We start from the raw sequence: 72,089 nt of genomic DNA, 5'->3' as shown, positions 1-72,089 counted from the left end.
AGTCTGAAGCAGTCTCTTAAAAAAAAAGTGGGGGGGAAGGAGAAATGCCACTTATGGGTGTCTGCATTGGTGGCTAATATCAATGGCACATCATTCTTTTAGTTATGTGCAGGGCCATGCGGATGTACAAATGTCTTAATCCCAGCACTACTGGCAGTTGCAGCATGATACGTTTCTCTATTGCTGACAGAAAGCTGGTAATCCTAGGAGATGTACATAGATGTACATAGTCCAGAAAATCTGGAAGGCAGCATGTTGAAGAAAATTTTCCTGTATAATGGCAAAACCTGGGTTGCTGGTTGGCACTGTAACCATATAAAGTAGTGAGCACTACCATATGAGCAATTGCTATGTGTTTGCTGTTTGTAATGTTTATGCATGTTGCTGTAAAAAAATATGGCCTCTGATCCACCACATTTAGTCTTATTTTATTTCAACCCTGAGCTATAAATATTCTCCTTTATCAATAGTCTTATCCTATCTATTACAATGAAAGAATACAGAATAATAAAGATGGAAGGGGCCTTGGAGGTCTTCTAGTCCACCCTTCCTGCTCACCTCCACCTGCCTTGGTGGAGCAGTGGGCTAATGCCTCCTTAAGTAACAGCAGCTGCCTGCAATTAGTGCAGGTTCGAGTCCCACCAGGCTCAAGGTTGACTCAGCCTTCCATCCTTCTGAGGTAGGTAAAATGAGGACCCAGATTGTTGGGGGCAATAAGCTGACTTTGTAAAAATGCCGCTTGGGGCCCCCTGAAAGCCCTAATAAGCAGGCATATACATAGAATGAAGGCTATTGCTAAGCACATTGATTTGTGCTTTAGATTGTAAGCCGCCCTGACTCTTTGGAGAAGGGTGGGATATAAATGGGATTAAAAAAAAAGACCTTATACCATTTCAGACAAGTGGCTGTCCAGTCTCTTCTTAAAAGCTTCCAGTGATGAAGCACCCACAACCTCTGAAGGCAAGCCGTTCCACTGGTTAATTGTTCTCACTGTTAGGAAGTTTTTGCTTAGTTTTAGGTTGCTTCTTTCCTTGATCAGTTTCCATTCATTGTTTCTTGTTGGCAGGAATTGTTTGTCCATTGGCCCCTCAAATGTTGTAGAATCATTCTTTCTTTTTTCTTCACAGTCTCCACGTAGGCTAGTGCTGTGTAGTTCCTACCCTTTGCCATACGGAGCGATTGTTGTAATACTAATTCAGGTGCTCTAAGGTATGGATTGGCTTTGCATTCATGGATTGTTTCCCTTTCTCTTCCCCCCTTCAAATAAGTTTGATTATAGGGAGTTGCAATGGATTAAGACAAGTTTCCTATGACAAGACCTAAAAAAAGACATAAGTTTCTATGAATAGTGAGACTTCTCTGCCTTGCCCTTCACTTTTTGCCTCTCAAAATTCCTTTCTACAATGGCAGAGAAACATTGCCCCATTTGCTGTTTTCATTGCAATTTCTGTCACATGCAAGTGAGGCAGCTGAAAGTTAATGCCTCATATCATCTTTGAAAGACAGTTGCGTTCTCTATTATGGTGACCTTTTCAGTGTTCTGTATTTCCATTGCATGAGGAAGTTGATGATTAATGATAATTACAATAATTACAAGGAAAGGCTTGAAATATAAATTCTCATATATTCAAAAGTAGCAGCAGAAAACACTTTTTTTTTAAAGAGTGAGAGAAAACTGATTTTTTTAATGGTTGCATTCTTTCCTTCACACCGATTAATTAATTTGGGTTGCTCCAGGGATGTGGAAGATAGTTCAGCTCCTTGCTGAGCCACAAGGAAGACACTGTTTTAAACTCTGGATGATGTTGTTTGCACCAAGCTATATGAACTATACAGTTTGCGCCAAGCTTTAACAAAAGCATAGATGAGGTTTTGGTACAAGTGCCAGAACAGTGATTTGTGAACCGTGTTTTAGTTATTAAAAAAAATCAATTTTAAAATCAATAGTATGCATTTATGCCCAAACGGCTTTGCTTAACAATGAGTGAGCATTCCATAAAACAAGGTTTGGGTTTGGATTCAGATCATTAACTATGATTCCCATTATGCCGTATGTGCCACAGGGAAAGGATATTTACTTGTCTGTTCTAGTTTTGGCTTACTGCCTTGCATTTTTGGAAATGGAAACATGCTGAAAATTAGCTTCCAAGTTGGTTGACTGGTTAACAGGTGTGTGCTCACTGATCTGAAATATCAGATGAAAGGGAAAAAAGTGTTTACAGTATTGTATTGATGAGAAGTCACTGCATAATTGGCAGAAAAGAGAATTGTTTATGCCAATCAAAGAAAGTATGTATTGGTTGCAACACTGTATAATTTTAAACATTGCATTTTGTTGTTTGTTGCTAAAGGGCCTTGTATTAAAGCCATAATTCTTTAATTCATATTAATACTTACTAAGAATTCTATCACAATAAATCCTTAGAATCCAAAGATCCTAATAGGAACAATATAGTGAAATTATATTTCTCTCTCTCTTGGCATTTAGTACAAAACTTCAGTAACCAGAGTTAAAGGCTATTCAACAATTCCAAACACCAAAAATTTCTTCATAGATTCAAAATGGAATATGCATTCCCTATAACATAGATGAAAGGATATTCATTTTGGATATTTTTGTCTATCTTAACAACATATTTAATGAAAACTAGCTACAGCATATCATATACATTTAATCTGACACCCAAGCAACTTTGGACTTCTCCATATCCACTGAGAAAATTCATATAAAATGACAGAAGTATAGAAAAGTAATGTATTTTAAAGCAATACTTTTATTAGTCAGTTTCTTTAAGGAGTTGCCAAGATGTACCTCCTTCCCACCTTCAAATCAGATTGCTGCATAGAGCTACCAGGCATATCCCTGAAGGACCCAGTGCAATGCAGTGATTCAAATCTTTGCTCAGTCATTGAGCTGAGATAGTACTGCTTCAGGCAAGACTCCCTTACGTGGCACTGGGCAACTTATCTCACACAATTATTGTGAAAATAAATTGGCCCCAGTGTTCACGTGCCTGTCTATGTGTGATAGAGGAATACTAGGAAGAGATGATACATTTTCCTGCAACATTTATAGCAATTTATAATCCCTTTTCCTTCTCTCTTATATTCAGTGTTGTTCCAGCTTTCTTTCTTAATGAAAAATGTATGTCTTTTAATCATTGGAAAAGATGCTACAGACTCTGGATGTTTTTGGGGGGTTGAGGGGGGGGACAGGAATATGTTCCATGATAAAATAATCCAAACCATTCCTGTTGGCATTGCCTGTTGGCATTTCAAGTATTTTCTCTTTTCCTGAGTCAATTCTTTCAAAGGGAAGCAATAAATAAAATGCCACCTGGGTGTCCATTGCCTTTATTTTCCTGTCCAGCAGTTCATGGACCCTTGCAGTATCTTCAAGGCCTAGCTTGGCTGTGTTATTTTTTTTCCCCATATGGATCAACAGAATGTAGAATATTTCTCATTAGGCTTAAAGAATCCATCACTCTCTGAATGAGTGCCCTACAAAGGCAGCAACTTCTCTTGAGAGAGTGAGTGCCTGATCAATAGACTTGTGTTTCAGTCCATCTCAGTAGGGAACCTACAAGCACCACATGTTTCTTCCTTGTCTAGGTAAAGGCAGGAACCTTTATGTTTTCAAAGCCTGAAGACTTCGCTTCCTTAATCCCTGAGATTTGTAGCAGCTCTTTTCACCCAGGGATCCCAAAACATCATCACTAAGGAGACCCTAGAACCAGTGGTGGGATTCAGCCAGTTCACACCACTTCGGCAGAACCGGTAGCTAATTTTTTGTTGCTCAGGCCCAGAATGGACTTCCACAGAAGCGGCATCCACACAGAGAACCGGTTGTTCACATATTTGAATCCCACCACTGCCTAGAACCTATTCTGAAGCTTCAACCTGAAAGAATTCTTTTGGACAGGGTTGGGCCTTTCTATTATATTTTCCCATTGGCCTTTCTTGTCCAAGTGGATTTCTTCTATCTTCCTGGAGGTTTCTTGGTCCTGTTATCCTTCTGCATGTGCTTATTGTGTCCAATTCAGGAAATCACCATTATCCTTGAAAAGCTGGAAGCTGGACAGTTTTTCCCTTTAGCCCCTCATCTCTTCCAAGAGGGCAATAAAATACACTAACACTAAGTTTAGAACTTCTCATATTAATGAGGAAAATAAGCATTTGTTTATTTATTAAATCTACAAGGCTGCCATCTTCACTGCATGGCACATTCCTTGCAAGTCATAAGTACAGTTTCCGCCATCTCTATATTGCTTTGAGGAATAAACAAATGAACAAATGCCTACCCCATGGACAAGGTACAATTTACAGACCATTTCATACAAAACTCCAGTTTGCTTTCTCTTTTTCAGTCAACCTCTGTTTGTTTGCACAGGTATTTCCTCATTATATAAGATGAAGAATATTTGTTTTTTTTTCCAAAATTTGTTGATAATAAAATGTTGGCTATGTTGGCATGGACATGAAGTAGGCAGTAGCCATTACCCATGTTCTGCATTGGCATGGATTGGATGAGGTTTTGCAGAGCTATAGCAATTTAAAACTTGCTGGCACTAATCATGGTTGGCAGTATTTTGTAGACATAGGAAGCATACTTTCATTTCATCCTAGACAGCCATAAGCTTGGGCAAATATGAAAAAAGTCTCTGATTAATTTTCAGTTGATAAGAGCAGAAAAGCTTATTTAACTAAGTATGAAGGATGGTAAAACAGCAGTGGAAGAGTCAAGAAGGACCACTTTTAAAATCAAGAGAAATGATGACCTCTGAAACTTTTGGAGATCTAATTCTCCAAAAGGAAATTTAATAATACTATATGTTCCAATTTTTTTGTGGATTCACTATTTAAAGCATGGTATATATTCAGGGAGAGAGGGAAGAAGGAAGTAAGAAGGTAGGGAGGGAGGGAGGGAGGAAAATAAGATTTAGGATTTTTGCATCACGGCACAACAATTAGGATATGCAGATGAATATGAGTGAGAAAAGAAAAAAAAGTTTTTTCTGAGCTGGTTCTAATTAAATGACAAACCATGGAGGCATAGTGGTTAGAATGTAGTATTGCAGCCTGACTCTGCCCACTGCCAGGAGTTTGATCCTGACTGGCTCAAGGTTGGCTCAGCCTTCCATAGATCCTCTACATAATCTCAATTTGATGATGGCCTCAGTACATGATTGCTGTCATCTTCCTAAATAATAAATATGATGACTGTGCAATTCTTTGGCTTCAATTCTTGAAAGATACTTTGGAGTGTGCAATCCCTGAAAAAGATGCTTTGAAGATTAGTAAACACGTGCTACATTTTCACTCTTGTGTGCCCCAAGGCATTTTTAGAGATTAGATCAAAAGCATTGCACAACCTTGTGAAACAACACAACTATCCATATGAGCTATAGTATAACATGAAAATGTTTATGCTATTAAAGTTGACTCCTCCATCTTCTGTTTCCACCCTGTAATGATTTCTGATCCTAGGTTACTAACCTTGGCCATTATGCCTGGATTTTTATTCATATGAGAGGAATTGTTAACCAATAGATAACTGCTCTGATGGATTGGGGTTCAGTTTATTTTAAGAAGAGTTCATTACTAATGAATAGACCTCAATGTTGTAATGTCCTTGGTTCTGGATCTTCCAATGTCAGTGTTGGCAAATATATTTGCATGCTGTATCAAACATGATAGTGCGGTGACTCACACTAGTCTTGTCAGCTGGAAAACCAGCAATCCAGGTTTGGGACCAAAGCACCACATGACGGGGTGATCTAACATCCTCGCCCCAGCTCCTGCCAACCTAGCAGTTCAAAAGCATACAAATGAGAGTAGATAAATAGGTACCACTTTGGTGGGAAGTATGACATCATGCTGATCACGACTCAAGGCTTAATGGCCTTGAAACGGAGATTAGCACCACCTCCTATAGTTTAGCAACAACTAGCGGAGTAAATCTGCAGGGATTCCTTTTTTAAAAAAAAAAATCTAACATGCCAGGATAAATTATTTTGATCTGGGCACGTTATTTTTAAATTGGTTATAATATCTATGAGTTGCTTACAGCATTATTTTCATATTCTTTTGTATTTCTGAAGAACAAATGGACATTTTAATTTGTAGAAAATACAGCAATAGTGAAGGAACTCATTGCCAATTATTTTCTAGACTCAATTTAAGGCATAGGTCTCAATCTGAAATAATTTAGGCTAATTATCTGACTTTATATGAATCTGCCTATTTATTAAAATCTGATGAGGAGCTTTTTTTTAAAAAAAACAACAACCACCAGAATACAAGATTCAGAATACAAGATTCAGCAGCAACTCTGCTGTCAGTGTCTTACATGTGTCAACATAGAAAGGGGTAGGATCCAGCACGAGAAATCAGGAAGTAGGGTTGCTCAAATGTGTACAAGTTTAATCCATACAAGACTCTGAACTACTAATACTTAAGGCAAATTGTTGGTAAATAAGAGTCAACAAGATTCAAGGAGGGCTGACTTAGAGCTCTTGTGGGCATGAAGGAACTCCAAACTTACGATTTACTTGATCTCTCTCTTTGGCTCAGCCTGGTCATCTCCTATTGTCAGGACTTCATTAATGTGGTTGTAACTGACTTTTTCACCACTGCCATCACCGCCACCACTGCCACCACCACCACCACCATATATCCCGGCCACAGAGTCCTCTTCAGCGATTGTATCTAAGATGGCATAAACCAGGTATTCTACTACTGACTTGACCCTTTCCAGTGTCTACTTCAGTTGCAGATTCTAAAGTCTGGTTTTGAAATGGGTTTTTGGGGTTGAAGTTGGTTTCATCTGTTCTTTAGAGGTGTTAGCTTTGGATATCAGCTCCAAGTCATTAATTCCAATAAACAGCTCTTGCAGGTTCTGATTAGTGTTAAGAAGGTGAAAGTAACAACATAAGCATTTCAGGCAATATTTTACTTTCAGATGAAATACTATATACTGTATAGATAAAGAGGGCAAAGGTTATGGTTCTTTTTCTTGCTCTCTTTCTATGTAAAGGAGAAGAAGCTTGTCTATTTTTTGAAAGACAGGTACATCTCACCTGTTGATTATTTTGGAAATGGCTACTGGACTGCTTATCAACCTGAGAACCACCTCTCACCACAGGCTATTCTTATCTACAGGATTCAGGTCTGATTATTATTATTTTTTTGTAGAAAAGCTGTCATAATCCTGCATTGCCATTTTTAAAGCCCCTGAGTTTAAGTTTCCATTTTATATCAGAGCTGAAGGTGAATTCACTTGCTTTGAACTGAGGTCTGTATGTCCCCATGTTTTGTTTATCCTTCCTATTTAAATTCTAGAGTGGTTTGAAATAACTGCTGTTACTTTGACCTACAATGACATTTCAAAAGCTGAACAATAATTAGTGAAATAAAAGCCTCATAATTACTTTCCAACACCCACCCACACAAATTCTTTTTCGTGGTCAGGCGGAACACTTCATGGTTTTTAATGACTGAGCACTAAAATAAAAAAGCACCTGACAGACATTTCTTAACTACCTAACCTGATCAGAATGTTAGCAGACCAAAGTGGCACCTGACTGGAAGAATGATTATTAATATATTCAATAAAGGCTGAAAAGTGATAAGCAAGATTCTTAAAACAAAAAAGGCATTTTGGTATGAAATAGCCTCTTAATGGGGTTTTACATTGTTCCCTTGTAATGCATATACATAATATTTTCCTCCACTTGAATAAATCTATATAGTAGCATATGCATTAGGCCTGCGTGAATTAGCTTTGATTCAATTTCACTTGGAAATTCAGGATCTGCAGAAAACATGATTCAATTCAAGTTTGTGACCTGAGATTAGGTGGTTACTTGATTCAGTTTTAATTGCTTTGAGATTTAATATTCTATTAAATAAATCAAAAAGAGCTCTCATTTGCCTAATGGGGAAACTTGAGAACACCCAAAGCTGTATCACTTTTTGCAATATGGAACAAAAATAGTGGGGATACTAGACTCTTTAGAGACATTTAACTTTGCCAAGATTCAATTAGATACCATCAGGTATTTTACTATTGCATGCTTTTAAAATACTCTTTCTTGTATCCCTTTTTGAGCAAATATAGAAGAGATGATGAAAGAACAGCAGAAGTGTTCCCAGAATTGTCCAGCAAACAGACCACAGAGAAATTGGCTGAATCAGTGTTAGAAAGTGTCCTGCTTCAGTATAAAAATATAAATTTTTAAATGTTTTATTTTAAAAAAGAAAACAACAACAACAAGCAGCTCTTACCTGTCCATTTTCTGAGATGCTGTAGATTTGTATTTGCTGATTTTGATCATTGGGTTTTCCAGGATGTCAGAATATCTGGCACAGCTGATAGGAAAGTCAGTTGCCAGGCTGGGTGGAGCACATTGCTAAAAATACTGGCCTGTTCTGGGCAAAACATGGGGCGGGGGAGACCACTAATTTGCTTTTTGGATTCTGCATCTTTGTTAGCTCTGATTACTGGATTGCCTGGAGGGTCAGAAAAGCTGCCTAACTATTAACAAATTTGGAAAAAGACATTCTCATTACAGATGGAATGATTTCTGTCAGGATAGCATGCTCAGTTAAGTAGGAGAGGTAGTAAAATCAGGATGGCCCAATGAAGTACAGTGCCATTTGAGACAGAAAAGAGATTGACGCAAAGAAATTGTCATTTGTAGGCTTACAACCATAGCCCTATTTTTTGTACAATTAGTTTGGCAAGCACATATAAACATTAGCCTTGCCTTGCCTTCCTATACCAAATATTCAGGTTTAAAAAGTAAGCTCTGTTTCCCACCTATTTAGAATGCAGTACACATTAAGCGCAAAATGCTTGAGAGTTACCCAGTTTTAATTGCTGCTATAAAATAGGTTCCTATTTCATTTTGTGAATTGGCTTGAATGGGTTGACTCAGCTGAAACTTCATCAAACTGAATCAGCCACTCAAAGCTTTTCATAGCCCTAATATGCATATAACCTATACACTCGATCAAGTGGATGACTGGCATGAGCACTTTATGGGTACTTGTCCAAATACACATCCAGTAAGCACAGCCCATCATTGTACTTTGACCTGCATCTGTAAGATATTACTGAAAATTGCTCTCATACTTTCACTATGTAGAAAATGAATGTTTCCCATCTGCATCAGTGGACATGTCTATGGCCATGGGACCATTGTCCCAGTAGCTTGCTGCCAGAAAACCCAGTGCCCCCTTCAACAAGATCCAGTCCTGCAGATATAGCCAAGGGCAGATTTTGGTACTCTAATATACAAGTCACCTCAAAAGGAGTTGCATTTCACATCATTTCAACTGTACAGAATATGCCTGAATGAAAATCTTGTTTATGTATTCAGTGAAGCAAAAAAAACACATACAGATGTAGAAATAAGCTTCAGCGTACACCCTGTTTTTAGATCACGTCTTAATTCTCTGTTTAGATCAAGTATTCTACCCTCCTTTGCTGTTGGTTTTATTTTTTTCTGATCTTCTTGTACTACAATCAGAATCACTCCAGTGCTGAACTATGAATTGGCTCCTGGTTCATTTATAAATCCAAGTCAAAGCTCTAAATGATTTGGGATCAAAAAAGCTGTCTTGTTTTACACGATCGTAGTTACTCAACTGTGTCTGTTGGAGAGAAAGATGAAACAGTTAAATGGCTCTGACAAATAAAATATTCCAAGCAACATAAGCAAATAAATAATCCATCAACCCTAAAACATTGATCTTGTAGGGAGAACTGCTGAAAAATTATTATACACTTTATATTGTGATTCAATATGTAATTGCATATTTTTCAGTGGCCCAAATATAAACTTTCAATAAGATATGGTTCACAAAAAGAGAGAGGTAATAAAATAGGGATAAGTAACATATCAGTGAGGTCTATAAGGAAGCAGATGTATTTCTCATCTTCAAAAAAAGAAAAAAAAATGGATCCAGAAAACTACAGACCTATCAGCCTGACCTCAATATCTGTGAAGATTCTGGAAAAGATAATCAAGCAATGAATCAGCGAACACCTAGAAACAAACAAAGTCATTACCAAAAGCCAACATGGTTTTCTCAAAAACAGATCATGCCAGAGAAATCTTATTGCATTCTTTGACCAGGTGACAAAATTAGTGCACCAGAGGAATGCTGTGGATATAATTTACTTGGACTACAGTAAGGTATTTGATAAAGTAGACCACAACCTACTACTTGATAAGATAGAAAAATGTGGATTAGACAGCATCACCACCAGATGGATTTGTAGCTGGCTGGCGGACTATACTCAGCCTATGGTCCTCAAATGGAATTGCATCTATATGGAGGGAAGTGTGTAGTGGGGTGCCCCAGGGCTCTGTTCTGGGCCCAGTGCTCTTCAACATCTTCATCAATGATTTAGATGAGGGGATAGATGGGAAACTCATCAAATTTGCAGATGATACCAAGCTGGCAGGAATAACCAACACTCCAGAAGATAGGCTTAAGATACAGAAGGATCTTGACAGACTTGAACATTGGGCACTATGTAAGAAAATGAAATTCAATGGGGAAAAAAGTAAGGTTCTACATTTAGACAAGAAAAACCAAATGCACAGGTACAGTATAGGTGGTAGCTTGCCCAATAGTAGTAACTTTGAGAAGGATCTTGGAGTCCTAGTGACAATCACTTAAATATGAGCCAGTAGTGTGTTGCAGCTGCTCAAAAAGCCAACACAGTGCTAGGCTGCATTAACAGAAGGATAAAATCAAGATCACGTGAAGCGTTAATACCACTTTATAACACTTTGGTAAGTTTTGGTCACCACGATGTAAAAAAGTTGTTGAGACTCTAGAAAGAGTACAGAGAAAAGCAACAAAGATGATTAGGGGACTGGACGCTAAAACATATAAAGAACGGTTGCTGGAATTGGGTATATTTAGTTTAATGAAGAGAAGGACTAGGGGTGACATGATAGCAGTGTTCCAATATCTCAGGGGTTGCCACAAAGAAGAGGGAGTCAAGCTATTCTCCAAAGCACCTGAAGGCAGGACAAGAAGCAATGGATGGAAACTAATCAAAGAGAGAAGCAACCTAGAACTAAGGAGAAATTTCCTGACATTAGAACTGCCTCCAGAAGTTGTGAATGCTCCAACACTAAAAGTTTTTAAGAAGAGACTAGACGACCATTTGTCTGAAATGATATAGGGTTTCCTGCCTGAGCAGGGGGTTGGACTAGAAGACCTCCAAGATCCCTTCCAACTCTGTTATTATTATTGTTACTATTGAATCAAGACATAGTTGTGACTAGATGGATCAGCTACTGTAGTTAAGAGAATTAACGTTAACTCTTAGACTGGATTAGAGAAGGCTGCATGTACAGTATACAGAAGATTGAAAAACTTAAATTGTAAAAATATTATATTTTAATATGGAAACTTTCCCTCAGGGTGTCACCAAAGAGTAAGTTTTGTCTGTTATTTAAGTGCATGCTTGGAAGGGAAGAAAAGAATCGGTATTAGCAAAAGAACAATGAACAAAGTGTTTATCAGTTTTCGCTTCTTTACTATGGATAAAAGAGAATTAGGAAATAATATTTTGGGAAGTATTTTTTGAACAATAGAATTTTGGATACATATTTCTTATCTTACAACATGCCAACATTCAATATGACAAAATTCTGAAGCATGTACTTAAGAAAGACTTTTCTTTTTTTAGCATTCATCTTTTCAGCATATCTGAATTGAAGTTATCTCTGAAATGGTACAGTTCCCTAACCATTTAAAAAGGTACTGGTGCTAACAGGAGAGTCACTCTCCCTTAAAGCTCACAACATGCTTATATGCTTTTTAATACTGCTGTCCTTGAACTTACATGGGGCATATCACTTTTGAGTGCTACTCTCACACAGAATATTCCAAAGCCTATGAGATAAATCATACAATTCATTTCCTTAACAAAAATGAAGAAACTGTTCACTTAATTTTAGGCCACATGCATTAAATCATATATCCATACAGTGAAAGGAAGCATATCACAAAACTGCTCTCTGTGCAATGAACTCTTTTACAAGAAACAAAATCAACTGAACTCTCCATTAAGAGCTTTTTTTTTTAGTATGGTCATATATTGTTGATGTTTCCACCCTCAAAGTGGAGACCAGAAATCTCACCTTTATATTTTATGGCCAGTGATAATCATGAATACTATTCTGCATTCCAAGTATTATGTATGCATAAACTTGCTCTTTCTCCTTAGTATTTCATTTTTGGCTTACTAAAATAAAGGTAAAGGTAAAGGTTCCCCCGCACATGTGTGCTAGTTGTTTCCGACTCTAGGGACCGGTGCTCATCTCCGTTTCAAAGCCAAAGAGCCAGCATTTGTCCGAGGATGTCTCCGTGGTCATGTGGCCGGCATGACTAGATGCCAAAGGTGCACGGAACGCTGTTACCTTCCCACCATAGTGGTCCCTATTTTTCTACTTGCATTTTTACGTGCTTTCGAACTGCTAGGTTGGCAGAAGCTGGGACGAGTAACAGGCGCTCACTCTGCTACGCGGCACTCGGGATTTGACCCGCCAAACTGCCAACGTTCTGATCGACAAGTTCAGCGTCCTAACCCACTGAGCCACTACGTCCCTCTTACTAAAATAACTATCACTTAATTAAAGTAAAATACAATGTGTGGCACCTTAATCTTTTCTTTTTAAATGCTCCAATGTCATTGTTACTTAGAATTTTGTGAGAATGGATCTTCTTTGCTGGTAACATATCACCCATTTTGTCATTTTAAACAATATTGTGAAATTTCTAAAAAAATCCATAAACCACTCTATCCTCTCTGTCTTACTTGCTTCTTGAATCACACTCATTTCTGCTTGAAAAATAACCCTAGAAAGGTATTGGTGAAAATGAACTCCTAGAAGCAAATAACTCATCTAACACTGATATTTTGTACAAGATAAGGAGGTAGCAGCATATTTGGAACACTTTTTCTATGCTTGAGAATTGATATTAATCTGTTGCAAAAAGGAAAAAAGAACACAGCCCATAATTTACCCACCATTCATAAGAGAAGCCAAAGAAACATAAAGGTATGAATATGGAATGATTATATTCATGGAAAAACAACCTATGGAATGTAACCCTGGGGAATTTGGTATATTCTTATCTATCATGTTATGCAGATGTGAATATATGTTAGAGCTGTTTAATGAATGTTCCTTATGTATATTACATATCTTTTTGTAATACCTTTTTGCCCTTGGGAGTTTGGGATGGGAGCAAATCTTGATGTCTTATAGGCTGTTACTTGCACTTTAGTTCCACAAAAGTAAAAGAATTGAATTAAGCCTAGGCTTTTGTTCTTCTAACATAGTTCCAGCAGAAGATAGTTCTAGTTAAAATTGATTCACATATAATTTTCTCAGATGGGAATACTTATTACTAGATCTCACTTCTTGTAATGAATCAAAGAACCAATAGCAGACACATAGTATAGCAGATATTTAACCTGAGTGTAATGTTAACAAATCTTTACTTCAGGGAGGGAGAGAGAGAGACAGGCTATTTTCTTTCCTGATGAATCAAAGAATCTTATGTTTTGTAGTGTAGCTTAATTTAGAAAATGATGCGATTGATCATACCCTTTGTGATCAGACACTGAAATATGGAGCAAATGTAGTGTATTTTGTACAATATAGGGTAAGTTTGGAAAGGCTTGTTAGTTAATTTCTGCAGCTCATGAATAGTTTTTTCACTATGAGGTCACTGATAAAGGCTATTAAGTCATTTGTTTGTGAAATAGCTCTCTAAAATAATCCCCATTGGTTTAAACATGAACGTTCCTTTTGAAGTAAGCTCTCAAATTCCAGAGATGATGAGTAACTGAGTTTACAAAACTCACATTTCTTATATTGTTTGCAAATACAAAATCCCCCATATTTGTAACAACAGTATATTGACCTTGCAAAGCCTGGACCATTGTAGCATATTAATCATATTGGTTGGCATCCAGATAGCAAATCTCTGAGTCTCAGTTGTATTAAATGTTGTCATTTACCCCATTGCCAGGCTAAGAAGTCATCCACAGGACAGTGGAAAAAATAGAATAATCATAGATTTCACACTCTAATTCAGCTAATCTGATGTCTGACCTTTAGAGAAAGCAGAGAAACAAGCACAGAGCTGTTACTCTTTTGACTACACACTGAACAAATGCTCCACGTACCTTAGGAGCATAAAAGAAAGGTGTAGGGGATATTGAACGTACAAGTTCAATTAAACTCAAATATCAACATTAAAATGTCTATGATTTAACAATTGAAAGAGAAATATTAATTTTTTAAAAATGACTTTTTAGTCTACTCAGTCGTGTACCACACACAAGCATATATCCCAAATAATTAATCAGCATCTCCTATGACCTTTGTCATGAATTTGGAAGTTTATGGACCTATTATTTTTAAAATATGCTGTTTTGTTTATTTCCTAATAGGCTACATAATTTGTTTATCTGTTACATCTCTTACTCAGGCCAATTGCTTCTTTTAAATCCATGTGAGGCCAACTTTGTCTCAGCCATCAGTTGTCACTTTACGCCATGAATAGTTTACAGTCTACCTTTTTGAATGAAGGAAGAATGATGTGCCATGCTGAGACAAAGAGACAGTGTGATTTGTTTTGGATTTCTGCCTGGTTATAATTTCTATGTACACCTATAGTATATGTTTCTGAGCTTCAAAGATGAGTCTATCTTTAATATGACTTAGTAATGTTAGTCTGGCTAAAGCCCTAATGTAGTTCTGGAATTACTTCTTCAATGGCACTAGTATGTATGCATATATGTGTATATTTATATCTTATTTTTCCTCTAGAAGTTCAAGGCCACATTCATACCACTGCTTTTTAATTTTTCTTTCTTAACAAAACAATGCTCTAATAAATGTTCATCTGAAAGAATGGCTGTCCCAAAATCATTTGGTAAGCTTTTGTGGCTACAATGAAGTAAATCCTAGATCTTTCTAGTCCTACTTCCATATCTTAACAACCATCACCTTGATGTGGTGCTCTCCAGATACCAGAACAGTTACTAAAATCTGCAGAGCAACTTCATAAAGTATTTGGGATGAATCCAGTTTAGAATTTTCTAGAAAATCAGTTTTTGTTGGAAAAGGAACCAATGCATTTAATGACTTACTAAAGAGAGATTCAACCAAAAAGTAAGAAGAAATTTCCAGAAAGTGAGAACAATTAATCAATAGAATAGTTTGTCTCCTGGAGACAAGCTTTTCCAAAATTATCTGGACAACCATTTAACTGTGATGGTATAAAGCTTGGACTAGAAGACCTTCCTTTTAGCCCTATAATTTATTTTTCTACCCCAAAGAAAGGCGGGGGGAGAATGACAAAGCAACAAGCTAAAGGATATTATGAAATGAAATGTATACATTCAAAAGAGATTGAAATTTGGAAGTCTGAATGATAATATGAGAAAGAGAGAGTTGCTTCCTTATGGACTGTCTTTAGAAAACTAAAAGAAAGGGATATGAAGACTTTTAGCATCAGGGGAAAATGATGTCACAGCAAAGCATTACTGGGCAAGGACCATTAGATGAGGGCAGTATGCAGAAATGGAACATAAGCCTTGCACAGTGTCTGCAAGTAGAGCTAATCTTGAAAAAAATATTTTGTTCAAGGCTCTGAAATAGTTATAATTATAGAGAGAGCAAGCAAAAAAGCTACGCTGATTCTGGAAAAAAATCCAGGCCAGTCAAAGGCAATTGTGTTTCCCAAGATTCTGCCGGATTCTGTCTCAGTATTTCATTCAAAGTTACTTGATGACCCAGGACATTGCAAGGCCATTCATTAAACATACAATACCAGAAATGAACAAATGAATGAATCCATGAACAACAATAACAACAACAACAAAGCACCAAAAAAAATCAGCAGGGGAGCAGTTAAATTATTGGATGACAAAAGAGTTAAAAGACCTATAAGAGACAATAAAGAAATTGCAGAGGGTTGGAATTAATTCATTGCTTCTGTCTTTTAGTGCAAAAAGTGTGGTCTGCCTACTGGCATATAATCACATTTTCAGGAAGAGAATCTAAGGAAATGTTATGAAATTCTTGAACTTATTGACAGGTTGATGTCACACAAATCACTGAATCCACATAGCATGCATCTAGGGGTTTCTAATATGAAATTGTTGATCTTCCAACAAAAATATGTAACTGTTTAGCTTTTCTACTGGTGGACTGGATATTGGCCAATGTAGATGACAATTTTTAAAAGGGGATGCAGGCTAGTTAGTTCTAACATCTCTTCAATGTAAATTGGTGGAAAACATGATTAAATTTATAAGTGTTTTTGGTGGGCAGCCAGATCTTACATTAGAACAAAGCATATGCCTGTGCTGTGAGAATATGTCATGCCAGGTAGGACAGTATCACCTTTGGGACTAATTTGACTTCAAAGCAACTTGCCAGAAAGGCCATTAGCACTATTTATTATCCTGATTGAAAGAAGGGAGGGGAAAAAATTCCCATAATACTATGCATACATTTTCTAATTCTATTTCTTTCAGAGTCATTTGTGTACCCTTCTGATCTTCACTAGATCCGTAAAAACATCCTCAAAATTCATTGTTTTCATGCATTCCTTTTGCATTGTTATTGCATGTAGTCCAATTTTCTCCATTTTTCCAGAGAGTGAAAAAGAATATTTTTGACCTGGCAAACCTATCTCCTTTAATCTATTTTGTTGTTGTTGCTGTTGTTTTATGCTACATGGCTTCATAGTGGATTGCAATCCTGGAAATGTTCTTCTTTCATAATTTTCTTTCTGTTCAGTGTCTACCTTCTTAATTAGATTTGATCTTGAAAATCCCAATATCTTTGTTTTGCTTTTGAAAAAGTGCATTGTATTGTATTGTAAATTGTTTTCATTTTTTTAAAAATAAATAAATTTTAAACTAATCAAAGAAGAAGGGGAGTTGGGTTGAAAACCACATTTTTATTTAATAAATTGTATTAACAATTTAGAATATTTGAATTGACTTGTTTTAAATTGTAATACTTCCTTTCTACTCAATTATTTCTTGTCTTTTTTACAAAAGCAGTTTTGAATAGAGTTATTATTATATTTCTGCTATGACTACTGCTACCTAATATGTGCAATGCCTTCTCTTTTTTATTTTAGAAAAATACCTTTTTTTTTAAAAAAATCTACCTGATAGATTAAATTTAAGGCAATCATTAGTTTACTAATAAATAACAATTGTCAGAATCCATTTATATCATATTCATAAATGGAATGTTTCAAACATATCCTATGGATTCTGCCATCTCCCGAAGAGAAGAGGATAGATGTGTATTGAACCGGCAATAGGCATTTCAAAGGAAAGGAGAAGCCTTTTGAACTGGGGAAACAAAAGGGGGGGCTAGCATCTGGCTTTTGTCACGGAAGACAGCAATAAACAAAAGGGTCCTAACTTCCTCTTTCCCACGAGATGGATGATACGAGAGGAAGGATGGGGGGGACTGACCAAATGGGGATTAAGGGGGGTTAAACCGGGAACTCTTTATAAGGATTTACATCGTGGAACCATTAAGCCCTGTCTCATTTCCTACAACCGAGCATGTCATAGTAAAGATTTCTTTTGGACTAAAAACCTGACTCCAAGAGTTTTTGTCTTCCTAAGACGTGGTTTGGGGTGGGTCCTGACATTAGACAGGGCTTGCAACGAAAGTCAACCCGGGAAGAAGAACCTTACCGGGGGACTTTGCAAATAATTATGATGTCTGACGATGAAGCAAGAAGGGAAGAAAGCCCCACGGAGAAGGAGCCTTCCCCCCAGCCGAACTCCCAGAAACATTGGGAAGCTGAGGCATCATATTCCTCCTGGGAGGAAACAGCGGAGCAGCACGAACAAAAACCCTGGTGGTCGATGGGCGTTGGAAGGAAAAGTCAGTGGGAAAAGGCTTCGAGAGAAGTGACCCTGAGACGGAGCGACCACCAACCGGAATGGAAACAAGAGAGGGAGAACTCCCTGCACGCCAGTGAGGAAGAGCGGATTCTGGAAAAAGCTATTGACTTGATGAAAACAACCCTGAGCTCACTAAGGGAGGAGAGAGCTGGAAACCACAACACCTGGGGTCGCAACTGGAGGGGTAACGGAAGGAATCCAACACCTGAAACCCCAGGGCTGTCCAATGGAACAGGAGCCGCTGACTCAGCGATACCCACCCCCCCAGACCCACAGATGGGGATCGAGATGAGGAGCGATACACTCTGCGGTGCAGACAACGATCCAGCCAAAGATTCCCACCCATGGAAGCAAAATTCAAGGGGGAGCCATCACGACTGGGATTTTTCCTAACCCAAGTCCTCAGCTACATGGAAGAGTACGGACGGGACATCCCCAGTGACAAAACACGCATCCGAATTGTGCAATCTGCCCTGGACGGGACGGCCGCAGACTGGGTGGTGAACCTGCATGACTCCAACGCCCCAGAACTCAACGACTTCAACCGATTCATGTCATCCTTGAGGCGACGATTTGAGGACCCTTTGGCTGACCGGAAGGCCCGGGAGAGAATCAAGACGGTGAGGCAGGGCAGGAGAACAGTGGCCGAATATACCCAAGAATTCCGAGCCATCGCCAGCAAGCTGAACTGGCCAGAAGACATCCTCCTCAGCCATTTCAAAGACGGTCTAAACTACGACCTGTATGACGCTTGCCTGCCTCGGGGAGACCCCTACCATCTCGATGACTGGTATGTCCTGGCAGAGGAAGTGGAAATAGACCTATTGAAAAGACAACGCAGAGGAAAACCATGGGGCCGCCTGCCACTCGAGCAAACACGTGAGGGGGAAAACCCACCGGCCACGGCTAAAAAATCAAAGGGATGTTTCAATTGCGGGAGAGAGGGCCACCGTGCTGCAGAATGTCGTTCGAAAGCCCCTCCACGCAAAACAGAGGCACCATCTTCCAAAAAGCTGGGGAAGTCTCAAGGCAACCCAAAAGAATCTTCCATGAAGGGGACAGAGGCTGTAGAGTCCACAATTTCTGCCAAAACCTGGGATTGGACTCCGGCCTACACTGCAGGGGCGGTGGACACCTCAGAAGACAGCTCAGAGGGAGAACCTTTGGTAAGTGGACCTCTTCCACCCATACTTAAGGCAGTAACTATATTAGCTTCCTCTGCACCAAAAGCCAATGAAATAAAAGCTTTGATAGACTCTGGCTGCATCCGCTGCCTCATCAGCCCAACGCTGGTGGAGGAACTGAGCATCCCAGTGAGGAGGCTAAAACAACCAATCTCCTTCAGTCAATTAGACGGGTCTATAGCAGGGGGGGGGGACCAGCTACCCTAGCCACTCTACCACTCCACATGTCCCTGGGGTCCCATGAGGAAGACATAACATTTATAGTGGCCCCAGGCATGGCATGCCCAATGATTTTAGGACTGGAATGGCTGAAGAAATGGAACCCCGGGATAAACTGGAGGACTGCAGAACTCAACTTCCCAAAAGGGGAACAGGAAAACGTAAAACCCCCAAACACCCCCCCCAACCCAGAGGGAGGAAAAAGCAGCAGTGGGGGAAGAGAAGGGGCTAACAGAGATACCGGAGGAATACAGGGACCTGGCTGAGGTTTTCAGTGAGGAAAGAGCAGATGAGCTCCCCCCCCACCGCCCCACAGACTGCACCATAGAATTCAAACCTGGGGCAAAACTCCCAAAACCCAGGATGTATGCCATGAGCCCAAGGGAAATGGCAGAAATGGAAAGATTCATAAAGAAAAACTTAGAAAGAGGATTTATTGAGCCCGCCAAACCCAAAGTAGCCGCCCCGGTTCTGTTCAGGGAGAAGAAGGATGGTTCCTTTCGTTTGGTTGTGGATTACCGGAACCTAAATACAATTAGTGAATGTAATCTATACCCCCTTCCCCTAATGAAGGATATGCTATCCCACCTATCGAAAGGAAAGATTTTTACCAAACTAGACCTGAGGGAAGCATACTACCGTATTAGGATTAAGGAAGGAGACGAATGGAAAACTGCATTCAACTGCCCAATGGGGTGCTATCAATTCAAAGTATTGCCATTTGGACTGCAAGGGGCCCCCGCAGTCTTTATGCAATTAATTAATGACGTACTGAGAGAGCACCTATATAAGGGGGTCCTGGTTTACCTCGATGACATCCTTATCTTCACAGAAACCAAAGAGGAACATATCAAACTAGTCAGAGCAGTCCTGAAGAAATTGCGAGCTGCCCATTTATATGCTAAATTATCAAAGTGTGAATTTCATCAGGAAAAAATCGACTACCTGGGATATCGCATATCCCCAGAGGGCATCGAAATGGACCCAGAGAAGGTCAGGGCAGTACTAGAGTGGGCACCCCCCCGCACACGGAAGCAATTGCAAAGTTTCCTGGGGTTTGCAAATTTCTACCGCCAATTCATCCCTGCATTTGGCCAAATAGCCATGCCCCTCACAAATTTGTTGAAAACGAAGGGGGGGTCACCCGTGAAACCCAGCCAGCCTCTGAAATGGTCAATGGAATGTCAAGCAGCATTTGAGAGGCTAAAGAGACTCTTTTCTGCGGAACCTGTACTTAAACACCCAGATCCCAACAAACCTTTTGTAATACAGGCAGATGCGAGCGACGTAGCAGTCGGAGCCGTATTACTACAAGAAAATGATGAGGGGGCGTTGCAACCTTGCGCATATACATCCAGGAAACTTACAGAAACTGAACAACGATGGCCAATATGGGAGAAGGAAGCATTCTCATTAAGGTGGTCATTATTAACTTGGCGTCAATTTTTGGAAGGAAATAAAATACCTTTCCAAGTCTGGACTGACCACAAAAATTTAGAAGCACTAAAAACGCCCAGGAAGCTCACTCCTAAGCAAGCCCGCTGGTCCCAACACTTTCACCGATTCAATTTCACACTCAAACACTTACCGGGGGGGAAGAACTTCCTGGCAGATGCATTATCCCGCATGCCCCAATATAACAGCACAAGAGTTACTGACTTTAAACCACTTGTACCGGAACAACAACTGGCAGCACCAGTCACCACCAGGGCACAAGAAAAAATGAAGCCGAAGGTAGATAGCCAAACTGGAATAGAATTCAGGAAATCTTTGGAAAGTGATGAATGGTTCCAGAAAAATAAACATGTGTGCACAATTAAAGATGGACTGCCGTGGGTGGGGGAGAAGCTATATATACCTGCCACACAGAGAATCAATTTCATGCAACTGTGCCATGATACAAAATCAGCAGGACACTTTGGCTTTGTAAAAACCTTACACTTAACTAAAAGGCAATTTTGGTGGCCATCTATGAAAAAGGACATAGAAAGCTATGTGGGTAGCTGTCAAATTTGCGCAATGGCCAAGAGGTTACAAGGGAAATCGCCAGGACTGTTACAACCAGTGGCGAATCCCTCAGCCCCATGGAAAGAAATAGCCATGGATTTTATTGTGGAACTACCAGAAAGCAACGGAAACACCGTTATCTGGACTGTTACTGATCTGTTCTCTAAGCAAGTCCATTTCATACCTTGCCCAAAAATTCCTACTGCAAAAACATTAGCAAAACTTTTTGTACAACATATTTACAGATTGCATGGGGCACCACAACGCATCATATCTGACAGGGGGGTGCAATTTACCTCAGCATTCTGGAAGGAATTTTTATCTCTGTTAGGAACCACCCAAGGACTGACATCTAGTCATCACCCTCAGGGTAATGGGCAATCGGAAAGGGCTAACTCTGTACTTGAACAATATTTAAGATGTTATGTACATTTTCAGCAGAACAATTGGACAGACCTGCTGCCCTTCGCAGAAGTGGCATATAACAACGCAATTCACTCCAGCACAGGTTACACTCCTTTTCAAGTAGCCACAGGCCAGAGCTTCAACCCCATACCTGATCTAACTCCAAAAGAACCGGTAATTCCAGAACTAAAGGAATGGATTGCTCAGTTACAATACACCTGGCCTATTGTCAGAAAAGCATTAACAGAGGCTAGATTAGCACACAAGACACAGGCAGACAAGAAAAGATCTGATCCCACACCGTTCAAGGTGGGAGAGATGGTATATCTGTCTACAAAATACCTTAAGTCTCTCCAACCCTGTAAAAAACTAGGACCAAAATACATTGGACCTTTTCCAATTAAAAGAATCATAAACCCAGTAACAGTTGAATTAGAACTACCTAAAAATCTTAGACGAATACACCCAATCTTTCACTGCAGTCTAATAAAGAGAGAACAACAATCTCCCCTACGAACAAAAATTCCACCACCACCACCTCCCATCATGGTGGAAGGAGAACAACATTTCGAGGTGAAGGAAATTCTGGATTCCAGGAGACATCATGGAACAACTCAATATCTAGTGGCTTGGAAACACCTCCCCTCCTCAGAAAATGAATGGGTCAGCAAACACCACGTTAAAGCACCAAAGCTGCTTAAGAGATTTCATACAGAATATCCAAACAAACCGAGTTAACATTTACACGTTTTTTTTCCTTCTCTTTTCTTTTCTCCCCCTACAGATGGACACATCTTTCTTCTAAGGAGAGCGGACTGTCAGAATCCATTTATATCATATTCATAAATGGAATGTTTCAAACATATCCTATGGATTCTGCCATCTCCCGAAGAGAAGAGGATAGATGTGTATTGAACCGGCAATAGGCATTTCAAAGGAAAGGAGAAGCCTTTTGAACTGGGGAAACAAAAGGGGGGGCTAGCATCTGGCTTTTGTCACGGAAGACAGCAATAAACAAAAGGGTCCTAACTTCCTCTTTCCCACGAGATGGATGATACGAGAGGAAGGATGGGGGGGACTGACCAAATGGGGATTAAGGGGGGTTAAACCAGGAACTCTTTATAAGGATTTACATCGTGGAACCATTAAGCCCTGTCCCATTTCCTACAACCGAGCATGTCATAGTAAAGATTTCTTTTGGACTAAAAACCTGACTCCAAGAGTTTTTGTCTTCCTAAGACGTGGTTTGGGGTGGGTCCTGACAACAATACTGTAGTATACACAGATACAAAACATCATTGCAAAGTATCATAGAATCTCTGTGAAAGAAGTTTTGCTTCATCCTTTGATTAGTGGAAAATATGTTTAAAAACATGAAGCCATTGGCGTGGCATTATCAAAGAGTCCATTTTTTTTAGTTTAAAATATCTAAAATGTCCACTTTTAAATTATTCTTGAGCTTTTGATAAAGATATGTGGCAGATTAAACCAAATGCCTTTAATGTGGTCAAAGCATCATCTGGCCCATATGGTGCCTTCTCCTAACCTGGTACAATATTATTCAGGCTTCCAACTGTCACAATCAATCAATCCCAACCTCCTCTCCCAAATCACACAATGTAGCTAACTGTAAGGATCTGCACTTTACAAATGAATTCTATAATTGTTATGTATCAAATATCAGCCCTATTTGTAGTGAAACCAAGGATCACATTTTTGTTGCTTTTCTTGTCAACAAAATGCCTTAGATCTGATGGTTCTCCTTTTGGGTAGAAAGAGCAATTTCCACCTACACGTAGTTCTCAGTTAACAATAATAATAGGACTGACAACTCTGTTGTGAGGCGCTATGGTCATAAAGCATGATATTATGTGACTATGCTGACTTATGACATTGTTAGACAAATTCCAAGTGGTCACAATATCAGTCTCCTGGCTAATGTGTATTGGCCTAATTTGTACTGAGCAGGCATATTTTACCAGAAACTGTTTATATTGAAACCAAAAAGGGCTTTATAATTTAGAGTTAGCTCCTTGAACTGATCCTGGAAGTCTGTTGTCAACTCAATGCAGCTCTTCCAGCATAGATTTATTCTGCTAAACTGGTTTCCACCAATCAGGAGATTGGCAATTAATTTTTGCATCAGATGTAGTTTTTAAGTCAGTTTCATATAAAGTGAATTATAATATTCTAAGCTGAAAATGACAAGAATGAAATCACATGTCATCAGCTCCTGTGGGCCTAGTTAAAAATCACAACTGGTGAATTAAATGAAACTGGTCAAAGACCACACCAATCCATGGCCTCCATCTGCTGGTCCAAAGTAAGTTCAGGGAACCCTGACTGCATACTTGCTCCTTTGAGGAAAGTGCAGTCCCATCAAGGGCTATAAATGGAATTTCTCGATAATCAAAATCCTCTGCAAAGACAATAGCTCCATCTTCCTGGAATTAAATCTGAGAATGTTCCAACTCATTCTGTCCCGCCCCACCACCAGTTACCAGATTAAGATTACTGCTACATTGTAATTGACCACCTAATTTATACTGTAGATAGCCTTTAGTTTTATGAAGGTTTAAAGTGAATAGGGGAGAAGATAAAGCTTTGGGATTACCCATACAGGAGTGACCAAGAGCTCAACATGTTTAGGAGGCAGTGGAATAACTGCAGAAAAAAATATTCCCTAATTTGTCACAGGTGGTACAAAGGATGTTGTGGTTTATGGTATTGAATCTGACTGAAAGATTTAACAAGACTAGGAGGGAAGTAGCATCCCATCTAGTCTTGTTGCAGTTCATTCACAACAGCAATTTAGTTTCATATCAGTGCCATGGCTAAAAAGAATCCAGATAATCTACTTCGTTCAAGCCTATCTATATTTGTTGCCTTCCTATGTTTTGCCTGAACAGGGGAGATTGGTACAAGATAATCATTTTCTAAAATGACTGGATTGAGGTTGGATTTCTGAAGCAGGATGTACATCCACCTCTTTCGAGGATACATTCACCACCTCCTAAACTCAACCACATTTTCTCTGACAGTTGATATGGCCTTGCAAACACTTCTCATTATGTTCTGCTGAATGTAGAATGTTCTTCCAAAATTTCACACTCACTACACAAAGTATAGGATTTGAAGGTTATGGCACATGGCTATAGACAAGGAAGAGGACTCCTACACATACATGTCTAACCCTATGTGTTCAAGCTGAAAGCTTCAATTCAATTGAATTCTACAGAGCTCCAGAACAGATATTGCTATCCTAAATGTTCATATTTGCTAAATTCAGATATCAAAAAAACACTTGAAATGTTCCCACAATACTACTGAATATAAGCTTGAGATATATACTACTTATACACTCCATGTAAATAGGGAACAAATAAAATTGAGCCTACAGATCCAACCTAACTACCACCCATTCTCAATCTTTAACCACATAGTCTATTTATGCTCAAACAGCAATACATATATGTCTTAGGATGAAATTTTGCTTAGGTCCAATGTCCATGGTCCTACTTTTCTCTTCCTTTTTTAGACTAATTATAAACCAATGTTATCTGAATACAGTTCTACTACAAGACTCACACCACCTTTAAAATAAATAAAAAATCTTGGAGAGTGCAATGATTTTCCTGTGTCTTAAGGCTCAATAGACAACACTATTCCATTAAAGCTACAAAGTATGCAGTTGGAGTCCTAGAATGGTGTTGAAAAGACCTGCCAAATTCATTATTTATGTTGCAAAATGACAGAAGACATGTGAACATATAATATCAGAATCTAATATATGGAGATCTAAGCTCTTGAGGGACGCGGTGGATCAGTGGGTTAGGACGCTGAGCTTGTCGATCAGAAGGTCAGCAGTTTGGCGGGTCGAATCCCGAGTGCCACGTAACAGTGAGCGCCTGCTACTCATCCCAGCTTCTGCCAACCTAGCAGTTCGAAAGCACGTAAAAATGCAAGTAGAAAAATAGGGACCACTATGGTGGGAAGGTAACAGCGTTCCGTGTGCCTTTGGCGTCTAGTCATGCTGGCCACATGACCACGGAGACGTCCTCGGACAAGCGCTAGCTCTTCGGCTTTGAAACAGAGATGAGCACCGGCCCCTAGAGTTAGAAATGACTAGCACGCATGTGCGAGGGAATCTTTACCTTTACCTAAGCTCTTGAAAGAAGGAAAGATAGAAAGAAACTAACTTTAATATGGTATAAAATTAGGGAGGTATGGTAGCATTGTTGATTTTACCAATATGTACATCTGTAGGCTAGAGTAAGGTGTGTGATTAAGGTTACAGATGAACTAAAAAATTTTTTTCTGCCATATTGTCATGTTTCAGAAGGTACATCTGCTTCAAGTCTTTCAAATCTGTTGGCTTCCCTTATCTATTTCAATTATGTTATGAAATATATGCATATGTTAATACACACACAGAGAGAGATTATACACACACATACATATCTTAAAAACCTGGATTATTCTCTTGAAACTGATACATTAATTTTAAGAGCTATAATTGCTGTATATTCAATATACTTGAATGAATGAATATTTAACATATAAAATGAAGTCTTACCAGGTCAGTGTTGAATAATGTGTTTAATACCAGGTAGAAATCTTGTTTAATATTAGATGTGAATTTCATTCTTAAAGAAGTAATTTCAATAAATTCAATTTAAGTTTAAATAAACACATTTGCCAAAGTGTGCTTTTTCCACTTATATTGTGATGCCAGGTAAAGAAGTAAAGAGTTTGGAAACCATGTTCAAACTTGTTTTTTGAGGAAATGAAACACAAGAGCAAAAGTTCTAATAAAAAAGGATTAAGACAGGTTGAAAATTGTCACAGCACTGTTTACTTTTCCTTTGTCTCACATTGTTTCATGAGTAGTCCTACCAATTTGCACTCAGCTACTATAGCAGGAGGTGACACTCTTTATGATCACAGGTGGCAGAAACACATATTGACTCTGAGCTCAACATATCCCTACACTGAGCTGTGTATTGATAAAGTAATTTAAGGGCATCCTGCAGTGAATATTGTGCAGAGAGAAAAAAATTCCCTTCTCTCCCTTCCTTTTTGAAAAGTCAGTGCAGAAAACAATTTGAGATCTTTCTAACCTAGAGATTTTTTACAATGGGTTTAATTCTAGTTCTAATTTAAAAGAGAATACAAAATATAAAGTCTATATTTACTATCTACTTTAGGATCACTTGAGATTGAGATTTATTAAATTTATATGCCGCCCTTCTCCCCAAGGACTCAGGGCGGCTCACAACAATAAAAAATTAAAAAAAACCATAAAGTACAAAATTTAAAAAAGAATTAAACAATGGATGTAATAAATAAATGACAATTTAACCCAATAAAAGCCAAATTTAAAACCATAGTCAGTCCAGTCTAGCCTAACTTCAGTATAATCACTTGAATAACTCCAGAAAGATTCATATATATGTTTCTGCAGTGCAACATGGAATACTACATGACTATAATTAAAATCTGGAGTCAATAACATTATTAAGCCCAGAAAGCTTCTGACCTGCCTATCAAATCACTTAAAATCTCACAATTTATTTGTAAACTCACAGTGACATCTTACAAGAGTTCACATGTGCATGTTAAAATCTCACAAGGCCTGACAATCTCCTGAGGTTTGTGCCAGTTTAAATAATTTTGAATTGAATCTGTGGGATTTGCAGGTTCCATGATAGAGGGGGAGCATCATGTTTTGACCCTTGGCTGAAATAGTTGTTTTTAACAATGGAGACTTATCTTGATGAAAATGTCTTTGAGTCAACAGTTGAACTTCTGAAACAGAGGAATTCCTCTCTCCATTGAGAGAAAATGCCTACAAGAGGTTTTTCATACCACCAATTATCTATAACTCTAGTAGTAGATGTTAGCTTGGAATTTTTTAAAAAATGTATAAACTGAATTCTGGGAATCCTCAGTTTTGTCAGAAATTTCAGTATTCATGGTTATAGAAAAAAACAACTTGATATCATCCTATTGGACTCAAAAACCTAAATATCAGTACTTTCTAAAAGTAACAACATTTGAAAAGTAGAAAGGTTCAAAGCAAGTATTTTCTCTACCAATCTCCTTGAGAGATTAGCTATTATACGGTTCTACCTTCCTTAGTAAAATAAAAGAATAAACCATTTGGTTTTTCCCAAGGTCTCCAAACTTCATCCACTGAATGATATTCTTCAGTACATGGAAATGTTAGATATCAGAAATCAAACGAACTTATAAAGATTACAGCGTATACCATATTAGACCATATGAAATCTAATAACAACATGTTTTATGCTAATAGCAGTTAAATGCAAAGAATGTCATGCTGGAATCTCCAGGGTAAGGAGATCAACAAACAAATAAGTCAAGTAAAAGGATGCCAAAATGATAAAATGGAAATAAAGATAAAGGAATTAGATTTTTTTTCAGAGAGAGAGAGAGAGAGAGAGAGAGAGAGAGAGAGAGAGAGAGAGAGAGAGAGAGAGAGAGAGAGAGAGAGAGAGAGAGAGAGAGAGAGAGAGAGAGATTATCTGATAGCCATTTTCAAGCATTTAAATGTGTGCAAAGAGTTTATAGAAGAAATTTGTTTGCTGTATAACAGCTAGTGCTCCTCCAGAAGGTAGAATGTAAGCCAAAAGAGTCAAATCATAAGATGATTTGAACTAAACATACTGTAGATACAGCTGTGAAAGCAACAGGAGTAAAGCTTGATAGAAAAGAGACTTTATTTACTTTACTCTTTTTTTCTTCTTTTTTTTTTTGCTTTTGCTAATTATGAAGAACTTCCTGACAGTATGAGCAGTGAAAAGGATAACCTTGGATAACAACATGCTCTTTATTATAGGTTTTAAAGTACAATGTGTGTGGCTACCAGCCAGGAATGCTGTAGAAATAGGTTTCCGTATTGGTAGTGCATTAGATACATTTGTCTCTTGAAATGCCTTTTAACTATAATTTTGCAGTCTCCTTCTACTTGTTTCATTAATGTTGGCATTAACTTTTCAAATACTAAATTGCTTGGGGATAGTTTATTGAAAGAACAATCTTTCCCCATTTCTTTATTTTAATTCAACTATGTTTCATCAGACCCCAAAAGACCTCTGTCAATTAAAACAGTATACAGATAATACAGGCGTAGTAAATAACATGACCGGCTGAGGCCATTCTCCAAGCATTTCTGCCAAGTAAAACTATATTTCAGAGGTAATGCAGAGCTTCAATCACACAGTTACAGTTATCATCCTAACTTTTTTGACAGCTCCTTGTGGATGCTCCTGTCTTCAGTTCTAGCACACTTATGTCAAAAAGGATAGTGGGCTTCTATACAGCACTCTTTTTCTCATTTTAAAACCTTTTAGTGCTTTTAAAATCCTTCTTACTGCTATTATCCCCCATTGTTGGCTGCACAACTGATTATATGATTTTGCTGGTTTTATTCCATTTTAAGGGTCATGTTTCTATCTTATTTCTATCTTATGACTTCACATTGAGCTTTTTTTGTCGCTTGGTTGGTTTTTGCTGGAAAGAATCTAAGAATCGTGGTTTTAAGCAGCATATGCATATTTAAAATAAATATATTGTGTAAATAGAATATTTACTTGTCTTGCATTTAGGCACAACAGCTGAATGTACAGTCTTGTTCAAGAAAACTTAGATATCAAAATCATGGTTCCCTCTCCACCTTTGGACTCTGAAGATTTCCAAGGGGAGGAATGGATTGTAGAAATGTCAGAATTTTCAGAAATGCTGAAGCTGACCTGTTCAGAAAATAAACAAAACTTTTTTTTTGAAAGACTGGAAACCTTAGATGGATTTTTTGCTGAAAGAAGAAAATAATGAATTGATTTATGGATTTGAGGATTAAGAAAGATGCCAATTAAATGAGAGAGTGAGATTTGCAACATATTTAGGAGGGAGGATTACATATGATTGTAATTATCTGTTGAAAAGAAGGTCGGAAATAATTTATATATTTTCTTTTTCTTTTCTGATACTTTTTTCTTTTCTTTTCTTTTGATGTAATAATTTTAAATAAATAAAAAATGTGCTCTTCTGAAGCCTGCCAGGAGACAGAACAGAATCAAAACCTATTTAATAAATGGCTGATATCACCATCTGTATGGAGCCTCAGCGAGTAATCAAGGCATAAAAGAGAGATTTTTGTGGGAATAGCCATCATGGTATCAAGTTGCATTCTACAATTAGCACAGATCTCTCAAAATTGAGACCATTACTTGTTTGGCAGTCAGTGTCACATCTTTTTTTACACATTCTTCACCAAATCATTCACAGGGTTGAATGTTGAATGCTATAATCTGCCCTGCAAACCCAATCATGGTCTTCTTTCTTGGATCCTTTGAAAGCCCTGTAGAATTAACAAAACATATCAGAGAATTACTCCAGATCCCTAGAAACTAGTATATGAAGCCCAGTTGACTAATGGGTTTATCTGCTACTTCTTACAGTATCTAGGGGTTATTGCAAGGCAAGTTTCTGCAAAAAACAATGCAGGTTACCAGTGAGACCAGCAAAAACTTCAGCGTTGTGTTTGAACTCAGAGCTGCTTTGATGTACATTCTAATTAGGCTCATGATAGGATTCAGCATGCCAGCTCTTTCTCACATTAGCTTCTAGAGTTTACTGGCTGGAAAAGGGATGCTTTTTTCTCCTGCAATGAATCAGGCATCATATTGCCTGACACCAAGCTCTTGATTAGATACATATTTGTTCTAATGATCCACCTGCTTTCAATTAAGTGCCAGGAAATCCACCTTATTAGCAACACAGGCTAATGACCCCGATAGCTTGAACAAAGCCTTTTTCTCTCTCTGGATGTGCTTTTGTGGGGCACTGGATAAAAATGTTTTAAATATAGTTTCAGTTTTCAACAATGCTGCCTGAAAGGTTAACCACAGCTACAAACATCTGCTGTGCAGGCTACCAAATAAGAGTTATGTAGAGGCAAAAGACCTGTAGTGACTTATATTGTACAAGGTTCAATGACAAAAATACTTCAAGGAGTTGGGGGTGGGTGTGTTTACACTATCATGTTTAAAGCCTGCTATTGAGAGGATGCATGCACAAAGATTGGGAGGCATGGATTTTGTCTCCCGGGACATTTTGAAAACATACTTTTAATAATCATAGAATCAGCTGCTTAAGACAGGTGTGTGAGCAACAGCTAATAGCTTCCAGATTTTGGGGGGATGAGTAAGACAATATGTAGGGATGCAGTGGCTCAGTGGGTTAGGACAATGAGCTTGTCGATCAGATGGTCGGCAGTTTGGCGGGTCAAATCCCGAGTGCCGCATGCGCCTGTTACTCGTCCCAGCTTCTGCCAACCTAGCAGTTTGAAAGCACGTAAAAATGCAAGTAGAAAAATAGGGACCACTACGGTGGGAAGGTAACAGTGTTCTGTGCACCTTTGGTGACCACGGAGACGTCCTCAGACAAGCGCTGGCTCTTCGGCTTTGAAACGGAGATGAGCACTGGCCCCTAGAGTTGGAAATGACTAGCACGCATGTGCGGCGGAACCTTTACCTTTTAAGACAATATGTGGAAAGTTATATATTCCATGTCTTTAGAAAAAGAGAGATGGAAAAATGGCAGCTCAGCCAACAGAGAAGGACCTGCAGGCAGGCAAATTTGAAAACATGAATATGGAAAAAAGCAAAGAGTGGTTATTAGGGGGTCTGTTTCACTAGAAGATAGGAATTAGGGAAAATGGAGGGAAAAAGAGAAAGGTAGTTATATATGTAAGGATAAAGATTAAAATCAAATGTCTCAATGAAAGGAAGTCTAGTTTTTTTTTTCTTGCAGGATCTTTACTCCCCACTGATCCTTCAGATCAGCCATGATAAAATCATTTCTCTGATTCAAAGAAACACTGAGGAATACTCTAACCATTTGGCTCTAAGTCATTTATATATGGGGATTTGTTCACTGGTTTCAAAAGTTTAGTTTTGTGCCTAGGGCAGCAGTCCTCATACCTTTCCAAACAAGTGGCTGTGCTTGAAAATCTCCAATGCAAGAGCATCCAAAATTCCAAAGGGCAAGCTGCTCTCTTGCTTACTAGCTCTCATCATCAAGAAATTGCTCCTTATTCTGAATTTGGATCTCCTTCTGTAAAGCTCCCGCACATTAGTTTTAAGTCTTTCCTTGAGGAGAATAAATCTACACCTCTTCCCTGTAATCGTTGTTCATTGTCTTGAAGAAAGATCATGTCTATCCTTATTTTTCTCTTATTTTGGCTAAATACAGTATATCTAGTTCTTTTAGCCGTCCTTCATAGGATTTAATCCCCAAGCTCATTACTGCTTTCTTTGCTCCTCTCTGCATTTATTCCAGTTCCTTACCCTTTTTTTTTATTTAATAGCAATCAGAAGTGGACACATTATTCCTGCTGTAGTCTAACCAGTCCAGCATAGAAAAAACTTGTCACTTTCTACTATCTTGCTACTATATCATTATTTTTCACTCCAAGATTAGAATTGATTGCTTTTGGTTTAATGTTTAATCTGTGGCCTACCAGGATGCCCAGATATTGCCGATCTTATATGTTTGTGTGTGTGTGTGTGTGTGTGTGTGTGTGTGTGTGTGTGTGTGTGTTGGTAACAAGTCTTCTGGATGACTGTTGCACCATAGCATTAAAATGTGCCATTTATAGGAAGTTTACTGGATAACCTGTTTTTTCCACATAAACCTACCTCACACTTGTTATTGTTATAAAATCATGAACATGTCCAGAAGCTTCTTCCTTCCTGGTGGGTAGTCTTTTTGTGAAGAGGTGTATTTCCTAAGCCTCACCTGATCATCCCTTCTTTCTCCATGACTTCAGAGCTCATTTGATCATCTAGCTAGCTTTTACAAGATTTGCACTATATTTACAATAGACACATAGATAATTCATGGCAATAGAAAAAGGAAACATCAAATAGGTATGCAAAATGCTTAGTTCTAAATAGTTTCAAGAGTGAAACTTCCTATTCTAAGGGATAAAAATGCTTTTTTCTAACATAAAACAGGCTGTTTCAAGTTTTTTGGAAGCTTGAAACACTGTGTGCTGGGCTGGGAACAGATTTGTTTTGACCTCAGATGCTTTCAGAATTCTTGAAGCAGTAGTTTCACAGTTAAATAGATAGTTTTGTGAAAAACCAGGATGTTTCATGCTCAAAAGAGTTCAAAATGAAACTTTTGAATGCCACCATCCGTGAGCTATTTTCTACCTTTTTTTTCTGGAAGAAAGGACATACTGTCAAATGTTTCACTCATGTTCAAATATAACAGGCAAGATATATGACAGATGCATGGTATATTTTATTTCTTTTTGCCTGCACTGTTTCTTATGAACTAGCAGTACCCTCATACTTAATTCTTCACTCAGGCTCATTTTCATCTCAAATTTCTTTTGCTTTCTATTTATACTATTCAAAATCTGCCTTAAAAATGGGGGAGTAGTGTTCAAACTGTTTGCTTCATACTGCTTTTTGGCCTAAAATAATTTTCTACAATGTCTGATCCAGATTTCTGGCTATTTTGATGATGATGATGATGATGATGATGATGATGATGATGATGATGATGAAATGGAGCTGAAAAGAAGAGCAAAGCTGGATATGCCTCTTTGCCATGATCTTTTTGTGGAAGATCTAGTGGAAGAGCGCATATAGGGTATGGGATTTTTTAGGGTCAGGCTTCAATATTTACATAGAATTCTTTATTGGCCAAGTGTGATTGGACACACACAAGGAATTTGTCTCCAGTGCATAAACTCTCAATATACACACAAGCAACATGTGATAAATCAAGATCATAATCATAAAATACAGTCATCACGAATCATAAGATACAACATTCAGTGATAGTCATAAGATACTAAATAAAAGCAATCAACATAAATCATAAAATACAACAAAGTGATGGCCACAAGATGCCAAAGGAATAGATAGTAAGATTTATTGCTTTATTTCTAGGTTATTTCTAGGTTTTTAGAAATTTCTAGAAAATTTCTAATTAATTTAAATTAATTAATTTCTAATTCCTAGGTTGTGCTGCAAAAGATCAAAAACTGTTGATCAGGGATGAGCAACCCATAGTTGCTGTGGATCCCTCCAACACCAAGAAATTACTCCAGACATATGCAATGAGAGTGGTTGGCCTTTCAGAGGTATAGTACTTTATTCCCATTTTTAAATTCCTGCCGCTTCTAATGAGCTGGATAATAGGTTTATTGTGGTTGGTAGAAAGGCTGGGAGGCTAAGCTGCAGTTCTGATTTTTCACTCTAGAGAGCTACTTTCAATCAGCAAATGCATTTTACTATAGGCATAGTGAGTTAATATGAAACAATAATCTGTTAAATATGCTTACATTCATTACACACACACACACACACACACACACACACACACACACACATATATATAAAGGTAAAGGTTCCCCCGCACATGCGTGCTAGTCGTTTCCAACTCTAGGGGCCGGTGCTCATCTCTGTTTCAAAGCCGAAGAGCCAGCGCTTGTCCGAGGATGTCTCCTTGGTCATGTGGCTGGCATGACTAGACGCCAAAGGCGCACGGAATGCTGTTACCTTCCCACCGTAGTGGTCCCTATTTTTCTACTTGCATTTTTATGTGCTTTCAAACTGCTAGGTTGGCAGAAGCTGGGACGAGTAACAGGCGCTCACTCTGTTATGCGGCACTCAGGATTCGACCCACCAAACTGCCAACCTTCTGATCGACAAGCTCAGCGTCCTAACCCACTGAGCCACCGCGTCCCTTTATATATATGTGTGTGTGTGTATATGTGTGTGTGTGTGTGTGTGTATATATATATATATATATATATATATATATATATATATATATATATACATACACACACACACACACACACACACACACACACACACACACACACACACACACATATATATATATATATATATATATATATATATATATATATATATATATATATATATATATATATATGTAAATTTTAGATTGCTAACAAAGAATTAAAGGGAGACTGATATGCATTTCAAACTTATTTGTTTTCATCAGTCAGCCATACCCTTCTGAGATTCGAACCTGGGCTGATTGCACATTAGGCAGTTGTTTTAACCTCTAGGCCACAAGCTCTATCTCACTTTGTTAGCTGAGAAGCAAGGGAGATATGTGTTAAATGCTTGTTAACTATTTAGATTACCTTGCTAGGCCCCAAACATACATAGATACATACATACACACATACATACATACATACATACATACATACATACATACATACATATATATATATATATATATATATATATATATATATATATATATATATATATATATATCCTGCTCAAAAAAATAAAGGGAACACTTAAACAACACAATGTACTGTATTTAATAGTAGATGGCCTTGGGCTAGGCTGAAACAGGAACTAAGATTTGTCCCATGTCTGGGACTAAGCAAGTGCATTCTAAGTACTTAAGAAACATTTAACACATATCTCCCTTGCTTCTCAGCTAACAAAGAGAGAGAGAGAGAGCCTGTGGCCTAGGGGTTAAAACAACTGCTTAAGACGCAGTCGGCCCAGGTTTGAATCTCAGAAGGGTATGGCTGACTGATGAGAACAAATAAGTTTGAAATGATCATATCGGTCTCCCTTTATTCTTTGTTAGCAAGCCAAAAAATTTACACACACACATACACACACACACACACACACACACACATTTCTTCTGCCTATTTCTCCACTATGGGATCACTAGTATATCATTTAATCTGATTTCAATTTCAGACTTTTTCTATGTTGCTTCGCTACAAAAACTCTGAAGGTTGGAGAAATTGGACCTTCTACAATTTTTCATATGTTATCCCCTACCTAGTTGTTCTTAGCAAGCCAGAAATAAACCATAGCTTAAGCTAATAGTTTATTTCAATAAACCATAATTAAACAAAATTCCCTGATTAGAAGGCTGTATAGCTGAAACCAAGAAATGGTGCCTACTGATTTTCTCCTTGAACTTTACAAGTAAGATGGAAGGGCAAATGAGCATTATGAACTAGTGAAATTTTAAAATTTTTAAATTAAACTCTTGCCCCTGAGTATGGAAAAAGAGAGATTGACAGCACTAAGCAAAGTTACAATAATTATAGCTAATAATTAGATGACATTCAAGCTTTCTTCTACGGAGCCCTGAGGTAGTCCTTCCAATGCTCATTTTATACTTTTGAAAAGCTTCAGAGGTAGATTGCTCTGGTGAGATGGGAATTCGAATCCTCATCTCTTCAGTTCTAGCTGAACACTCCTCCCAACACAATGCTTACTCTTCATATACTTGAGGAAACTTAAGCTCTTGCTTCCTTGAAGTGAGGTCATATGCTTGGATGACTTTTGGCAACTTGAAGCACTTATTATGTGTAGAAATAATAATTCTTTTTGGATTATTAATATGAAGTGAGACCTGATTTTTTTTAGTGCAGGAGGAAGGAACTTCTAAGCATAACAACAAAAAAGAAAGGAAAATAGTATGCATTTTAAGAGTCACTTGGTTTAGTTGGGGGGCTATAGATATTAAATAAATAAAATTATAAGTCTGACATACAAATATCTTAATTAGTAGTCTCTTCCGATACTTCTTATTGATTTATAATGGTACTTTAATCAACAGAGCTGTCAATTATTCATATAAAGTCAGAAGAACCCCAAATCAAGAAATGTGCCATTTTCAATGTTTTAATTGTATATGTATATGTATATGTATATGTATATGTATATGTATATGTATATGTATATGTATATGTATATGTATATGTATATGTATATGTATATGTATATGTATATGTATATGTATATGTATATGTATATGTATATGTCAGGGGTCTTCAAACTTGGCCCTTTTATGACTTGTGGACTTCAACTCCCAGAATTCCTCAGCCAGCAAAGCTGGCTGAGGAATTCTGGGAGTTGAAGTCCACAAGTCATAAAAGGGCCAAGTTTGAAGACCCCTGGTATATGTATATGTATATGTATATGTATATGTATATGTATATGTATATGTATATGTATATGTATATGTATATGTATATGTATATGTATATGTATATGTATATGTATATGTATATGTATATGTATATGTATATGTATATGTATATGTATATGTATATGTATATGTATATGTCAGGGGTCTTCAAACTTGGCCCTTTTATGACTTGTGGACTTCAACTCCCAGAATTCCTCAGCCAGCAAAGCTGGCTGAGGAATTCTGGGAGTTGAAGTCCACAAGTCATAAAAGGGCCAAGTTTGAAGACCCCTGGTATATGTATATGTATATGTATATGTATATGTATATGTATATGTATATGTATATGTATATGTATATGTATATGTATATGTATATGTATATGTATATGTATATGTATATGTATATGTATATGTATTGTTGTTTTTAGTTGCGAAGTCGTGTCCGACCCATCGCGACCCTATGGACAACGTTCCTCCAGGCCTTCCTGTCCTCTGCCATCTTCTGGAGTCCATCTAGGCTCACACCTACTGCTTCAGTTCAGTGACTCCATCCAGCCACCTCCTTCTCTGTCGTCCCCTTCTTCTATTGCCCTCAATCTTTCCCAGCATTAGGCTCTTCTCCAGTGAGTCCTTCCTTCTCATTAGGTGGCCAAAGTATTTGAGTTTTAGCTTTAGGATCTGGCCTTCTAAAGAGCAGTCAGGGTTGATCTCCTCTAGGACTGACCGGTTTGATCGCCTTGCAGTCCAAGAGACTCGCAGGAGTCTTCTCCAGCACCAGAGTTCAAAGGCTTCAATTCTTTGGCGCTCAGCCTTTCTTATGGTCCAGCTTTCACTGCCATACATTGCAACTGGGAAGACCATAGCCTTGACTATACGCACTTTTGTTGACAGGGTGATGTCTCTGCTTTTTAGTGTGCTGTCTAGATTTGCCATGGCTTTCCTCCCAAGGAGCAAGCGTCTTTTAATTTCTTGGCTACAGTCCCCATCTGCAGTGATCTTGGAGCCCAGGAAAATAAAATCTGTCACTACCTCCATTTCTTCCCCATCTATTTGCCAGGAATTGAGAGGGCCAGATGCCATGATCTTGGTTTTCTTAATGTTTAGTTTCAACCCAAGTTTTGCACTCTCCTTCTTCACCTGCAACAAGAGGCTCTTTAGTTCTTCACTTTCTGCCATTAGAGTGGTATCATCTGCATATCTTAGGTTGTTGATGTTTCTTCCAGCAATCTTAATTCCAACTTTTGATTCATCTAGCCCTGCCTTTCTCATGATGTGCTCTGCATATAAGTTATATAGGCAAGGTGACAGTATACAGCCTTGCTGGACTCCTTTCCCAATTTTGAACCAATCAGTGGTTCCGTGTCCAGTTCTCACTGTTGCTTCTTGGCCCGCATATAGGTTTCTCAAGAGACAAATAAGATGGTCTGGTATGCCCATCTCTTTAAGGACTTGCCACAGTTTGTTATGATCCACACAATCAAAGGCTTTAGCATAGTCAATGAAGCAGAAGTAGATGTTTTTCTGGAACTCTCTAGCTTTCTCCATGATCCAGCGTATGTTAGCAATTTGATCTCTAGTTCCTCTGCCTCTTCGAAATCCTGCCTGTACTTCTGGTAGTTCTCGATCCACATACTGCTGGAGTCTAGCTTGTAGAATTTTAAGCATAACTTTACTAGCATGAGAAATGAGTGCAATGGTGCGATAGTTTGAACATTCTTTGGCACTGCCTTTCTTTGGAATTGGAATGTAAACTGATCTTTTCCAATCCTGTGGCCACTGTTGAGTTTTCCAAATTTGCTGGCAAATTGAGTGTAGCACTTTTACTGCATCGTCTTTTAAGATTTTGAATAGCTCAGCTGGAATACTGTCACCTCCACTAGCTTTGTTGTTGCTCAGCTTTTCTAAGGCCCACTTCACTTCACATTCTAGGATGTCTGGCTCGAGGTCAGTGACCACCTCATTGTGATTATCAGGGACGTTAAGCTCATTCTTGTATAGTTCTTCTGTGTAGTTTTGCCACCTCTTCTTAATCTCTTCTGCCTCTGTTAGGTCCCTGCCATTTTGGTCCTTTATCATGCCCATTTTTGCATGAAACGTTCCTTTCATCTCTCCAATTTTCTTGAAAAGATCTCTGGTCCTCCCTATTCTATTGTTTTCTTCTATTTCTTTGCATTGTTCATTTAAGAAGGCATTCTTATCTCTTCTAGCTATTCTTTGGAATTCTGCATTTAATTGGGCGTATCTTTCTTTTTCTCCCTTGCCTTTCGCTTCCCTCCTTTCCTCAGCTATTTGCAAAGCTTCCTCAGACAGCCATTTTGCTTTCTTGCATTTCTTTTTCTTTGGGATGGTTTTGGTTGCTACCTGTTGTACAATGTTGCGAACCTATGTATATGTATATGTATATGTATATGTATATGTATATGTATATGTATATGTATATGTATATGTATATGTATATGTATATGTATATGTATATGTATATGTATATGTATGTATGCCATATCACTGAACAAAACTCCTTGATAACCAATGAAGTGACTACACAAGGAACAAGGAGAATCCTGAATGGTGTCATGGTTGTTTGTTTGGCTGGTTACAAATTATCTGCACGCGAGAGCATGCATATACACAAATACACAAACACACAAATACATCAGCAATATAGCAACATTATGCAATATCAACTTTTGAAAGGGATCATCCTTGAAATATTTATTTTCTGTTTATAAAATGTGCCTGTCATTCAGCAACTGGAATACCCAAATATTTTCCAAATTATGTCATATTTATCTGACCCATTTCCCACATTCATAGAATTATACAGAGAATGAAAACATGGAAGGGGAAGAGGCATTTTTCCTAGCTTTTACATTCTGGATTCAGGATAGCAGCAGCAGCAGCAGCTCTATGTCATAAGATCTAATTATCAAGAATTGCCTTTTCTGCCCCAAAGCAACCATTTGGATGACAGTGTTCTGTGCACTGTAAAACAAAATGGGAAGCCAGAGCAGTATAAACTGGCTCACCGCTTCCTGCCACTTCTTCTGATATCTGCCTCCCCATCTCATTTATTTTCCACACATTAATGGTAGCAGTCACCTTGAGCTGGTGATGCAGAGTAATTTTCACAGAAACCTTGATCAGAAACCATAAATCAGCCTGATGTGCTTTTATGGTCTAATAACATTCTGTCTGCTCCTACAAGCTCTTATGTAAAACTGCACTGCAGTGAAACACTTGTATTAGATTTTATTGCAGATATTCTGGCCCATGGTCTATTCCTATCTTCAGTGTGCACTGTATATATGGACCAACATTTCAAAGCTACTCCTATATTAAGACATTTGTTTAACTATACACAGGAGAGAATGCAGATAAAAAACCATAAAACCTTCCACCAGCATTTAATTTCATTTATTAGAATACCAGAGTCCTCAAAAAAGCAGACAGGTGAGTGGGAATAATTTTGGGAACCTAATCACCTAAGGGAGTCTTCTTTTATGTGCTAAGATTTGCAGAAATATAGAAGAGGTGGTGAGGGCAGGGCTTTTTTCCTCACAGAACACTCAGAACGGAGTTCCGGCACCTTTTTTGGATGGAACCTTGTAAGGTAGGCAAGGCGGGTTGTATGACATGTGTGAGTTCCGGCACCTTTTTCTTTTACAAAAAAAGCACTGGGTGAGGGTATTAGATATAGGTGAGATATTTTGCTGTGTCCCTATGGAACTCATATAATATGGAGTAGGGCTCCCAGCATAGCATTTAGGGACCATAATGAACAATGTTATTTTTAGGCTCCAACATTTTTGGAAAGCCCAATAAAGACATTTTTTAAAAAGACCCAAGAAAGATTTGACACACACAGTATATAGTAAAACAAATCTAGGGACAATATCTGACTTCAATTCTGACTCCATCAGAAGATGTATATCAAGAATTACTCTACTGGCTGGATAAAAATTGTTGTCTGAAAAAAATAATAATGGGATTTTTTTTTTGTAATTGAGGAATCAGCTAACTAATTCTTGAGTGGAAAACAAAAATAAATGCCTGCTACTTTCTTTTCTTTTTTTCTTTTTTTGGTACAGAAAACTCAATTGACCCTACTTAGTTTCTGAGCTTGAGACTGCTAGCATTTGTAATAGAAGAATTCTTTACAAATATATATTGGAAGTGTTTAAAGTATTAAAAATGAAATTTAATATATCTGAATTAAATTGGGAAGGCTGATCTAGCCAAAGTAAGGTAAAGGTAAAGGTAAAGGTTCCCCCGCACATGTGTGCTAGTCGTTTCCGACTCTAGGGGCCGGTGCTCATCTCCGTTTCAAAGCCGAAGAGCCAGCGCTTGTCCGAGGACATCTCCGTGGTCATGTGGCCGGCATGACTAGACGCCAAAGGCGCACGGAACACTGTTACCTTCCCACCGGAGTGGTCCCTATTTTTCTACTTGCATTTTTACGTGCTTTCGAACTGCTGGGTTGGCAGAAGCTGGGACGAGTAACAGGCACTCACTCTGTTACGCGGCACTCAGGATTCGACCCGCCAAACTGCCGACCTTCTGATCGACAAGCTCAGCGTCCTAACCCACTGAGCCACCGCGTCCCTTTCTAGCCAAAGTACTCCTCACTAAAAACCCCAAATTCTCTGCAGTCAGAGACGCTCAAAGAACTATGAAAGATAATAATAGAATGAGCACAACTCTAGTTCATGCTAATACTTCGCACAGATGTTCAGCTGCTTAGTTAACTAATATTCTGAATTTAAATATATTGATTAGATTCATTGGATCATAGAAGGATTAGAATGGATTTTGAAGATCATCTTGTCCAATCCTCTACTCAAGACAGAAAGTAACTGAGATTCATACCTAAAGTCTTTGGACCATGCAATACATATATTATCTACCTCCTTATCTGTCATTTGCACTTTGAATCACATATATTTCTCATAGCTATATAGCAGGGTGGACCAGTTCCCCTGGGTCAGTTACTACAACTTCTTAGAGACCACACTGGAATTAATAGAGACATGGAATTACAAACAATAAACATCTTCCTAAGGATCAAATTCAGCTTGCTTTGTCTACGGAGATTCTCAGTCATGGTTGTCCCAAAGGTGCTATTTCAAGAGGTAATTGACCTTTCTTGTTTCTCTTTGAGATAAGAGAACAAACCTGTAATGTATTGGGTTTTGTATTACTAAAGAGTATCACATGGGGTTAATTGCTGGAAGGTTGTTTAAGCAGGGAAGCTGGCTAATGGCTCCCAACTCCTCAGACAACCCGTCTCCAGCGCCTCCATTGGCTGCTTCTAGGGTGGCAATAGGTTGCTATAAACCTATTGGCTGCCACCTAGAGGTCAGGGTATAAATAGCTGCATTTGCAGCCTGTTTCTCAGTTCAGTTCCTGTAAGCAAATAAAGAATGATTCTTGCTGAACTCGCTCGCCTCGTCTCTTCAATCAAGCACAGAACCCAGCATATAACACTGGTGATGAAGGTGGGATCCTGCTTCTCCAACAGAGCTGAGAGTCACTAGGGGAGAGGCTGGTATACATCTGGCGGGAAAAGCAATTCCCCCCCCTACGGTCGGCCTAGCACAGCCACGCTAGCGACCACCTGCCCAGAGGACCAGTCCCTGGGCATACGGAGGAGCAGGATAAGAAGACGACAAGCCCCAGCCGCGAAGACCAACAGAAATGACAAAGGTCAGAAATCTGGAAGAATTTGATATAGCTAATCCGCAAAGATGGTCTTCGTATCTATCCAGGATCGAGAACTATCTCCGCACCAATCAAGTCGCCGAGGACTGCGGTGTTTGCGGTCCAGCCACGTTTGACATCACGGAGAACTTGTTCGGGCTGATGCCATTGGAGTCCGTAACGTTCACAGACTTGAAGAAACGGCTCAGTGACCATTTCCAGCCCAAGCTGTTGGTAATCACTTGGTGCCACACATTCAAACAGAGGGTTCAGCAACCAGGTGAAACAGCGTCTGAATTCATCGTGGCATTGAGGCAGGCTGCACGCCTGTGCCAGTTCTCTGACATAGAGGAGAGGCTCTGGGACTGGTTCATCTGCAGCCTCCGGAATCGAGAGTACTTCACCAAAGAGACCCTGTCATTCCCAGACACGCTGAAAGAAATCATGGTGGATGAAGCCGCTGCCGGGGCTGTACAAGCCATGCAGCCTGCCAAAACAGCACAGCACGAGGAAGCTGTCCACCACGAGGACGCTGTACATGCGGAAAACCCCAAAGACAACACAGAAGTTGACAAGCTACAAAGCACAACGACCAACAGCGTCACAGCGACAAGCAACAAGGGGAGACTTGCAAGGCAGATCCCTTCCTTAGTTGCCCAGGGTGTGGTGGCCGCCACCAACGCATGGACTGTAGGTTCTGGACAGTCATGTGCTGGGCCTGTGGGAAGATCGGCCACATCGCGTCCGTATGCAGAGGTCGCCAGAGGGACCGGCAATCGAATTGCCAGTTGGACATTCTGATTAGGAGAGGTACTGGGGCCCTGGGGCAGTATAGCATAGGGTTTTGCTCCAGCCGCAGAAGCATTTGCCGCATGGGAGCTCGCCACCCTATTAAGCTGAAGTTTAGACTTCAGGTGAAGCTGCAAGGGGTCCCTTGCAAGGTGGAGCTGGACACGGGCTCAGCCATATCCATTATATCACTTGAGACATTTAATTTCATCTGCAATTGCAGCAAGAGATGGGCCAGGCTTAGGCCATCTAACATTATACTGACCGACTTCCAGAATGCCAGAGTCACAGTCAAGGGTGAGGCCACACTGGCCGTCAAATTTAACTGGTTTTCTGGGCACCTGGACATTGTTGTAGTAGGGGGTCAGCGAACGAGCCTGATTGGGCTCGATTGGTTTGATGCAATAGGCATCCAAGTAACCAGAATCAACTGGACACAAGTCATGAGTCTAGCGACAGTATGCGAGGAATTCGCAGATGTGTTTGGCTCAGGTCTGGGGACGTACACGGGCCCACCAATAACATTTAAATTAGATCCTACTGTAGTGCCGGTCAGGATTAAACCTCGTAGAGTGCCATTTGCTCTTAAACACAAGCTAGACACTGAGCTAGATAAACTCGTAGGACAGGGGGTACTTCAGCCCGTAGATGGGGGTGAATCGGAGACCCCAATCATCACACCACTAAAAGCCAATGGGGAGGTCAGAATCTGTGCTGATTACAAATGCACAATTAATCGTGCACTCAAACAGCATGCATACCCAGTACCAGTAGTGAGCCACATTCTGGCGTCCTTGCAAGGTGGTACAATTTTTCCAAAATTAGACTTGGCTCAGGCCTACCAACAGCTTCTTGTGGACAAGGCCACGGCCATGGCACAGACAATTGTAACTCACAGGGGAGCTTTTAAAGTAAACGCCTGCAGTTTGGGGTCAGTGTAGCCCCTGGCATTTTTCAAGGCATTATGGAATGAACACTCAAGGGCATACCGGGGGTTTGACCCTATTTCAATGACGTGCTCATCGCCAGTGAGTCCACTGAGGTGCTGGCAAGGAGGCTTAGAGCTGTCCTTCAAAGGCTTCACGAAGCAGGCCTTAAGCTTAAGAAGAATAAGTGTAGTATTGGAGTCCCTTCAACTGAGTTCTTGGGTTTCCATATCGATGCCGATGGCATCCACTCTGCTGAGTCAAAGGTGAAAGCCAGATGGCACCGAGCCCCAAAACGAAGGGAGAGCTTCAGGCATTCCTAGGCCTCCTAAATTTTTGCCATGCGTTCCTTCCTAACAAGGCCGCAGTGGCAGAGCCGTTACACCAGCTCTTGGATAAAAATACTGCATGGAAGTGGACTAATGTTCACAAAAACAGCTTTCAAGCATTGAAGTCTCTACTATCTGTCAGTTCTACAATCACTCATTTTAAGGAACCGATGCTGGTGTGCCTTGCGTGTGACACATCCCCATGTGGGGTGGGGGCTGTCCTAAGTCACTTGGAGAGCGATGGGACTCAAGTCCTGATTGCTTTCTATTCCAGGACACTGTCCTCCACAGAGCGTAATTACACACAAATTGATAAGGAGGCATTTGTCACTGCGTTTTTTTAAGTGTTTGTCATCTCTGCATGTCTCACTTTGTTTCTCTGCCAGCTGCATAGTAATCTTATCAATGTAACCAAGGTGATTGTCACATGTCCAGCCATGTTATGGTTTCAATCTGTTTTGTGCTATCAACTGCGCATGTCTACAAAAGTTTTCTCACTTTATTTACTTCCCTATGACAGCATTGGCCATAGTAGCTGGCGTAAAAAAATTCCATGACTACTTGTATGGCAGGGACTTCACAGTCTTCACAGACCATAAACCACTATTGGGGTTATTCACTACAGACAGACAGACACCCCGCATCTTATCCCCTAGAATGTTAAGATAATCCATTTTTTTTATCTGCTTACAGCTTTAAGCTAATTCACAAACCCAGCAAAGATATGGGCCATGCAGATGGCCTGAGCAGGCTTCCACTGCCTCAAATTGAGCCAGATCCGGCCCCAGCATCCCACATTTTGTCCATTCAGGACTTGCTGGAGTTTCCCCTCCATGCAGGGGACCTAGCTGCAGAACCGGCGGCAGACAAGACTCTAAGGAGAGTGCTATCTTGGGTCCACACTGGGTGGCTAGAAAAAAGCCCTGGATCTGAGTTCCAGAGCTACTTCACACATAGACACGAGCTCTCAGCTCATAAGGGTTGTATTCTATGGGGGAGCAGGGTCATTGTTCCCACCTCATTAAGGGACAAGGTATTGTAATCACTTCATGAAGGACATCCAGGTATTGTTTGCATGAAAGCATTGGCATAAAGCTGCTTATGGTGGCCCGGATTAGATAAAGCCATTGAAGCTCAAGTACACATGTGTTACACGTGTCAGCAGTCGAGGCCTGAAATGCCACATGCTCCTGTCCAGGAGTGCAACATGGGGCCCCTGATGGAGAAAGTCAAGCAGAACACTACATCCACTGTGCTAACTTTGCAGAAAGATTAGACTCTGGGGTGGGCCGACCTGGAATGGCCAGCCAGAGAATTCCAAGTCAGCCAGACTCGCTCGAATGCATGGACCCTGGTCTACACAGCCAAGTGGGTGAGCTGGTAGACCGGGGGATGCCCGGCTCTCCTAGGCATTCCACGAGGGTTCACAAGCCTCCTGTGTACTTAAGGTGGGTGAGGAGCATAGTAGCTAAGCCCTTGCTGATTGGACCCTCTTTGCTTTTAAACTGCCAGAGGCTGCTGGGAAAAGCTACAATACTGTGAGTTAAGGTGGGGAGGAAGGAAAGGATACAGAGATTTCAAAAGAGGTCAGGTGTCTTCCAGGTGCTACTGCCAGTAGGGACAAGAAGCGTATTTTCAAAATAGTCAACAATGCCAGCAATGACTCTGATGTGGATGCTATTGTACATCTTGGCACTAACGATCTGTCCCAAAAGGATGTACTCTGTGTGCAGAATGATTTCCAGAGCTTGGGGCAGGAACTCAGCAGAATATGCTTTAGGCTCTCTTTTTCAGAGGTCTTACCAGTGTATAAGGAGCAAAATGGAAAAGGCCAGCGTATAGCAGAATTTAAAATGTGGCTAAAGGAGTGGTGTAAAGGAGAAGGTTTTGGTTATATTTGTCACGATGTCTGTAGCTGGTCCAATGAAAAAATGTACAAAAGAGATGGTCTGCATCCATCCAAGAAAGGGACTGAGTTACTTGGCAATAAATTCACAACTTTTCTGGAGGAACATTTAAACTGAACAACGGGGACAGTAAGTTAATTGATACAGAACATCACTGTCCCCGGCAATCTAAGAAAATAAGGGAACTCAGGCACCACACAAGTTATTTAGCAAGTAAACACAGGGTCAGTCATAAAGGACTCAAATGTCTATACACCATTGTGCAGAGTATGAACAGTAAGCAGGGTGAACTAGAAATTCAGGTAAATGAGGGCGGATATGATATTTTTGCCATTACGGAAACATGGTGGGACAAAACCCACAAATGGAACACACAGCTAGAGGGATTTAAATTATTTAAAAGAAACAGACTAAACAAAAGAGGAGGAGGAGTTGCTCTCTATATAAGAAACAACTTTATCTCTACAGAAATAGAGCACAACAATGATGAAAACTGTAAACTTGAATGCATTTGGGTCAATATAAAAGGGGGAAAAATGACATTGCCATAGGTGTATACTATAGGCCACCCAACCAAGCAGAGGAAATAGATGAACTTTTTGCTAGTCAGCTAACTAAGGTATGTAAGAAGCACATCACAATAGTAATGAGGGACTTTAATTACCCTGATATCAACTGGGAGACAAACTCTGCATCAAGTGGAAGATCAAACAGATTCCTGACAAACCTAGCAGACAACTTTCTCTCCCAAAAAGTAGAGAAGGGAACTAGGGGATTAGCCATATTGGATCTAATTCTCACTAACAGAGATGAAATGATAGAAAGTGTCGAAGCCACAGGAAACTTGGGGGGAAGTGATCATGCAGTATTGGAATTCAACATTCTGGAAGCACAAGCAATAGAACACAGCCAAACTAGAGTCTTGGACTTTAAAAGAGCTAATTTCAATAAACTTAGAGAGACTTTGGGAAGAATTTCATGGATGAGAATCCTAAAGTGGAAAACAACTCAAGAAGCTTGGGAAATTTTGAAAAGTGAGATAATAAAGGCCCAGTCTAGCACAATACCAACAAAGAAGAAAAACAACAGTTCTCAAAAGAAACCAGCATGGCTGCATAAAGAACTCTGATAAATTGAAAGATAAAAAGGACAAGTATATGAAGTGGAAAGAGGGACACATAACTAAGGCAGAATATCAGCAAATAGCCCGAGCCTGCAAAGATGAAGTGAGGGAAGCTAAGGCTCAAAATGAACTAAGGCTTGCGACCAAAGTCAAAAATAACAAAAAAAGCTTCTTTCAACATATAAAAAACAAGAAAAAGGTTAAGGAAATGATCGGTCCATTAGTGGGGGGAAATGGCAAGAAGGTGACAAGCAACAGGGAGAAAGCAGAACTATTTAACTCGTTTTTTTTATCTGTGTTTACACAAAGGGAAAAAACAGTCCAACCTACCAAAACCAGTGCCATAAAAAACAGAATAGAAATGCAAGTTAAGATAGGCAAGAAAATGGTAAGTGAGCACCTGTCCAGCCTAGATGAGTTCAAATCACCAGGACCAGATGGATTACACCCCAAAGTTCTCAAGGAACTGGCAGACGTGATCTCAGAACCACTGAACTATATTTTTCAAAGATCCTGGAGCACTGGGGAACTACCAGAGGACTGGAAGAGAGCTGATGTAGTTCCCATCTTCAAAAAAGGGAAAAAATAGATCCAGGAAACTACAGACCTATCAGTCTGACCTCAATACCTGGGAAGATTCTGGAAAAGATAATCAAACAACAAATCAGCGAACACCTTGATGCAAACAAAGTCATCACTAAAAGTCAACATGGGTTTGTCAAAAACAGATCATGCCAGACGAATCTTATTACATTCCTTGACCAAGTGACAAAATTAGTGGACCAGAGGAATGCTGTAGATATAATTTACTTGGACTTCAGTAAGGCATTTGATAAAGTAGATCACAACCTTCTACTTGATAAGATAGAAAAATATGGGTTAGATAGCATAACCAGCAGATGGATTCATAGCTGGCTGACAGGCAGTACACAGCATGTGGTCCTCAATTGAACTGCATCTACATGGAAGGAAGTGTGTAGTGGGGTGCCCCAGGACTCTGTTCCGGGCCTAGTGCTCTTCAACATCTTCATCAACAATTTGGATGAGGGGATAGAAGGGGAACTCATCAAATTTACAGACGACATCAAGCTGGCAGGAATAGCCAATACTCCAGAAGATAGGCTTAAAATACAGGAGGATTTGGACAGACTCGAACACTGGGCGCTATCTAACAAAATGAAATTCAATGGTGAAAAAAGTAAAGTTCTACATTTAGGCAGGAAAAATCAAATGCACAGGTATAGTATAGGTGGTACCTTGCTCAATAGTAGTAACTGTGAGAGGGATCTCGGAGTTCTAGTAGACAATCACTTCAATATGAGCCAGCAGTGTGCTGCAGATGCCAAAAAAGCCAACACAGTGCTAGGCTGCATTAACAGCGGGATAGAATCAAGATCACGTGAAGTACTAATACCACTTTACAATGCCTTGGTAAGACCACACCTGGAATACTGCATCCAGTTTTGGTCACCACAATGTAAAAAAGTTGTTGAGACTCTAGAAAGGGTACAGAGAAGAGCAACAAAGATGATTAGGGGGCTGGAGGCTAAAACATATAAGAAACAGTTGCTGGAATTGGGTATGTGTAGTTTAATGAAGAGAAGGGTGAGGGGTGACATGATAGCAGTGTTCCAATATCTCAGGGGTGCCACAAAGAAGAGGGAGTCAAGCTATTCTCCAAAGCACCTGAAAGCAGGACAAGAAGCAACGGATGGAAACTAGTCAAGGAGAGAAGCAACCTAGAACTAAGGAGAAACTTCCTGACAGTTAGAACAATTAACCAGTGGAACAACCTGCATCCAGAAGTGGTGAATGCTCCAACACTGGAAGTTTTTAAGAGGAGACTTGACAGACATTTGTCTGAAATGGTATAGGGTTTCCTTCCTGAGCAGGGGGTTGGACTAGATGACCTCCAAGGTCCCTTCCAACTACTTCTTCTTCTTCTTCTTCTTCTTCTTCTTCTTCTTCTTCTTCTTCTTCTTCTTCTTCTTCTTCTTCTTCTTCTTCTTCTTCTTCTTCTTCTTCTTCTTCTATTATTATTATTATTATTATTATTATTATTATTATTATTATTATTATTACAAGATTTTGTTCCAAAATAACAGCTATAATGTTGTGTGTGTGTAACTGAATTGCTGCTAGCCAGGAGAGCCTCTGTATTAGGAAAATACGAGACAACATGTACTTTTGCATACTACTTGTGTCTCTCTGTAAACTTTGTAATTGCTGTAATCATTCCTTTGTTGCTATAATGTGTGTACATTCTAGGGGGAGGGGTGTAATGTATTGGGTTTTGTATTACTAAAGAGTATCACATGGGGTTAATTGCTGAAAGGTTGTTTAAGTAGGGAAGCTGGCTAACGGCTCCCAACTCCTCAGACAACCTGTCTCCAGCGCCGCCATTGGCTGCTTCTAGGGCGGCAATAGGTTGTTTTAAACCTATTGGCCACCACCTAGCGGCCAGGGTATAAATAGCTGCATTTGCAGCCTGTTTCTCAGTTCAGTTCCTGTAAGCAAATAAAGAATGATTCTTGCTGAACTCGCTCGCCTCATCTCTTCAATCAAGCACAGAACCCAGTATATAACAAAACCCATCAGGACAAGATTCAGCAGTCCATCTGCATTTAAAAAACACTCTTTTGAAGATAGCAAAGTCCACATTTTGGACAGAGAGGACCACTGGTTTGAAAGAGGGGTCAAAGAGGCCATCTATGTCAAAATTGAAACAGTCCTCTCTCAACAGAGGGGGAGAGATACAACATCATCTATCTCCAGTCTAAATCACAGTCCTTTCAGTAGTTCCAAGAAGGCTCCACACCCATTTGCATTACTCAGGTGACCCTGAGGGCACAGATAAATCTCCAAGTGGCCTCAACAACTCTCTAAAAATGCAGATGACCAGCTGTTTGCAATTCTTCCATTCCCCACCATCCAGTCAGATCTGATGAAGCTTCTTGAATGAGAAGCAAAACTTCTTCAAAGGAAAACAAGAAAGTTCAGCTGCCTCTTGAAAAAGCACCTTTGGTTCAGCCTGCTTTGTCTCATCTAGGCTGATAGCCTCTAGGCACAAGGACAAGGCTTAACACCATCTCCAGTTGGGATATCATGGCTATCATGGCACCTTAACCTTCCAGACCCATCAGGTACCTGGAACTGCTTGAAGCCAGTTTATCATGAGTGTTATCTCATCAGTTTGGTTTGATTCATGGGAACCAGTGAAATAGAAGAACTGGTATCAGTTGAGGGAACATTTAATCGATAGGGAAAAAACCCCTCTAACTTGAACTCAGGTGCTGGGCAGGTTAAATGACTATCAAAATGGGGGATGTTATGTATGGGGTGGGAGCAGCAGCTCTGCAGGTACCACCAGGTGGCGCTGTGCTATGGCCGGATTGGCTGAAGGGTTTTCGGCAGGAGATATGGATGGATGGATTGGCCAGAGTAATACCTGGCTAGGTATATAAGGGGTCAAGGTAACCCCCTTTGTTCAGTACGCGCCTACCACTAATAAAGAGCTGTACTCGTCTGTTCCTTACTTGCCATGCGGTCCAGAACCCACTACACAATAGGGGAAAAGAAGGTAAGTTTGGACAAAATAAAGTTGGGAAATTTCTTTCAAGATTTCCCCCCCTGCCCCTTATCTATCTTATGTAAGCTATCCCATAACATTCAACTTCTCTGTTTCTCCTGATCTACTCAACTCTCACATTTAACAAAAGGGGCAGAAGCAACATTCCTACACACAACCATTTTGCCCCCTTTTGACAAACATTCTCTCCCAGAGGCTATCCACTATCCATTAACTTCCTACCAGCAATTGCATGTCTAAATTTCACCACCCACTTCTCCATCTTCAGTAAACATTCTACAACAGGACATCTTAATAGTTACATCTTAATATAGGGTTTCTGAACAGCACAGCATATCACAGATTTTTGCTTCAGAATTTTGATTTTTCTTGCTATCAGAAGTAACCACTTATCTTTGAGGTGATGAACCACGGTGTCTGTTGAAGCACAACAACATAGAAAGCTAATGATCCTTTGCTGACATTTTAGAAAATTAGATTAGAAAGAAACTTGGCCTTCTTCTTACTTAATTAAAAATCTATTTTATTGGCAGATATTTTATGTTGTACCTGGATATTTTGCTGGTTTATCTGTTTTATTGGATGTCATAGTATAGCTCTTTGCTATAGGGCGATTAATAACTATTAGAAAGAAAGAACCAAAGCTTCTCATCCATTCTCATTTATTAGAATGTTTCATCCTTTATCTAGTCCTTATTGTTTTCTCCACCATTTTCTCTAAAGGCATTTACATTTTTTGATCAGATGTAGATGTAGATATATGCCTGTACTTTTGAACTAATATTACTTGACCCTTTGATGTGGGACTAAGTTAGACATTTAAATGAACTAATTAATAAGAATAAGCTGAAGGCTATTATTCCAATGCAGCTGTGAAAAATCTAATTATGGAAGATGCTGTGTATATATGTTGCCATATGCTTCCACATCTTTTTAACTAAATGTGCCATTTTGGACCACCATTCCCTAATCATGCATTCTTCAGTTGACTTTATGATATTTGACAACAGTGGAGATAATTTAATTTGCCTGTGTTTTTTCAGTGGCATTCACGAATCTTTCTTTCAAATGGAAAGAGTTGCAGGGAGCTGCAATCAGCACTACCTAGTGCAGGTAGCTCACAGTGTCTTTTTATGTCTGGGCTTACGTAGGAGTTTCCATCGTATCTCCAGGGGAGATTCACAGTTCAGAAACAGATTCTGCATTTGAGAGCCTGGAACTGCAAGGCTGACGACCTCTTTCTATAATATCTCCTGCTGTCTAGTCTCCTACCTTACATTTGTGGTCTGTTTGAGGAAGTTTCTTTCCAATCCTCCAGCTTGAGAAGAATGCATTCAGGATGTTGAACAAGAGCAATAAAAGAATATTCATAGGAATGAAGACTGCAGCTACTGTATAACAAAGCAGAAGACAAACCCGTCCCAATTATTGTTTTTTAATATTTTTTTTCTATTTTGTGTTTTTTTTACTGTTTCTAAGATACCTAGAGTCATTTTTGTGTGGGCAGCTATATAAATGTTATAAATAAATGAATAATTTAGTCACCTAGCAGGTAAGCTCTTTATCCAAGAACAGATGTTGAGGTAGTGCTGCAAAAGGTTGTTGATTGCAAAAATGATCAATATTGAGAGAATCCAATCCCATCACTGGCATGTATATTTCAGCAACAGACATGATATCCTTTGAATGGAACAGAATAATAAATATTTTTCACAGTGGGGCCAACAGGACTGGATTAATAGATCTAAATCCAGGTCCAACAAACCATAAAATCCTATAGGAAAAATTTCTCCCACAGAGATTCTGTGGAATAATACAAGCACGAATGCTTTGAAGGGAAAAAAAAGAAAGATAAGAAGGTGCCACATGAGGTGGTAGAGAAAAACAGAAAGATTTAAGTGTCCCAGTAGACATATTTTTTTTAGGGATTCCTGACTTTGTTGGATACCAATCCCCAATACTTGTATTAACTGACTTATCCAGTTTTTACTAATCTTTTAAAATTAAGTTTCACTATAAGATAAAAATGTAGAAGAAACAAAAGTTAGGAAAATAAGAGGAGAGAAAAGTGCAAAGGAAGAGAGAGAAAAATAACTTTGAACTTTCTTTGGTGCAATAGACTACAAAAATAGTATAACCTCAACCTTTTTCTTTGCATTCCACAACACTTCAAGGTATTTCTATAATTACAAAAGCATTCTAATCATCAAAACTAAAATCAAAATATTTTTTTTCAGTTTTGAGCAAAAGATTCAAAAGCGATTTCCTTTTTTTTTATTGAAAAGTTTTACAATACATTTTATCTTTAACAATCCCCCCCTCCCTCCACCCACCCCTACCTAACCCTCCCTACCCCTCCCCCCATTCCCTCCTCCCCCCCCCCGACTTCCCAGAGCTAAGTACAAGGTATAAAAACAAAGAACAATCATAAACATCTATATGCTAACAACAATAAACTATTAAGTCTATCGCACTCTAGCTCATATGAGATGACTACAAGCAATACTAATATTACATATAAAAGGAAAGAAAAAAAGAGAAAAAGCTTATTCAAATGCTAAGTGAAACTTTTTAGTCCCATATTTGTTCTGGATATAATCAATCCACTTTTTCCACTCCATAATATAACGTTCTTGCGAATGATCTTTCAAGTAAGCCGAAATCTTTGCCATTTCCGCCAGGTCAGAAACTTTTAGAGTCCATTCTTCTATAGTCGGCAATTCCTCCTTCTTCCAATATTGACCTATTAAGAGTCTTGCTGCTGTGATTAAATACAACATCAACTTAATGTCCACAACAGTAGCATCTGTAATTATACCCAATAGAAACAATTGCGGACAAAACTTTATCCTTTGCTTGAAGATCTTCTGCATATTCCACCAAATTTTTATCCAAAAAGCCTTAACCTTTTTGCAGGTCCACCATATATGAAAATAGGTTGCATCTTCACCACCACATCTCCAACGTTTAGGTTGATAGTTTGGATACATACTTGCAAGCTTTTTAGGATCTAAATGCCATCTATAAAACATTTTATAAAAATTCTCTCTTAGATTTTGGGCTTGCGTAAATTTTACGTTCCTCACCCAGATCTTTTCCCACGTGTCCATTGTAATAACTTCTTGAATATTCTGAGCCCATTTTATCATACAGTCTTTAACAAGTTCTGTTTCTGAGTCAATATCTATCAATGCAAGATAAATCCATTTAATATGTGCTGGACCCTGATTTCTAATTTGCTTTATCAAATTTTCATCAGTCATTGAGAAACCAATTTTCTGATCTTCTTTCCACCTGGCACGTAATTGACCATATTGAAACCAAGTTTGAACGATCTTCTCATCTCGCAAGAGATTGTACGGCTTCAAACACCAGACGTTCCTCTCCAGGCTTAAGATCTCCTTGTACGTAGTCACATCATGTTTGAAGCCAACATTTATATTTTCTATTGCATGTTTCGGGATTGCCCACAACGGCATCTTGTAGTCTAACTTATGTCTATACTTCTTCCATACTCTCAACAATGCCTGTCTTAAAATATGCACTTTAAACACATTATCTACCTTCTTATCATACAACAAATATGCATGCCAGCCAAATAACAAGTCGTGGCCCTCAAGATTTAATAATCTCCCTTGTGTCAAATTAATCCAATCACTTATTCCTGACAACGCAGCATAATATAATTTAAGATTAGGCATTTTAAGACCACCTCTTTCACGAGTATCCTGCATAATCTTAAGTTTAACTCGTGGCCTTTTCCCTGCCCACACAAATTTATTGATACCCTGTTGCCATTCTTCCAGATTAGAGTCTTTTTTTAAGAATCGGTATCATTTGGAATAAAAATAAAAATTTAGGCAGGACATTCATTTTCACTGCTGCAATTCTTCCCAGTAAAGACAATTGCAATTTTTCCCAGCTCTCCAATTCTTTTTGAATTTTTCCCCATAACTTTTCATAATTATTTTTATATAACTTTGCATTTGAGGGTGACAAATACACCCCCAAATATTTAACCCTTTTAACAATCTCAAATCCAGTTAATCCTTCTAAAAGGGCCTTTTGCGATGCTGTCATGTTTTTGGCTAAAATTTTTGTTTTTTGTACATTAACCTTAAATCCAGAAACCTTCCCATATTGCATTATTATCTCCATCAGGTCCACAACAGAGTTTTCTGGCTGGGTCACTGTAACAACCAGATCGTCTGCAAACGCCCTCAATCTATAATCCTGATCTCTAATTTGAATACCCTTAATTTTTTCCGAATTCCGTATTTTTATCAATAATACAAAAGCGATTTCCAAGTAGAGACAAAACTAGATAAATCTCTTTAATTTAAACAGTTTCATCATTTCCATCAACTCTTATCACCTGTACCATCCATACTTTCATTGTGGGGAATTGGTTTGGGTTTCCATCTTTGTGCATATAAGACTTATAATAAAAAAAGTCCCACTGACTTACCCAGTTTTTCACAGGGTGGTATCCAGACTTTATTTTGCTTTGCTGAAATCAATGAAATTGATTAAGGGATGTTCACCTAAATTCTATTATTTTCTTTCTGTTGTGCCTAAATCTGAGCCCAGTCTAGTAGAACAGAACACTTAGCATTTATTTCATCCTAGTAATAAGGAGGATAGAACATAATCAATTAATATGTTATGATAACATATTTAAATCCTGGTCTATAGGAAAGGACAATTAGTAAAAAAAAAATCAAATTTTCTCTTGGAATTGATTGAATAACATATTAGAACGGGAGTTTGCTCTTTTTAGTTTCTTCAAATATGCTTTACAAACTGTGTAGCTTTTTAAAGTATTGATGGGAGGATCCACCACAAATGACATTACCCAAATCCTGAGAGCTTGAAGTAGCATCATGCAAAACAGAGACTCAAATGTTGTATTAATTCTTTTGTATAATTATTGGCTTAAATCAAGAGAAGTTGTTGTAGGTGTGGTCTACATTTTATTAAAAGATGCATTTAATTCATTAGAGAAACAGTTCTTCATTGGCATTGACCTATCACTCCCACAGTGCTGAATCCTCAAAAACGACCACCATTAAACAACTTTTAATAGATTTTGGTACTGTAGGTAGAAAAAAAAATAGCTCAGATTTCTCCATGATATAAAAAAATAGGAGTCAAAGATTTCAACTGGCAAAATATTTTTTTCTCATTCCTTGGCATAAAGAAATACTGTATTTTGTCAAGAACTTTTGATTGTACCTCAATTGTTTTAGAAGGAAGATATGCTTTAAAAAGCTGATTACACATATAAATGTTCTTATGATATGCATGCAATTAAATCCATTCATCATATGAATATTTTGTATTGTGAATTCTATCATGACTCATGGAGAAAATGAATATCACCCCGCCTGGAAAAGATTTTGTGATTCAGATGAATTCCAAATCACCTGATTCCTAATAGATCACAATTCTTGTATAAGTTGCTTCCCAAAGCTTTGTGCAGTTGTCTGCAGAATACAGCATCAGTTTAAATAACTTGCCCTTTTTAAAGTCTTTATCTCTTAATAAGTTTAACTGTAGGCAATTTATGCAGTAATCCTTAAGCAAACCACATTTAATGAACATAAACTCTCTGACTGATTTAACTAAGTATGTTTTATTAATTGGTATAAGATTGTAATAAGTATTAAGTAAGGTTAACCTACCTAATCCTGGTAGCTCACAAGAGAACACAGATTTACCATCCCATTCCTGAAGTTCCCAAGTTTTAAAGAGGCTCAGAAAAGTATTAAAAGCTTTAGGGCGGATCAGGCCTCAGCCTCTAGAAGTCAAAATGTTTATGAGGTCTAAGCAATCTTGAGCATTTTTTTTAAATATATAAAAGACAAACACTGACCAGAGATTACTAAGCAGTTCTTTTAACTCCAGTAATTTGACAATGGCTCTGTCTTCTTTTAGGTGAAAATATTAAAATTGTCTTGACTTTTTATTTCATAGCTTCTCCTAATATCAATTCACACCTAATCATAATGGTGCAGTAAAACAAAGAAACTGACTAAAGCAAGGGTTAGGATATCCATCTGCCAAAGATTACTTGTTTAGAATCCTGCAATGAGTTGGGTTTGAACTCTTTTTCTAAATCCATAATGCCATGAGTCTATGATTCTAAAATGAGTAGATTACTTGTCATGTCTCTGCAAGCAATTGCTATGTATTCCACTAGGTGGCAGACGCTGAATGCCTAATTAGTTACAGAACAGGCCAACTGGCCAGTATAATTAAAACACTCTTAAAATTGGTTTTGCACATATATTTTTTTAAAAAACCCCACCAACCCATTTAATTAGGCAAAGAACATGTATATGATATTTCTATGTTGCTTCAAACACATGTTAATATGAATGCATTTCCTGAGGCAAACCAAGCTAATAGACTTGATTTGATTGGTTGGGAATGTAAAATCCTTGTTTTGTTAAATCTTTTTCAATCTTTTTCTCTTTTTTCTTAGGTTCAGCTGTAAGTGACATTGCTACCTTTAATTAAAATATTTTATGGTTCGTGATCCAAAGTTCTTAATTCCAAACTGCCTATAGACTCACCTACTTCCTATGCTTTTCTCCCAATGTTCTCCACAACAGGCTATAAGATTAACAAGATGCAGAGGCATTAAAGAGATAGCTATTTTAGTTATGGCATCCTCATTTTTGAACATTTGTCTTCTGCTGTTCTTATTTTTGCTGTTTCGAAATACTCATTTTTTATTCTAATTTGAATTTGTTTCTTTTGTTGTTCTTTGAACTGCTTTGGAAATTCTGATTTTGGCCACCAAGGATGGAATTCCAATTTTATAAAGATAAACACATCTCTGAAAGATGAGGGAAGAAAAAAAAAGTGTTCATGCATACACAGGCAAAGACTTTCCTATTATCAGGGCTTTTTTTCTCATAGAACGCTCAGAACGGAGTTCCGGCACCTTTTTTGGATGGAACCTTGTAGGGTAGGCAAGGCAGGTTGTATGACATGTGTGAGTTCCGGCACCTTTTTCTTTTACAAAAAAAGCACTGCCTATTATTACATTGACAGTCATTACTCATCTGCAAATCGGTACAATTTGAGAAATAGCATGCCAATATGGGACCAAAGTGAGCTGGAAAATGTAGAGAACCCAAACTTGTATGATCTTTCTTTCTTTTTTTCTCCTCAGCATTTATTGGCAAAGGTTCTTTACCCTCATTGAGCAGGCCAAAGTCTAATTAGTCTCACTATAAAAATGCATACGTTTTGGAAAGGTCAAGAAGAGCTCGTTTGAAAGAGGAGAAATATTGGAGTCAGAGGATATTGTTTGCAGTGATAAGAAAAATGCTGCCTTTCAGGACTGACACACTTTTTTTTTTCCTAATTATAGGGAAAATATTGCTGCCTTAAGTGCTTTTTCAAGTGTGGCGAAATAGATAGTAGCCTCCATATTTTTTTTTAAAAAAGACACTAATCATCATATGGCTTTTGTCAAGGATATATAAAAAAGCTAAATTAATTTTCCTTTCCTTGGTGTTCTGACCTATGTGCTTTTTCTTGTATTAAATAGCCATAATTGTACTTTTTGAAAAGCTTTGAAATTTTTTAAAATGTGTTCTTCACAGGACTGAGAATAATTGATTGAGAAACTCTTTTGTTTTCACTTGAAAGAGCCTGTTGATCAGATTTCACCTATACAGGTAAAATCTGATTTTTAAACCTTTTTCTTTTAATCCAGCACAATTATGCTTCTCTTGTACTTACAGTTCTTTTTCAAATTATCTTATGGGGCTCCCAGGAGAATTCTTGGAAGATTCCTTAATAAAGAATAGTCTTATTTGGGAGACATGTGATCAGATTTGGGAGACATGTGACCAGACTCTCCCCACTCTCATACTGCAACTTCACTGAACCTAGGACCAATCAGCTTGTTGCAAGTCATCCCAATAGAATTGTGCTTATCATTGCTTGTATGTTAATATCCTTGTATTTTTTTTCTTTTCATTCATTCATTCAGATGCAATTTAATTAACCATTAAATTTTATCAAATGGAAAGAATTTTAAAAATTATCTAAAAACATCACCTGGGAGGTGACATCTGGTTGAAGAAAAGGGGTTACTATAGTCAAAAGACTTACTGTTCCATATTGAAAGACATACATATGACTCCAGCTACTCAGTGGCTGCAGAACTGATTAGTGTAAATTATCCATGGATGATTGTAATGAAACATGGCTTCTCTTTATTGATCTATGTATGTAAACATGTGTTCTGAATGTTTTTGTTTCTTTTTTAGCCTGTTTTCTTCTTTTTTATAATACTTATTTTATTTTATTTTATTTTTATTACATTTATATCCCGCCCTTCTCCGAAGACTCAGGGCGGCTTACAAGCTTAGCAGTAGCCTTCATTCTATGTATATGCCTGCTTGTTAGGGCTTTCACACACACCCCAAGCGGCATTATTACAAAGTCAGCTTAATTGCCCCCAACAATCTGGGTCCTCATTTTACCTACCTCGGAAGGATGGAAGGCTGAGTCAACCTTGAGCCTGGTGGGATGCAAACCTGCACTAATTGCAGGCAGCTGGTGTTACTTAAGGAGGCATCAGCCCATTGCTCCACCAAGGCTCTTTTTATTATATGTATATAATATATAATCATAGGTTAAGAGGTCAGAGATATAGGAGTCTCAGTTATTTAATCCTAAGTAAGCCTAATGTCATGACCCTCCCTGATTCATTGGTCCCCCACCTTTTTTTCTAAAAAAATAAAAACAATCAGCCCAAAGGACAAAAAAATATTTTGCTAAGACTTTACTGACTCTAGAACTGGATACATCTAGCTATCTGTCAGAAAACTAAACATTTCTATATAGTGTCAGTCTTCTGAAGCTAATTTTCACACTTCATCAAAGTACAGTATATAAGAAGTATATTAACCAAAGAGTGAGCATTTTATATACTTATATATATGGCTAGTAGACATCTAGAAGTAGGGTTGTATCAGAAATAATTGAAAAAAAAATTGGGGGAGGGAAGAAATAATGCTTGTGGCATGATCAGAACAAACTTCTTTAAATCAAGCTATTGGGTACAATCAAACCACAAGTATGGACTTTAATAAATGTATATCAAAAGTAATAGTTTTTAATATGCTATCAACCTATTTGTACAAGTGAGTCTTTTTTAAAAATATTATTTTCTGACATTTGGTTCTTGTCGTCATACATCATTTCTGTTTTTAATACTGGGACTGGGACAAATACAAGTGAGGCAACTTCCAAATAATGCAGTTCTGTAGCGACTAACACAAGTCTCATGTTCCTGAAATCACTCTGCCAATTGTTTCCTCACTTGGTGCACTGCCAATTTCGTAGTTCTTGTACAACTGAGTGATTAAGATCAACTGTCACTCCCTGTGGCAATGATAGGAAAAGAATATAAAGCAGTACACAGAACACAGGAATCCTATTATCCAAACTGTGACTGGCAAATTGCAATCAATTTATAAACCTTCACCATTATCATATTATTGCCAACATCCCTAGCCTCCAGATTCTCTTACTTCAAGAGAATTTTTGCTTTTGTGTCAAAGTTTGGTTGCCAGAAGTAAAACTCCCAATGTATCGGTCCACTTTCACTCTATGGTAATGAGAAAGAAACAGGGCAGAGAAACATCTTGAAATGCAAACAGTCTGTCCTTCACAGTTTTGGTAGTATTTGTAACCTAACTCCATTTACCACATCTCTGGATTGGACCTATTTTTTTTAATCAGTGTGACGTAGCCAGTCAAGTCAGTTGCTTTGGAACTGAGACTGAAATAGGGCTGTTGGGAGGTACCAGTGGGTGAAAGGTGACTTCTCTTCCTAGCTGGAGTGAAAACACCCTTGGGGACATGTCAGAATGGGAACTGATGGTACTGCTTTCCTCACACTCCATGACTCCTATGGTTCCCCCTCCCTTCCCATCAAAATGGAAAGCAATTCTGTAAATCAGACAAGGAGGAAGAGGAAGAGGAAGTTTCATCCGGGTTCTCTGAAAAGCACGAGTGGAGGGGAATCGCACAAACCTGTACTGTAGGGGAATAAGGAGAGACTGTTATGCCTGCTGGTGAGGTAGGGATGGTTGGGGGGGGGCGATGGGGAAGCTCTCTTCCTCCACGGAGGTAGGTGGCCCTTGGGAACACATTGGAGCAGGGAGCATGGGTGCAATTTTCCACATGGTCAGCCATTTCCTTTATTCTCCTTCTCCAAGTAAAGTGGCAGAGAGTTTCATGGATCATCCAAAGGGGTGGAGAAGGAAGAAGGATCTTTTCTGAGGGTTATATATTCCCAATAACCCCTACTGGACTTTTGCTCCTTAATGGGGATGGATGAGATTTTAGAGATGAGGTTATAGAAACTGGGAGAATGTATGAAATGAAGAGATGTTTTATTTGAAGAGTGATTTTTTTAACGTTGATTAAACTTGCTAGGGATGAACCAGGAGCTACCTTTTGTTCTTATATTCTTTTTCTGCACCTTTTCATTTGCATTGTCTTTAATGTATGTCTTTATTTTGTAGTTGTATAAACTTTACTTGTACAATATAATCCCTAATAAAAATATTTGAATTGCTGACCCAACGGTTTGACTAATTCTGTATAATATACTAGCCAACCTGATGTATCTGAGAGGCAAATAGGTATGAATGAAAGCCAAGAACTTTTTCCATTGTGATCCATGCTCCCCCCTCTCCTGAGCAGCTAATACTGAAATAAGAAGCCTGTGATTAAGGAAGCACTATAAAATTATTAAGTTACCTAGCTATTCATAGACCTACTGCCATTAGACTAGTACTCTTAAAATCATGCAGATTATTGGATAACACTTTTGGTGACATCAAATTACATAGTTTAATTCTGTGTTGTACTAAGTAGTATTTCCTTTCATTAGTCTTGAGTTGACAAGGGATACTTTTTAATTACTAAGACACTTCACCAAAGATCTAAAAGGAAGCAAATTAGAAGAAAATGTAGAAGCAAAATTTATTTATAATTTATATTTGAAAAGTAGAAATGGTCCTCTAATAAGCCCATTAACACCTATTTGTTTCATCTCCTTTATTAATGAAACAGAGTGTGTTTATTTTTTTAAAAAGGGAGCCAGAATATTGGATTCAATATTTCAATATCTATTACCAATGTGAATCAGATAACACCTTCAGGAGGGAAACATTTGGTGAGAAACACATGCAAGATTTTTATATACAGTAAAAGCCTGAATACATGTATTTTTTTTTGGTTGACCATAGCAATGTATTAGTACTAATTTCATACTGTATATATTTGATTTAGGAAGGCCATCAATTTTTTCTTACACTGATATGTCATAGATCAGGGCTGAGTGTCTTTGTTTCTTAGTGTGGCAAACCTCAGTATTTCTGTTTTTGGATCTGATCAGTTTGCGATTGTGTTCATGCCTGTTGAATGGTTGTTGCCGTGTTCTTATTTTCTTGTGTCTCTGAAAATGGTTCAGAAATTGCAACTCATTCATGCTTCTGTTAATCAGAACCAGATATTAATTATATTATGCTCAACCTCACCAAGTGAACTGGTACTCAGCTTATTTTCAGGCTCTAATCAAAATTCATGCCAGTTTGATTTTAAGGCCTTTCTTAAATGCTCATTTGTCTTCCAGTTATGTCAAGGTAAAGACACTGTCAAATTAAGGTTGATGCTAGCGACTATTTACATTCATGATGCATTCATAAAGCTTTCTCAATAACAGTAGGAAGAAATGCTTACTTCTAATATGTGTGTGTGTGTGTGTGTGAGAGAGAGAGAGACCAGAAATGATGGCCAAGGACTACATTAAAAAGGGTTTATTTCCTGGTTATACCTTGACACTGCAGCACCACAACACTAAGAAAAGAGGAAGAGAAATGGCTGCTTCATGTCTTCCATAACAACTATTGATAAAACTTTATATTCTGACATACAGCACCCAAACCATAACACACCACACAGCCAAACACCACACAAAAACTAACTCTACCATACACAAAAGGGATGTCGGAAATGACAGCCATAATTCTCCAGCCCCTACAAATAGCAATAGCCCACAAACCCACAGCACAGCCTGCTAGGAATTATCCAGAACCAAGTACAAGATACAGAAGGATGAAAGAAACAATGTAATCTACAAAATCAACTGTAACGATTGCAACCAATTCTACATAACATCAATTAAAAACCAGGATCCACAAACACTGGTTGGAAGTCAAATGCTATGATTTCAAATCCTTAATCTCTACCCACACCAACACCAAACAGCACCAGTTTGATTGGAACAACACAAAATCATTGGCTATGCTACCACCCACAACAGACAGACTCAGACAAACAAAGAATGAGATGATGTAGTGATAATACTGGAAATGGAAAAGATATTTTACTTGTCAAGATCTCAGAACACATTTGAGGTTAAGGAAGAAGAACATGTTTGAACATGGCTAAGAGGATACATAATTGTTAGAAATAAAAGTATTATTATAACTAGAAAGATAGGATCTGTATCTAAAATACTATATTTTAGTATGAGAAGGGAAATATGAAAATGCTAAGAGGGTCTGAATAAGGAAAGCTTTTGGTTACCCAAATATAATTTATTATGAGAAAAGTATAAGCGTTAGAAATGCTTTGAACATTGATGGAAAATCAATTTTTTTTAAAAAGTGGGAAAAACAGGATTTTGATTGAACATATGGATTTTAAGTGCAAATGCAAGTGAGATATGTTTTGGTTAGAAAAGATATTTTAAACTGACACTATTGATATTATGTATAATATTAGAAAAATGTGAAAAAAAATGTTGATAATCAACTGTATATGTATTAACAGCAGTAAGAATTGTATTTGCCTAGTGTGGAAAAATATATACCACCAGAAGAAGAGAGGAAGCGCTGGATGGTGTAGTATTGGATCTAGATTGAGGAAGTTAATATGTACCACTGAATTACTTATGGGCCCAGACAAGTTGTTTGTTAAGTACTTATGATTGTAAAACTGGAAAATTAATAAAATATTTATAAAAAAACCAAGATGACTCACACCTGACCCATCACGAGACCCATTACAAGACCTTCACTTGACACACTCACACCTGACTCAAGATCCATCACAAGACCCTAAATTGACACATTCACACCTGACCCATCACAAGACCTACTGACCACATGAAACCCTTATAAACAGCATGGACATCCCCTAAACTGCGCTGAAGACGTTACCTAACCTGGTAACAAAAACTTCAGAAACCAACCCGCAAGCTCAGAGAACGAACCTTCACGCTCACCTTGACATTTCTCTTCTGACTTACCTGGAATACTTCATGTACCAAACATTTATTAATATTTTACAGGGTTTTGAATTCTCCATGTATTGGCTTTTGAGTTGCTTGGTTAGTTTTGAATTCCATAGATAATGCTGATACTGCTGTATTTTAATACCATTAAGTTTAATGTGTTTTGCAATTTTAATTTTTCCCCTCTGGAATTCTACCAGAATTCTCTCCAATTGGATTTTGTTATGTGCTTTCTTTTCTATCTCCATTTATTAATATTAATATTAAATCCTTGTGGGTTTTTCCGATTTTGGTGCCCCTTGAGACCTCTAGCATTCAATGTAGGCTGGTAAGGGTGAAAATATGTCAAGATCAGTATTCATTTTGTAATACATGAATTTATTTACAAGAATGGTTTCTTCTTTTATCTCATCTGCTTATCTTGTATCAGAGTTAAAAGAAATATTTGTATTATCTTATGTTAGGTAGCATGTTACTTTTTATTTCTTGCATTTCTCAAAACATCTCTTTTTGCCAAAGCTAATTCAAAAAACTTGTTAAGGCAATTATGGTTGACTGCTTGGATTTGAGAAGAACTCAGTAGGAATTATTTGCTACTGTCATTTTAAACCTGAATTAGATGGAATATAGCATTCAATTTTCCATTCCCTCTTTTTTTCCTAAAGGAATGGAGAAATCATCGTATTTGCTTGTTTCTTGCTTTTAGCAATCTGGCTTAATTTTGGTCCCTGAGTAACTAAATCATGTTTTTATTAGTAGTTTTTTCCCATTCTACAACTCTAGGGAAAAGAAAAACTGAACCCACAAAGAATTGTTACATTCCATGAAGTCCTTAAATCCCAGTAAAGCCTGTGGAGGGCTAAGCAGCCTGCATCTCTGTCTAGTTACAGACAAAATGTTCAGACTTTTGTTTAGAAATGTTTAAAGCCTTGAGTTAGGGTTAGGGTTATTGTATATTTTTAGTTATGACCCTACCCTCCCCTCCCTCCCTCCCTCCCTCCCTTCCCTCCCTCCCTCCCTCCCTCCCTCCCTTCCTTCCTTCCTTCCTTCCTTCCTTCCTTCCTTCCTGTCTTCATTCTATGATTTGGGAGGATATTTCTGTTAAGAGGCAAGAAAAGAATTCAACACATAGTTAAACATATAGAAGTAACAATCCAAACAATAAGGCTTAAGTATATACTGGAGAGAAAATTCTGGAATTTAAACTGAAGATTGTTAGGATAAATCCATACACTTTGAGGAGATAAAGGTTGTGCTCCCGATGTATTTTTATAGAGGCTTAAGAAAGAGCAGTGTTGAAAATAGGGAAGATAACATCAATTCATTTTGTTGACGAGTGAGAAAACAATCTATTATGCTTTGGCTTCAAGAAACATTTTACCAGAACTATGCTCCTGAATTTTTTTAACTGTGTTTTTCAAAATGCAACTAAAAATTAAAGCTTTCAGTCACATTCCAAAGGTTTCTTTTAGTTGTGTACACATTGTTCAGAAGAGAAAAGCTGGGTCACAAGAACTACTCATCCTATTTGCTTTTCTAGTTCTGTCAACAGTCAATATTTCGGAGAAAGCAAGAAAGATTGTCTTCATCCATTGCTTCTGTTAAGTAGAAAGAAATGAACCTTGTCTTTTCTGCATGCAAAAGATTAAGTCAGTAGTAGAATTATAGTTCTTTCCAAGACAGCTTTGCACACAGACTAGGAAGAAAAAAGATACTGAATTTTGTTTTTCTGAATAAATTTGTAAGGGTTGGATTGTGGTTATTGGAGTTTTGGAGTGATCAGGATAAAATTTGTGTATTTTGCACAAAAAGAAAAAAATAGTATTGGTTATCATGATTGCTTAGAAATCATAATTAATATGTCCATTTTTAAAATATGTTGGTTCAATATGTATTTGTAAAACAATTTTGAGTGTTCTTTAGTAATCTTTAGTTCCATTTAGTGTCCAATTTTTAAGGTGTTTTTTTTTAAAAAAAATCAAACCAAAAGGCATTTCTTCACAGGAAGGATTCTTTTTAATTAATTTCAAAATCTTATTTCATATTTATCTTGACCCTTATTTGTAACTTTGTAACATCAGTTTTAATTATCTTTTAGCTATTTATTCCCATTACTTTTAACTCCTCAGGGTTGTATTTAAAATTTCTTTCACTAACGATTGAAGAAAACTTTCCCAGTGCTATAAAACCTGGTGATTCAAAGGTTCGTAATAGCTGAAATGCAGTTAACAAGCAATTTCTAAAAGTGATTAGAAAACGAAATGTGTAAATTCAGTGCCCTTTTGAAAGCATTGATCTTTGTTTGAGCAAGATGGCTATTTTCCACTTTCCACTCTCTTGCAGTCTCCTCATGAGGGCCAACTGTCAAAAGCACTTGTGGGTGATCTCAAGTCTTCTCCTTGTCTGAAGAGGAATTACGAAAGAGACAGATGGCCTACCCTTCTTTTTGTGGAGCTATCCAATTCTTCCCTGGAAATACTGCAGCTTGGATTTAGATATTTATAGAAGTCACTTTTTTATTATGAGCACTCTTTACTACATTCTATGCACTCTTTACTACATTCTTTACTACATTCTATTATATCAAACCTGGCTTTTGCCCAGTTTCGCCTGGTGCACCAGTTGCGGCCCTATCTGGACCGGGATGCCCTGTGTACGGTCACTCATGCGCTCGTGACCTCTCGCCTGGACTACTGCAATGCTCTTTACATGGGGCTTCCCTTGAAGACCACTCGGAGGCTCCAACTGGTACAGAATGCGGCCGCGAGAGTTGTCTTGGGAGTTTCCCGGTACTCCTATGTTACACCTTTGCTCCGCGAGCTGCATTGGTTACCAGTTGTCTTCCGGGTGAGATTCAAGGTTTTGGTTATGGTCTTTAAGTCCTTACATGGCATGGGTCCGGAGTACCTCAGGGACCACCTGCTGCCGGCGTCAACTTCCCTCCGCCCTGTGCGTTCCCACAGAGAGGGCCTCCTCAGGGTGCCTCCAGTCAGAGAATGTCGGCTGGTGGCCCCCAGGGGGAGGGCCTTCTCTGTGGGCGCTCCGGCTCTATGGAACCAACTGCCGGTTGAGCTCCGGATGGCACCGGACCTTCGCTCCTTCCGGCGCGGTCTGAAGACCCATTTATTTGAACAAGCTGGCCTGGCCTGATGGGGGACGTTAGGGTTTTTAATGGGTTTTTATATTGTTACTGTTTTTTATTGGGCAATTGTTTAATTCTCTTTTAATTTTTGTATTTTCTATTTATATATGCCCTGTTCACCACCCTGAGTCCTTCGGGAGAAGGGCGGTATACAAATTTAATAAAATAAAATAAATAAATAAATAAATAAATAAATTCCACAGCTGCATTGGCGAATTAAGCTTATTAGGTGTGGGAAAATTCCTCAATCATATGGCAGCCCCAAGTTATTTGATTTGATCATATCCATATCAAATGCCTTGGAGCCACCATAAGGTCAGACCATGCAAACAAGTTTGGAGGAGTAGAAAGAAATCCCATTTCTATCAAAGGATAGACTCCAATGGTGATATTTTAAATGGGATTTTTCTTTTCTGTTTTGTACCAACTGATTTTTTTTATTATCAATACAAAGGAAAAAAAAGATGTTCAGACGCTAGAAAGAGTGCAGAGAAGAGCAACAAAGATCATTAGGGGATTGGAGGCTAAAACATATAAAGAACAGTTGGTGGAATTGGGTATATCTAGTTTAATGAAGAGAAGGACTAGGAGTGACATGTTAGCAGTGTTGCAATATCTCAGGGGCTGCCACAAAGAAGAAGGAGTCAAGCTATTCTCCAAAGCACCTGAAGTCAGGACAAGAAGCAATGGATGAAAACTAATCAAGGAGAGAAGCAACCTAGAACTAAGGAGAAATTTCCTGACAGAACAATGCCTCCAGAAGTTGTGAATGCTCCAACACTGGAAGTTTTTAAGAAGACACTGGATAACTATTTGTCTGAAATTGTGTAGGGTTTCTTGCCTGAACAGGGTGTTGGACTAGAAGACCTCCAAGGTCCCTTCCAACTCTATTATTGTTATTGTTATTGAGGAAGCCCAGGGGTAAGGGAAAACAGTGATATCCTCCTTAACTAACCTATATAAGCTAGGCAGAACATTAGTTTATATAAAGGGGTTGTAAACAGGAAAATTAATATGCATACAGTGAATTAAATAGAAGACCAATTTTTGTTTTCATACATAATGAAGAAAAGGCTAGGTAAAGAAGCAAATAAAATTCAGGTGGTCCTCAACAGTTTGTTTAGTGATTGTTCAAAGTTACAATGGCACTGTAAAATGTGACTTATGATTGTTTTTCACAATTATGACCTTTGCAGCTTCCCATGATCATGTGATCAAAATTCAGATGCTTGGCAACTGGTTCATATTTATGACTGTTGCAGTGTCCCCCGGGGTCATGTGATCACCTTTGGTGGCCTTCTCACAAGCAAAGTCAATGGGGAAGCCAGATTCACTTAACAACCAGGTTATTAACTTATCAACTGCAGTGGTTCACTTAACAATTGTGGCAAGAAAGCTCGGAAAATGGGGCAAAACACACTTAACAAACATCTCAGTTAACAACCCAAATTTTGGGCTCAATTGTGGTTGTAAGTTGACGACTACCAGTACTGGGATGAATGGAGGCAAAAATAGTTTGTTTCCCCCTTTATTGTCCTATAGTACAGCTCCTAATAGATGGGGCAGATATAAAATAAAGATATTGCATCTTAATCCCCACTGCTAGGCTTATTTTCAAATTGTCTTTATATTTTGTTTCTTTTGTTTCAAACAACTAGATAATTTTTTTTAAAAAAAGTTAATGGCCATTAAATAAATATTTCAGTGGGTTTTTTTTCCCCTCTAAAGAATAAGCAATGATATAGGACACTTTTATTGGTTCTTAGCTAGATTTTTCTGCCTAGAAATTGGAAAGGGCATTATGTTGCTATGCACGCATTTAGCAGTATATCAGTAATATTGCCTGAGAATAACTATATGGCAAGCCAGCTAACTGTAATTTAGATAACAGTATTTCCATTCTGCTAGGGTTCTATTTTAATATTTGACAATTAAATATTCCACAGGGAAGCAATTTTTAATACCACTATGTTAACATAAAGGATGCTTAAAAAGCTAACTCTGGAATATCTAACATTTGGGAGGTGCTTTTTTATTATATTTTTAGGCAGGCAATCCTGCTTGTCTCACTTCCCTCTTGATTTCAAAAAGAAACACGTTCTTATTTGTTGCAGATAAGCAACAGCATGTTTTGTTGGCTAGGCTGATATTGAAAAGCAGATTAAAGAAATCTAAGGGTGAAGAAAGCATTACTATTTAAAATGTCAGAGGTCATATTTGAGGGAACACCTGCTGCCGGCATCAAACGCCCTTCGCCCAGTGCGCTCCCACAGGGAGGGTCTGCTCAGGGTTCCGCCGGTGAGAGATTGCCGGCGGGTGACACCCAGGGATAGGGCCTTCTCAGTGGGAGCGCCTGCCCTCTGGAACCAGCTGCCGGTGGAGCTGAGAACTGCCCCCGACCTCCGATCATTCCGCCGGGGCCTGAAGACCTGGCTCTTTGAGCTCTCGGGCCCAGGCTGAGGAGAAATTTTTAATTGGGGTTTTAATTGTGTACAGGGTCAATTTAATATTTTTTAATATGGTTTTAACTTTTGTATGTTGGATTTTTTAATTCCCTGTAAACCGCCCTGAGTCCTCAGGGAAAGGGCGGTATACAAATGCAACTAAATAAAAATAAAAAAAATAAATATTACTAGTCCTGTAGATTTTAGGACCATTTGTACCAGAAAAGGACCATGTAGTTAACTCAAAGGCCAAACTGGTTCTGAATGTGCACATCTGTAGCTCCATGCAGATATACAGCCCATAAGCAAAACAGTTTGCATTGACAGTGTTTTGAGTGGTCAAGGAAACACTTCTATCAGCTTCCAGTGAAGAAGCTTTGGACTTGCAGGACTGAGGGCTAAGTCATGGGGCAAGACTGATGCTTGAGAAAAGAAGAATAACAAGTACGGTAATCCAAGTAAGGAGCCGCATAAACCATACTTGGCCCGTAGGCTTTCTATGCTTCACTAAAGAGAACAAGAGATTGTATTCATGAACAATCCATTGCATCATGAAAACTTGGAGCTATTGGTCATTGGAGTAAATTTAATTTATACTTTAAATGAATGGTATGCTAAGGTGTGGTAAACTAGAAAGAAAAATAATGTCAGTACAGTAGCACAAATTCTTGAATATTTTAGCAATGATAGTTAGCTAGATAGCTAGATATAGATAGAGCTAACTAGACATACATACATACATACATACAAAGAATACATGCTGGATTCGTAATATCTAACACTTTTTTATTATAAAATAAGTAATGTTGCTTTAGTGCAAGGGTGTCAAACTGCCGTCTCTTGGGCTGGATGCATCATGGCGAAACCGCACCCACTCCATTGCCGGCAATGGAAAAAAAGTCATGATATGTTGTGACATGTCAAGTGACGTTGCGAGTTTGACACCCCTGCTTTAGTGTATAATATCATACGGGGGGGGGGGGCTGAATAATGTTATTAAGAATTATATCAAACAAATAATAATAATAATATGAAAATGTAATACAAAAATAAATAAAAAAGAATACACACATACTCTGTTGTATTATGGTGCAATAACGCAAAGAGTGCTTCTCCCATCATACAATATACGCATACTTTGCCTGTATTGCTGTTTTACTCTTCTTACTCTTTTTGCTTTAGACTTAGAGATATAAGTTCATTTCTCTAATGAATCTGAATCTTTGGGGTAATACATTGCCTTTGCACAAAGGGAGAGATTTAAATCCTGCAAAACTTAATCATACAATACGCAGTGGTAGACTGTTCTGCTGCTTCACAAGGAGTTTTTCTCTGAAAGCAAACATTGAATCAGAGAGTGATGTGGAATCAGAGAAGGTGAACCTCAAGAAATTGAAAAAAAATGTACTTGGTGAGATATACAGGCAGATTTGACCATCTCATACCTGGGCAGAGGATACAAGATTGCTCCAAAATTGAACCAACAAATTCCTATAATACAATGCATTATTTTTGCTTGTTTGCTGTTTAGATAATGGGAATATGCAAAAAAAGAGGCGGAGGGAAAAATAGTAAGCACTGAACTGAAACTCTAATTCTTAATGTTGTGATTATAAAGCTGATCCACAGTATTATTTAATACTATTTTATTTATGTTATAATTTCTAAAAGTTGGCACATTGATTTTTGATAGTAAATTAGAAATGCAGGCAGGAAAAATTTAAATAGGCTATGCTTTTTATTCATGAGGCCAACTTTGGAGGTAATTGCTTTTGTGTTTTTAGGATGCAGCCTGATGAATAAAATAAATTTAGGAAAGGAGAGTGCCACAGTGTAGAAATATAGAACACTAAAAATTCCTATAGGCTCAGAACAAATACTTTAATTACACTGGATGAGGATAAATCATGGCTACAGGACAGCTGGATGCTATGAAAATGTAAATGTAGCCTAATTCGAGGAAGT

The sequence above is a fragment of the Vipera berus genome, assembly GCF_964194415.1.
Source record: "Vipera berus genome assembly, chromosome: 1".
In the NCBI taxonomy this organism is placed as follows: domain Eukaryota; kingdom Metazoa; phylum Chordata; class Lepidosauria; order Squamata; family Viperidae; genus Vipera; species Vipera berus.
This window is presented reverse-complemented; position numbering follows the sequence as displayed.